The 72089-nt window shown below is 36.4% G+C and overlaps 1 protein-coding gene across 2 annotated transcripts; it reads left to right on the top strand.

The window, feature by feature from the left end:
• The first annotated feature begins 21075 nt into the window (after nt 1-21075).
• DMRTA1 (DMRT like family A1) lies at nt 21076-61796 on the top strand. Of its 2 annotated transcripts, XM_081569311.1 has the most exons (5): nt 21076-21342; nt 24142-24240; nt 30622-30651; nt 52732-55759; nt 58967-61796. In XM_081569311.1, the coding sequence occupies exons 4-5, from the start codon at nt 55117-55119 to the stop codon at nt 59812-59814; spliced, it is 1491 nt and encodes a 496-aa protein (XP_081425437.1). In that variant the 5' UTR covers nt 21076-21342; nt 24142-24240; nt 30622-30651; nt 52732-55116; the 3' UTR covers nt 59815-61796. The 2 variants fall into 2 exon arrangements, with proteins under 2 accessions (XP_081425437.1, XP_081425447.1); XM_081569321.1 differs by lacking the exon at nt 30622-30651.
• The last annotated feature ends 10293 nt before the right edge of the window (nt 61797-72089 follow it).

Genomic DNA, 72089 nt, shown 5'->3' with positions numbered 1-72089 from the left:
GAACTGTGTTGTAATATAAACTGACATTATAGCAGAGAGCAGGATAATTCATGTCAGAACAATTCCTCGTCTCCTTTATAGCAGGAAACAGAATGTACACTGCCATACTTCTGGGCAACCACTGGCTCCTCAACTAGAGAAGATGATGGCTGAATCAACTGTTGACCTGAACACTCTACCAAAATGGCTATAGCACAGTTTATCAATATAATATTAAAAGGATGAGTCTTTTCATTCAAAAGGGTATATACTCTGTGGACTTCCCTGGCAGTCCAGTGGTTGCGACTCCACACTTCTAGTGAAGGTTAGATCCCTGGTCAGGGAACTAGGATCCTGACCCATGGCACATGCCCCATGGCAAGGCAGAAAAAAGAAAAAAAAAAGCAGTCATACACTGTACAGACAAGTGGGCATGGATGTGTTCCAATAAAACTTCATCTACCTAAGAACCATGATTTGGCCCATGGACCTCAGAAAAACAAAACGCATACTCTGATGTTCCTTTTTTTCTTCACCTCTACTCCCAGCAGTCTATCTCATGGATCATAAGAGGACATTCAGTCTGGTTCTCCAGCATGTGTATGACTGAGAAGCCAAAGCCTAGCTATCACTGTGCTGGGTTAGCAGGACTATGACTTACCTATTAGGCACTCATCTGTGTTGAGAAGCCATTGCTTTCCTATAGTCTTTGAAAGAAAAGCATTTCTATAACCCTCTGGTTAGTTGGTAAAGGAAAGAGAAGACAAAAGAAGTCAGGATTGCCACATTTTGTTGTATAAGGACAAAAACAATTGTTGGGACATCCCTATGAATTTGTGGAATAAAAGTGTGGAGACTCAATGACCTCTCTGATAAAACTGCTTAAACTCCTGAAGTTGCTAAAGTGCCTCTTTCTTGTAAATTGAATTTTGACTTTGAATTATTTAGCTGAGGTGTACGTAATCTATGGGCTTCCCTGGTGGCTCAGATGGTAAAGAATCTGCCTGCAATGTGGGAGATTTAATCCCTGGGTTGGGAAGATCCCTTGGAGAAGGGAATGGCTACCCACTCTAGTATTCTTGCTTGGAGAACCCGATGGACAGAGGAGCCTGGCTGGCTGGGCTACAGGCCATGGGATCATGTTGGACACAACTGAGCAACTAATACTTTCTGCACTTTCAGCCTACTCTATATGGCTCAGTCTTGGGTAGTCACGGTACATTCTAAAGGCATCAGATTACCTTACATCTAGAACTATTTGCCAAGATGTGAAGGAAATTTTGCTTATAGAAAGTAACTATTTTGGGGGCCTCTGCAGCCAGACTCATTTCAGGCTTGTGTCTAAGACTGCAAAATGTCAAATGCTAGGCCAATCATGTATTGTGATAAGACCTGATGAACACTTTAATTCAAAAGAGTGAGTTGAAAAGAAAGAATCCAGGGGAAATCATCACTTCCTCAATCTGATTGCAGGTTGAGAGGGATCAAGGAAAATTTCAATAGCTTGGAAACTTGTCCCCAGGGAAACAATGAATAAAGACTGAGAGAAAATAAAGGAAGCCTTGATGATTAGCTCCCCCTGTGGAGAGAGTCTCTGCCACTTGGCTCCCTTTGATGAGATTACAGACTTCTGAAACTTGTTCCCACCAGGAAAGTAGACATGTTGAAAGAACATCCTTCTAAGTAGGCAGGGAACACATTCCTTACTCTTGGGAAAGTATACTATTTTGCTCTCTGGAATGACTTAATCATGTTTCCAACCCTGAGACCACAGTTTTGCTTCAAGAGGTTCTGAGCCAATCTAGTCTAAATTGAAGTTCAGATTCATTTCAGGAAGTTTCAGCATTTTCAGATAGGCAAAGCACTGTGTTTTTATCTTTATACAATATTCCTCAATAGGATGGAGAGACCTTAATGGTTCTCTTATATTCCTTGCCCTTAAGATTGTTCCAATTGCATTTCTCTGTGGTCCCTACATGCCCCACCATGTTGGTGGGGGAATGAGACTCCAAGCTAACTTTTAATTGATTTGGATATCACAACCTAAGAAATAATTTCTGCCCCTTCTTCTTATGCTCTCAATTCTTACTCTACCCATATATTTATACTTCAACATACTCTCATAATTTAAGACACTTAGAGTTGAACAGGGTTTTAGTGTAGAGTTAAACTTCCCAGCCCAAGTGGGAAGTCCCATTCCTAACTTATGACCCTTAAGTCTTCCTCAAAGCCATCAGTGTTAGGGAAACTACTTGCTTGACTTAAACCTATTTTGGTACAGCTTCTCTTTAATTCACATCCTCCACATATACCTTCCCCTCATGTCTCTGCTTTTCCCAATCTCATATATCTTTCAAAGCCCAGGTTAAATCCTACCATTTCCTTAATAATTTCTTAGACTAAAGATGACCATATAAACTTATAAACCCAGAAGAATCAGAATCTTCATTAAATCCAGAAGAGGATGTACAGATGTTCTAGTATTATCTCCTCATTTTACAGATGTGGGAATGAAGATAAGGGAGCTCTGATAAGAAACCAGGCCACATCTTGTATTTTGATATCTTCTCTAACTCAGTCATAAACAATATTTAATATATATAGTAAAACACTGCAAGTATGTTTGTATTTTTTCTCTTAATTACGATCTTTTTGAAGGCAGTGGTTATAATTTCTATGTATGATCTTGCCTGGTGTTTAATACATACTGTGCTTAGTAGCTCAGTTGTATCTGACTCTGCGACCTCATGGACTGCAGCCTGACAGGCTTCTCTGTCCATGGGGATTCTCCAGGCAAGAATACTGGAGTGAGTTGCCATGCTCTCCTCCAAGGGATCTTCCCAACACAGGGATTGAACCCAGGTCTCCCGTATTGCGGGCAGATTCTTTATCATTATTCTTTATCATCATTCCTTATCATCTTTCCCACCAGGGAAGCCCAAGAATACTGGAGTGGATAGCCTATCCCTTCTCCAGAGGATTTTCCTGACCCAGGAATTGAACCAGAGTCTCCTGTGTTGCAGGAGGATTGTTTACCAGCTGAGCTACCAGGGAAGCCCAGATACATACGAGGTTGTTTTAACTCAGTGCTGTCCAGAGAACTTTCTAAGATGGTATAAATGTTCTGTGATAGCTGCCCTGTCCATCACTAGCCACATGCAGCTTTTAAGCACTTGAAATGTGGTTAGTGTGCCTGATGTATTAAATTTTAAAATTATAGTATTGTAAGCACCTTGAATTTAAATTTCACCACATGTTGCTAATGATTATCATATTGAACACTGCAGCTGTTATTCATTTGCTGATTCACAGCAAGTGAGGAAAAATTATGGTATATTTGACTTGGTAATGTCTCAATATTGTTTGAATCAGAAAAGCCGAGGTTTAGAGATGACATGGAGCAAGTCTCATCACCTCAATTAATATTCCCAGAAAAATGAAAGCATTAGTTTAAAGTCACATGTTTAATTAGGAAGAGAGCTGGCACCAGGGTGTAGTCCTCCTGGCTATAGTTTTTCTTTATTATTGTTTTCTCGTTTGTCATTATATCTTGATGAAAGTGGGAGGAGGAATCCCTCTTCCTATTAGTGGAAGCAAGAGCCAATAGAAATTTTTAAAAATATGATGAGAATGAAGGAGGATTATAGATAAGGAAGAAGAGAAGAAAGGATGTCATACAAAAGTAGAGATATTTGTCAATATCAGAGAATTGAGATGAATAAAAGAAAAAAGTTAAAAGCTCATACTTTCATCCACAGGCTGGAGAAGAAAAAAAGAATTCTCTTTTAAACAGAAAACAATGTAACTGTAATAAATCAGGGGCCATTATATAGGTGTGCCCAGGATTACAAAATGAAGAGAGCTTAGTGGTTACTGAACCATGACAAAGTCCTCATACTAATGAATTACATTCCTCCAAGCCTTTGTTAAATCAATCAAAGAACTCTATGAATAAGATGGAATGTTAACGTCTGGTTCACCGAATAGAGATAACAGTTTCATCCAAAGCCTTAGTTACTCAAGCTTTTATCTCTCCCTGCTGTCCACTGATCCCACTTTATCCTTTCTTCTTGCTTTGCAGCTGTTCAATAAAGGAGAGATCTTACTGAAGAGCACAGGATTCAGTGGTGCGTAAATTACCTGGGAAGTAGAGAACGCTGGTGGAAGTGAGTTATTTTGAAGCTGAAAGTGTGCTCCAGATGTCCCTTCTCCATACAGAGTCCTGATAATCTCAGTAGATGCAACAACCTTATAAGAGAAATAATTTGTGTAGAGACTGTTGGTTATCATGAAATAATAGAAGCAACTAGTTTCCCCAAACTCAGTGGAGTTCAAAACAGGATGTGACAGTTGTCTCAGAATATTTTGTGTAACACTGAGGGAAGGAAAAACTAAGAGTAAACTCTGTAATATCATGATCTGTAACATGCATTTTGTTTCTTTGTAACTTTTCCCATTTCTGCAGGGAAGTAAAATGACACTGAACTTGGATCAGAGTGTGTGGAATATTCTTCTTACTAACTTAATGGTTGTTCAGTTAGGTCATAGGCATAGCAAGCTTTTTCTTCTCATCTTGAGTGCTGCTTTACCTGTTGATATGGCAGTAATCTCAAAGTCACAAGCTTAGGTTAGGGTTTGTTCATTTAGGATTGCAAGTGGGAGTCAATGATCAGTCCCTTCCAAATCTTATTCTCTCTCTCTTCCTGCCACCTGCTTTCTTCTTCTGGGTCCCCACTTTCTTATTAATACTACTACTCATTCTGACCAATTGCATTAGACGTCTGTGGGGCATTTCAACTGTCTCCTTTCTCTTATGCCCCACCTGTAAGTGATGACTCCATCAAGCAGCTTTCCTTTCCAGAGTGTCTCACTTTTGTCACCCTCCTTTCCATTTTGTTGCTTCTACCCTAAGCCAGAGTGGTCTTAGTTTTCTGTCTTTCCTATCACCAGTACAAGCTACACACTGTCCTTAAATGAATCTAAAGATTGGTACTAGTTGTATTATTTTATAGTTAAAAAACTTTCAATGGTGTGAGGTACTTCTAAGAAAGAAAAAGCAGAAAGAGACTGAAAGGAGGTGGAGGAGAAAGAAGAAAAGGAGAAAGGAGGAGGAAGTTGCCAGTGAAACAAAATGGAAACCTAAGAAATTTTATCATATTTAAGAATTGAACATATACTACTGATGGCAAGTCAAATCAATGGGAACTATATTTCATGCAAGAGTTGTGAGTAATTGTTTCAAAATATTTAAGTCAGAATCTTAGCTTCTAATATACACCAAATAATTTTCAGGTTATTTAAAATGTTAAATGTTAAAAAAAAAAAGACCTCTCTAACCAAAATGAAAGCCAAAGAAGAAAGAATAAAAGATTAAACATAACACAGGCATTAAAAATCCAGTTAAAAAAAACACCTCATCATCAAAAGTCAAAAGCAAATTGTTATCTGGGAAAAAATATATCCAAGATACATGACATACAAAATATTACTATATTTAAAATATCAAGATTTCTTACAAATCAGCAGGGGAAAGAATACTCTAATAGAAAAAAAATTGCAAAAATTATGGAGAGGAATTTCACAAAATAATATAAATGACATATCATGAAGAAAAGACATTAAACTGCCCCCCCCCATGTATTCTTCTATTTGTTTTAAGTTCACAAAAGCTTTCCTCATTTCAGGATTGGTCAGTCATCTTTTTTCCAGTTTATATTTTTAGTTGGCATTTACTATTTTAATTCGTTTAGTTTATTTGGATGTATGCTCTGAAACAATTCAGCTGTAATCTTTTCTCACCCTCCTGGATTGTAAATTCCTTGAGGGCAGGAACAATGTGCTGTTTATTTTTGTGGCTCCTGTAGCATATAGCAAGTTCATAACAGAATAGTTAACACAGGAGGGGCAAAGAGGGAGGATCAGAAATATTTTGAAAGAGGAGGCATCTTTTGAGATTAGAATCTACAAATATTTTCAAGGCACTATGTTTTTGTTTTTGTGTTTTTTCCTTTTGTGTGTCTCCTTTGGGTTAAACATGGCTTAAAGGCAAGGAAATTTGACAAGAGATAAGTGTACTGAAAAATGACAAATCAGTTACCAATATTACTAATCATTTATGTCACTCTGATCTTCAATTCCTCATCTGTAAAACAGATATACTGGTTACTACTTATATGGTCACTGTAAAGTGACAGGCATGTTGATTTCATTCCCTTCTTATCCTGCTTCTCTGGGATGGACACTTTTCATCCGTTAGCCTGTTTTTCTGTGGTGAAGTAAAACCATGCTAGTTTGTGTGAAAACATCTTGTAACATGAGATTTTTCTAGTAGCATTAAGTAGTATTAATTATTTTTTTGCTCTCTATTGAAGTATAAATTGCTTGCTATGCTTTTGTTAATGATAAATTGAATGGAAGTGATGTTTGGGTGAGAAGTTTCAGAATAGATATATAGAAAGGTAAGAAAATAAAGTTCAATGTGAAAAACAGGAAATTAGAACAAATTCTGATAAGTTGAAGTCGTACTGTAGGAATAGAACAGATTTAGGGGTCAGGCAAACATGAATTTGAGTCTTAGCTTTGCCATAAACTCTCTGTGCAGCTTTGGGCAGGTTACTTGCCCTCACTGAGGCTCAGTTTCTCTACCTATCAAGCTGGGATTAATAACATTCCCCTGGCAGGGGTGTTGTGAAGACCTATGAGCTTAGTAAACAAATCACATAGCACACAGTTGACATTTGGTAAATGCTTCTTTTTTGCTTCTTTTGATGCGTCATATATGCTGGGCGTCTATATGTTTAAAAGATCTAAATATGATTTATTAAGTACCCAACAAACTACCAGTGAGCGACTCAGGCTTCATGGAGAACAGATCATACATTTAAATATGCATTCAGACTTGATCCCTCTGTTTACAAAAGGATTTCTATATCCAAGTATGTCTCATGACACAAAGTCTAAGTCTCTATTCATTTTCAGCTAATCATCTTGGTTTGTCTCACAGGCCCACAGCCATCATCTTGCTCCTTGGAGGATGGGACATTGTGTACCAGTTCCTTTCTTTTAGGGGACTATCATTAGTTGTTATCACTGCTTGCTTTTAAAATTTTGTGAGCTGTAAAATGTAGTACTATATATTCCTGGGAAGTTTTTCCCCCCAGAGAGTATTTAAGTTGAACGTTTTTCTAATAGTTTGGGAGGGACGATACTGGTAATAAAACAAAGCACTTGTAAATTTAAAAATAAGCTATACTTTTATAGTAATTATGTAGAGATGGCATTAGTGATTAAATATAGTGTTATAGAATAATATACCTAGAGTGAAAAATGTTCGTCATTGTAGCCCACTGATTTTTTCTCATTCTTTTTGTCTTTTTTTTTTTTTACATTCTTTTTTCTTTTATAAATTTATTTATTTTAGTTGGGGGCTAATTACTTTACAATATTGTAATAGTTTTTGCCATACATTGACATGAATCAGCCATGGGTTTAATAAAGAATCCTTTTTTTTTAGAATGGATGAAGCATGGCCTACTATATTTGCATTAGTTTATTTCATGTAATAGGATATAGCAAAGTACTTACATCACTACTTTGATTTTAAAATTATTAGTTAAGGCATAGGATTCTAACCTCTCTCATTTTCTGTTTAGATGTGACCTTGAATGACAGAAGGAAACACCTCTTTTCTTCAGTGTAAAAACACTGCAAATACTATTTCCTCTTCCATTCCTGGGCTATGGAGATGTGGATTTGCTGTTTCCTTTACTTGTATGTCCTGAGTCATAACTATCTTGCTAGAATCAATAATTTATCAATTAGCCCATCTGTCTTAACATTTGACTTGAGTCTTCTATGTCCACTTTTGTACTTTATAAGAATTATCTCACTTTACTACTTACTTTAAGGTTTGGTGATATAGATTTGATTGTTTTGTTTCAGAGCTGAGGAAAAGGGAGCCCAGAGAGATTTTGGACACTCTCCCACATTCTTATCTAGTGAGTGAGTTAAAATTATAAACTCTTTCTGAATAGCTGTAAATATAAGCTCTTTCCAAGTTAGTTCAGTTCAGTTCAGTTCAGTCGCTCAGTTGTGTCTGACTCTTTGCGACCCCATGAACCTCAGCACACCAGGCCCCCCTATCCATCACCAACTCCCATAGTTTACCCAAACTCATGTTCATCGAGTCGGTGATGCCATCCAACCATCTCATCTTCTGTTGTCCCCTTCTCCTTCTGCCTTCAATCTTTCCCAGCATCAGGGTCTTTTCAAATGAGTCAGCTTTTTGTATCAGGTGGCCATGGTACTGGGGCTTCAGCTTCAGCATCAGTCCTTCCAATGAACACCCAGGACTGATTTCCTCTAGGATGGACTGGTTGGATCTCCTTGCAGTCCAAGGGACTCACAAAAGTCTTCTCCAACACCACAGTTTAAAAACATCAATTCTTCAGCACTCAGCTTTCTTTATAGTCCAACTCTCACATCCATACATGACTACTGGAAAAACCACAGCCTTGACTAGATGGACCTTTGTTGGCAAAGTAATGTCTCTGCTTTTTAATATGCTGTCTAGGTTGGTCATAACTTTCCTTCCAAAGAGTAAGCGTCTTTTAATTTCATGACTGCAGTCACCATCTGCGGTGATTTTGGAACCCCCCAAAATAAAGCCTGCCACTGTTTCCACTGTTTCCCCATCTATTTGCCATGAAGTGATGTGACCAGACGCCATGATAGGCTCCTGAAATTTAATACTGATTTATAAGTTCTTAAATGATGACCTTTTTATGGTTAAAAGATTTTGTAAGGATAATGATTATTTCCTCTTTACATTCCAGAATAGAGGAGCAGACTTTTGAAGGGAGGGATGAAGAGCTTGGCCTTCCACATGCTCTTTCATGAGTGTGCCATACATCCAGGTGTTTTTGTTGTTGTTCAGTTGCTAAGTCATGTCCGACTCTTTGTGACCCCATGGACTAACGCACGCCAGGCTTTCCTGTCCATCACTATCTCCTGGAGCTTGCTCAAACTCATGTCCATTGAGTTGGTGATGCCATCCAACCATCTCAACCAGGTAGAGTGGACACGTGTAGAATCTAATCTTCAGAGAAAGAGTTGAGGACCAGAGATAGAAGCTTGGGAGCATCAGTGACATGTACACTATAGACAAAAGGCACTTGCAATCTTGTTTTTGCCTGTTTTCCCCATTCAAAGAATGATTTGTGAGCTTGGGAAACTAGGGGCAGACTGACTTAACATATGGGAGGTTCTGCCCTAAATAGGACAGAGGGAGCCAGGAGTCTAAGAGGCTATAGCATTAGAAGATATGGATAGGAGTCAATGTAAGTACTTGATATTTGTCTAAGCCAGAATTTCTCCAGCTGGTGTATATTAGAATCACCTGGGGACCTAATAAAGAATCAGAGACCCAGTATAGTAGGCCTGGACCTCTGTGTTTTTACTGAGTTCTCAAGAAGACTTTCAGCTTCCCTGGTGGCTCAACAGTAAAGAATCCACCTGCAATGCAAGAACCACAGGAGACATGGGTTCAATCCCTGCATCAGGAAGATCCCCTGGAGGAGGGCAGGGCAACCTACTCTGGTACTCTTGCCTGGAGAATCCCATGGACAGGGGAGCCTGGTGGGCTACAGTCCATGGGGTCACAAAGAGTTGGACATGACTGAAGCAACTTAGCATGCACACATGTAAGAACACTCTGACAGGCTCCAAAGTTTGAGAAGCACCAGCCTAAATCATATTTTGAAATAAATATCTCTTCACCGAGTAATAACTCTAAATAAAGAAATTATAAGGTCCTAAATTAATAAATCCTAAATCGATAATTTGGAAGGATCTGCTGCTGATTTGAAATTTGAAGTTAAAAAATGTTTATGTTTTATGCAATTATCTGAGACTGACAATTACATTGACATGGTGAAGTCTTTCCAAGATGATTGCACCTTGTCCCTTCTACACAAGGCAAAGATGAGTACACTTTGGGCATCTGAAAGATTTTCCTTTTCAAATGTTGCTTTCTCTGTGGGAAACAGTGTGAGGAAAGGAAATAAGTCCTAACCTACCCTGGAGGTAATGCTTACACATATTTTGGAATCTGGGGACAGCTGCCAATTTCACCTGGAGGCAGGAAGTACACACCTGTTAGCTACATGGTTTTAAAAATACCCTGTACTTGGCCAGATTACAAGGAACGTTGTTATGGCATCAAAAAAGGAAGCTGACTTACATGCAAGTAGTCCTTATTAAAGGGGATTTTAGGAAGCAGGACACTTGAGAAAAGCAGGCAGTTGAGAAAAGAATATCTCCTGCTTACCTTTTTCAAAGCCAACAATTACCCCCAAATTGAGTTGGGATTAGATAAGGCAATCAGTTGTAATAGAGTTGATATCTGGGAAGGGGGCAATTTGAGTCATTCAGAGATAAACCTCTTATTATGGTTCCCTTTCGTTGATCATCTTTATCCTTCTACCCCACCCCTACCTTTATGCATAGTGGTTGCTGGTGGGGAAAGGAAGGAATGACTTGGGAAGAGCTCCTTAACCAGGCTTTTGTATGCATTGTCCCAGGCTCAGGACTTTCTCATCAGCAGGCTTTCCAGCCCTGTCATTAGTCCTCGTGTCTAAGAGCCTCATTCTCATGAACTGACCCATGCTACGAGCAGGTCACCTCAGATGGAAGCTTGCTGCTTTATTCAAAGGCCTCTGAAATTCCCAGATGTTAGGGCAAGATGGAAATATGAGGACACACTTTGAGGGCTCCTCAGTTCCTTTCTGGACCACTGGAAGGAATGGGGTTCATCTGCTGGCCAAACGTATGTTTCACATGGGGATGGTGGATTCTTACCTTTCATAGTTGCAATCGTTGAGAAGAGTCTCTTTGTGAAAGCAACAGTTAATTCTCTCTGAATGTTACTAAAGTTTAGGGAAAAAAAGTATTCCCCCCTCTTCTTTATATTTCCCCTTCACTTATACTTAAAGACAGGTAATTGGAGCAGGGCTTCGAAGTGTAATTTTGCCCAAAGGCTAAGCTTGCCACCTAATGACACAGGGTTGTTCTTTTTTATTGAGGCAGTCTTTCACTCATTATCCCTAAATTAGTTCCCTTTTCTCCTTTGCTTTATTATTCATCCACCTCCTCCTTTTTCATTTGGATTTTTCCAAGTGAACCATGACAAAATGTGTCTTTATGAGGTTGTGCGTCTGTGCAACAGTGCATCTGTGTGAGTGTGCATGAGTCCTCCCTTGCTCACTGCCCTGCGTTTACATTAAGTGTTTATTTAAGCCAAGGCAGTGGAAAACTGACAAAAATCTTTGGCACTGATTGCCTCATACTGATTTCACATCAATCCTGGGAGGAAAATCTAGCTGAAAGTAGAAGAAGCTGATATTCAGTTGCAGGGTTCCCTTTGTCACAGTCCGATGCAAGCAGTTCAAACTCTGAAAAAAAGTTGAAACTGGGTTTTGAATGAAGACTGTGAGAGTGTTTGTGTAAAGGTATATAATTAAGACTTTAACATCCTGTTCTGTCAAAAGAAAATATTTACATACCTTTCATGTAATGTTATATTCAGTTGGACGTGCAACATATGGTAAAGACAAGAAAACACTGATGTGGTTTTCTTTCTTCAGATCTGGGCTGGAATCACTACTTTACTCCTGGTAACCTACTGTCAGTATTACTTAGCCTGTCTGATTCTGTTTCTTCATCTAAAACAGGGATAATAATATCAACCTCACAGATTTGTGGTGAAGATTAAAGGAGATGATATTCAAAGTGATTAATACAATGACTGTTGCCTTGTAGATAACACATTACATTAAAAATTTGATATCCTTTTTGACTCCCTTATAATAAACTGAAACACAGCTTGGAATAGTTTTGGCTTAATAGCCTAAGAATCTGAGCTTGGATTTTTTTCTCTCTCTAGGATCATTTATTTCTTGAACTTAAAAGGGACCTAGAATTTCTGAAGCACACCCAGCATTTTTATTATATACCAGACACTTTGCTTGGCAGTGCAATCTTATCAAACACTTGGACAAACTCTGCAAGGGCTTACTATTATTCCCATTTTGCAGATGGGAAAATAGAGGCTCAAAAAAGTTAAATAACTTGCCAAAGGTTCTAGAGTTAAATGTTGGAGCAGGTATGCAAAAAAGGGTTTAAGTCCCAAAGGGTCTAAATACTACTGAGAATTAGTTCTATTTGATTCATCTAAATTTGCTTTAAGAAAGTTATTTTTTCAAATATAACATAACAATTTTTTGATTCAGAAGGTTAGTGGACTTTTAGCCTGTACTACTGCTGCTGCTGCTGCTAAGTCGCTTCAGTCGTGTCTGACTTTGTGCAGCCCCATAGACAGCAGCCCACTAGACTCCTCTCTCCATGGGATTCTCCAGGCAAGGACACTGGAGTGGGTTGCCATGTCCTTCTCCAATGCAGGAAAGTGAAAAGTGAAAGTGAAGCTGCTCAGTCGTGTCCAACTCTTTGCAACCCCATGGACTGCAGCCTACCAGGCTCCTCTGTCCATGGGATTTTCCAGGCAAGAGTACTGGAGTGGGTTGCCATTGCCTTCTCCATTAGCCTGTACAGAGGAGAGAATATTTGCAACTTTGACAGCTTGATTCTTAAGTTAAGCATGTATTTAACAGTATATGTATTTGATATATTTGCTCTTGATATTGCTAGTCAGGCTCAGTTATTTCTGCCTCTTTACCAAAATGATTTCCTTCAGACACACATCTCATAGATTACAGATCTTCCATCTTCTTTTCTTTGTCCTCCCTTGACATTCCAAAGGTAAGCATCCCACTTTGCTCCCACCATATTCCAGCTCAAATGTCCTTTCTCTTCATTAGGCTATGGGTACTTAGGTGTTCTTCAGTCTCTAGAGCACTGATAACCCTAGGCTGTTGGTTATGTTCTGTTATTCCTTCCACACTTAGTTTTTTTCTTATCCTATAAAGACATTTCTTCCTCTTCTCCTTTTTCTCCTTCCACAAAGCCAGTTAGCCAAGTGAGTGTCCAGCAATGTGGTGCAGGGGGAGATATAAAGCTTCTAGTTCTAGGTTGGTGAACTTGGTGAGTGTTTACACTCCATGCCTCAGCTTCCTCAGCAGTAAAAATAAATCTTCCATTTGTAACTGACTGATTCTTTGGAAAAGACCCTAATGGTGGGAAGAATTGGGGGCAGGAGGAGAAGGGGACGACAGAGGATGAGATGGTTGGGTGGCATCACCGACTCGATGGACATGGGTTTGGGTAAACTCCGGGAGTTGGTGATGGACAGGGAGGCCTGGCATGCTGCAATTCATGGGGTCGCAAAGAGTAGGACACGACTGAGCGATTGAACTGAACTGAACTGAACTGATTCTTTCTTGACCATGGCTCCAGAGGCTGCAGATGCAATTTTTATGCCAAGGCTTCTATCAGAGGTACAGTGTCTTACTCAAGTTAGTAGCAGTAATACTGTGAACATATAGCACTCTGTATTCATGAGAATAGATTGGAGACAACATTTTACTTGTTCTTTCCAACAGAGTGACTTGGGCCTGGTTGCCTAGCTCATCAGTAACAGGGCCAAGACCTGAATATGGTACTCTCAATTCTGAATTTTGCATTCTTTCCTCTGCACCTCAGCAGGGTAAGGTAAACTGGCTGGGGCACAATGAAAGAAGGATCAAAAGGTTTTTTGTATGATGTCTGTATGTAAACCGTGCTGGGGGAGTGAATGGATAATAGAAAATTAAAGGGTAGAAATGCTGGTATGAATTTTTCAAAAAGAAAATATTTCTTCTGAATTAATTATTATTTCAGGCCTTGCAGCTTTTCCCAAACATCTGTAGGACATTTGAGAAAGGGGAGTGTAACAGAAACTGTAACTTCAACTTTAAAATTCTAAACCTGACACTAAAGAATGCAAAACAAGTTATTCTAGTGACTTAATTGATTTTCTTTTTTTCTGGATATTTTCTCTAAAATTATATTTCTAATTTTAAATTTTCTCTGTGGTTAGACTAAAAATTAGCTTATACAGTCCCTTGAATTACAAGCCTAGGGATTTGTAACATATTTTAAGTGTCAAAAGCAACAACTCCTCTGGTTGACCTTGTCCTGCCTTGGTAAAAAGGATCAAATTTAAACCTGTCTATTGTATACTCAGTGGCCTCTTTTGACCATAAAAGAGTTCATTCTCCATTTAAAGGCCCATGACATATTCCAGATTCTTTGTGAAAGAATCAAACATATCTCTTTTTGTTCAGGAGGTGATTGTTAGCAGGGGGAGTGACAGGGGAACAGGGAAGTGGTGGTGGTTTCATCATACATGGCAGAAGTCTAATGTGATGCATTGGTTAACCCCATCCCTCTTGAGATTTAAACCAATATTTATTTTTGAAAGGAAATTCAACCCATATGTATCTGCCTCAGTAGGTTTGTTGGCTTTTATTGACAGGAAACAGGAAGTAACTTTTTTGCCAACATTACAAAGGGCTTAAAGATCAAGTGAATTTTAATCTTGGCAAACTGTAGCTTCTATCTTGAAAGGTGGAACATAGGTTCCAGGAACACAGGTTTCTTTTGTAATAATAAAAGAAAGCTAAACATTATCTTTAACTGTCTTCCAAGATAAGAGCAGACAAGACTGAATAAGTTCTAAGAATTACTGATTGTTTCATTTTGTCCTAAAGATAATATAATTTGTTCTTAAATGCATATTCTCACATGGATAGGTGATGGTACCATTTATTCAAGCAATTGCAGCTGTAGATGCGGAAGTCTTAGCATAAAAAGAAAAAAATTACTGTAATAACATCTTTGATTATTTGTGGCCTTCAAAAAGAAACTATGGATGCAGGATGTTTGTTCCAAGGAAGCTCCTATTTTGATCTATACTTTCTATATAAAATAGATACATTTTTTTAGAATAGGAGACATTTTCACATCATCCTGAGGAAAAAAATCTATCTTTACTATCTTATGTTATTTTCTTAGTTAATTAGTTCAGGGAAAAAAAAAATGTTTCACAGAATATATTCCCTACTTTTTCTCATCTGTTGTAAAGACTTGACACTGTGAGTGGTTCTGATTTTCTGTTAAGCTAATTTAACCTAATCTCATGGAAGGGCTTCCTATGTGGCACAGTGGTGAAGAATCTGCCTGCCAATTCAGAAGACACAGGAGATGTGGGTTCTATTCTTGGGTCAGGAAGATTCCTTGGAGGAGGAAACGGCAACTGACTCCAGTGTTCTTGCCTGGAGAATCCATAGAGAGAGGAGCCTGTTGGGCTACAGTTCATGGGGTCACAAAAAGTTGGACATGACTGAGCACTCACGTGTGAACGCACTCATGGAAAAGTGCTCCTGTAGACTGACTGCCCTTGGCCTAAATAAGGGTTCCCAGGAGTGGCGGGGATGGAAACCAAGTTCTATAGCCCCAGGGCCAGATTGATAACCTAACGCAGAGAGACAGGCACAAAATTTGGTAACCCCTCGGCACTTAGTTGAACCAGGAGGCCTGGACAAGATGAAATCAGGAGGCAAGATGCTTAGTATCACAAAAATTCAAGCACAGAATAAACTTTATTTCTCCTTAGAATTTATCTAGGATCTGAAAGTCCATTTTCCCCATGAGGTCCTGAATTGGTAAGAAGTCCCCAGGATCACTCCTTCCTCTAAGCAAAAGTCACATTTAAATAAGATTTTCTTTGGCCCCAGACGTTCCTCTAAGCAGTGTCTCTCACAGTGTGGTTCCCCAGACCAGGAGCATCAGCATAACCTCGTTATGCTTGTTGTTATAAATGAAAATTCTCAGGCCTTGCCCAAATATTACTTAATCATAACCTCTGGGATTGGAACTCAACAAACCATGTTTTAACAAGTCATCTAGGTGACACCAGAGCTTGCTAAAGTTTAACAAATCCTGCTCTAAAGTGGAGAATGCCTTTAAGCTTTTGGTGTAAAACAGTAATGTAATCATCTTACAGCAGTTTGAATTTATGAAATTCCATGAGTTTCAGTGCCAGTCGATATGAACAACTGGCCATCAGCCACATGTTTTAAGTGAATGTATAGATTCTTTTTCTCTGGGAGCCTCAACTCTGACTCCCTGGTCAGGTCAGTCAACTCAGCCTCTAAACAATGGTTACCATCTATGTGTAATTAGGCTATTTGAACTCTGCCTATCCCACCACTTCCTAAAAGAGTCAAGCTAGATTCAGGTGGCTCAGTTTGGAACAAGCGCCCGTCAGCCTCTTTCTAGGATATTCTGAAGCAATGGGTTATATACTTGTGCTGCATCTCCTGCTGTATCTTCTTGGATCTGTGCTGGAAGTTCTGACTGTCCTTAGGCCAGATGAGAAAGGACCCATATTTCTGAAAGCTCAAAACTCTTGGAAAAAAACTCAACCCTTTTTCCACTTCCAGATTGTATATATAGTACATAGCTTGAAGTGAATAAAAAACTGGCGACTTTAATTTCCCTTTCAGTGATAGGGAAAGCCTATCAAGTAGCTTTCAACCTTGTTTTGCACATGTTTTGTGAGTCTTATATTTATGCAAAAACCACTCATCTAAAGAGACACAAAACTATTCTTGCTCCTACTCTCATAACAGAAAGTCAGTCCTGACTTTGACCCCGATCGATTTTTCAGAGGTTACTCCAGGCAAAGGAATTACTTATGGCTAGTTTGACCTCATTTCCAAATCCTTGTAGGAGTTAGGGCTATGTCACCTGTGACTTCAGGGATCCCTTTGTCACTTCTGTTGTTGTGCTTAGTTACTCAGTCCTGTCCCACTCTTTGTGGTCAACTGGACTATAGCCTGCCAGGCTCCTCTGTCCATGGGATTTTCCAGGAAGAATACTGGAGTGGGTTGCCATTTCTTTCTCCAAGGGATCTTCCCAACCCAGGGATTGAAGTCGAGTCTCCTGTGTCTCCTGCATTGTAGGCAGATTCTTTACCCACTGAGCCTAAGTTTATCTCCTATGCTCTGAGTTCCACCTCGTCTTCTAGTCTGACTCATAATCGGAGAGGCATCTCCTTTCAAAAACATAATCTGAGCAGCAGGCACCCAATGATGCTGGTGTGAGGTAGGTAGAAGCATTTGTAAACTTCCTTCTGGGAAAGAAACCAAGCCCCTCTAGTGGCAGTTTGGAAATCTAGTCAGTGGGCATATTTAGTTGGAAATGGATACACTCAGAGAGAGGTAAATCTTAAAAATCACCCAAATACTTAATGAACCATTTTCTTATTTTTAAAACCATTTTCTACTATAACATATGCTCAAAGAATTGAATGCTAAATGTGTGTCAGGAATATATATATTACCTAAGATATTTAATTTAATCCTTGCATCAGCCTAGTGAGATAGGAATTATGAAGATCACTAGTTTATATGATGATAAACCAAGGCTTATAGAGTTTAGATGAAGTGCTGTCAAAGAGCAAGTGACTCAGGAAATGCATTGCATCCTTAGATGATTTTTTATAAATTCTGTGCTATTAACCACTATGCCATTTGTTCTCAATCTATATAACACTCAATCCCCACCCCATCCTCTTTTATAACAAATATTTGAAAGGCTCCTTTTATTATTATGAAATAAAATATATAGATAATATAATCAGCCTACATACAAAACTCAAAAATTCATAAAATTACATGCTGCTCAGCAATTTAAAAAAAGAGCAAACTATGGATACATAAAACAATGCAGCTGAATCTCAAAAGCACCATGTTGAGTAAATTTGGGCAGAAAAGAATACATTATTTCTGATTCTATTTGTATGATATTTGAAAGCAGCAAAACTAATCTATGAAATTAGATGTCAGAACACTGGTTACTTTTGGGAGTGGAAAAGGAAGAGGATTGACAATAAAGAGACGTGAGGTAAGTAGAGTGATTGGAATCTTCTATAATTTGATGCAGTATTGAATGGATGGATTATAAAGTTGTTAAACTCGTAGTTGTTGCTCAGTTGCCAAGTTGTGTCTGACTCTTTGCCACCCCATGGACTGTATCCTGTCAGGCTCCTCTGTCTTCCACTATCTCCTGAAGTTTGCTCAGATTCATGCCCATTGAGTCATGGACTCATGCTAGGGATTATTTATATTTGAAAATGTAATGACATCATCAGATGCTTGCATCTAATATTAATACATAAATTTGGATTTTAAATTTTGAATTGAATATTGTAAAAAGTGTTTTTTACATCACATTTTGAAGATATTATACGTACATACATATATAGACAGAGATTCAACTAGAATGAAACAACTTTAAATGCAGACACATAGAGCATCATATTGGATTCACCAATCTCATGAGTAGTGCTGTTTTTGTTGGAATGATGGACTATCCTTGGACGAATTCCCAAAATTTTTCCCCAAACTTTCCTCTGCACAGTCATGTTAATTTTGGAAAATTCAGTAAATAAATTATGCAAAAATTCTTTTTGTGTTTACATATAAAACAGAGTTGAGTTTAGAATTCAGATGATTAAAAGTTGGGTTTTATCTATAAGAATGTCCAAATATTAAAAAATATTATAACTGACCCTTTTCCACCAAACATATGTAGGACTGTGCACAAACATTGAAACCCCAAAACCAAATCTTAATCTCTTCAAGAGTACTGACACTAGCAGAATTGAGAGCTATGCTCCATACAGGACTGCAAATTTTGAGATCCTTCTTAAGTGCTACCCCTTCTTCAAAGCTTATCAACATTCCTTCTGTCTTCAAGATGAATCAGAAAGATGTTTGTAGCTGTCCTCAAGAGAATCCCAAGGACGTTTCTATCTTAGAAATTATCTTTTTATTTTTGATAATTGTTAGCATACTTGTCTGTGTCTTTCTGGAAATGATAAGGTCCTTGATGTTGGAAATGTTTTTATTTCTAACACCCAGTTAAGTTTAGGCACATGTTCCTCACTTAGAACATTTGGTAAGAGCATACATGACTGGATTAATGAAATAGCAATTGCAAATATCAAATATACTGAGTACACATGATCCAAGCAATAGACTGAATTTATATTTCTTTGCTTTGGTTATTTATTACATACAAACTATTATGTTGTATAGTTGGGATTTACTAACATTAGAACAAAGGCAAATTGAGTAATTCTTTCAATAAGATCTTTTTAGAAAACATGCCAGTGGCATTTAAAGGTAAATAACAGGTGTATTTTACATAAAGACCTCTTTGTTCTCATTTCCTTTTACTGAAATTAAGATGTGATGATAAGTGCTGTATCAGTTTTTAACCTCCAACTGTCTCACTATTATGTAACAAGAGGGAAAAAAAGAAATTAAGAAAAAGGGCAGATTACATAAGGAAATCTTTATTTATTTGAAAAGACAAAATGTGATTCAGATATTGCTCTTACCAATGGGAAAGAGACCTAAGAAGTCCATTATACCCAGAAAGGCAGCTCTGTTACCTTTGCACCTGAAGCTTTGTCTGAGTTCTTACCTGTAGTTATCTGCAAAAATCTCAATAGGCCTACATTCATAGCTGCTAGGTTTATAGATTTGGGATCTTCCTTGTTGTGAAGTGAGCTCCAAAATTGCGATTAGATAGACGTCCCATTTCCAATCCCTCCCAGCTGTTAACACTGGATGGCTTTTCAGATCTCTCAGTTCTGTGGAAATAAAGAGGTACAGTATAAGAATCCACCAAATCTCAGGCTAGCTACCATAGTTTTGCTCTGCAAATATGAGTTGAACTTGTGTTTATTTTTCTCATAAACCAAAAAGGGCTAATAGCATTAAGATTTCCAGAAAGACTCAAGCTTGGATATATGTTTTGCTACAAACAAAATAAAACACTAGTAAAAAGGCCACAGTTACACTTCTAGAAAGTCCCTTTTGAAGATTTTTTCCCCCTTATATATGAAAGCACAGAATTGAGACCAGGTTGGGGGCAGTAAACAATAAAGGCCAGAATTTTACAATTTGTTATATCCTTTTTTGGGGGTGGTAGGAAATTTTCCCTGAATATAATCCTGATGAAGCCTTCTCTGAGTCATTTTGAGGACAAGTTTAGTGGCCCCTTTGGGACTTGTATTTGAACTCAGAGCTAGGATATTCTAATTTTGTCATTGTATTTGGGGCATTACTGAGAAAGAACCTGCTTTCTCAGTAGGTTTTTACTGAGAAAAATGTTTGTAGCTGTCCTCAAGAGAATCTCAAGGACGTTTCTATCTTAGAAATTATCTTTTTATTTTTGGTAATTGTTAGTATACTTGTCCGTGTCTCTCCAGAAATGATAAGGTCCTTGATGTTGGAAATGTTTTTATTTCTAACACCCAGTTAAGTTTAGGCACATGTTCCTCACTTAGAACATTTGGTAAGAGCATACATGACTGGATTAATGAAATAGCAAGTGCAAACATCAAATATACTAAGTACACATGATCCAAACAATAGACTGAATTTATATTTCTTTGCTTTGGTTATTTATTACACACATACTATTATGTTGTATATACTTCAGTATGTATTGAAAGGGCTTCCCAGGTGGCACAAGTGGTAAAGAACCTGCTTGCCAATGCAAGAGACATAAGAGAGGTGGGTTTGATCCCTGGGTTGGGAAGATTCCCTGGACGAGGGCATGGCAATCCACTCCAATATTCTTGCCTAGAGAACCCCATGTTCAGAGGAGCCCGGCAGGTTACAGTCCATAGGGTTCAGAAGAGTCCGGCACGACTGAAGTGACTTATCAGGCTCCCATGCATGTATTGAAAAAGTCTCTTCTTTAGAGTTCAAGATAGCTCTTTGTTCAGGCATTTCATTCCTCTGTGCAGTTGTTTCCAACCATAAAACATCTGCAAATATTTTTACAAGGAAAATTGAACAGTGTCTGTATAGTATGTTGTTTCTGAATATATATATTCAATCAGAAATAATATATATACTTTATATGTATTATTTACCTGGCCCCTCTCAAAAAGGGGAGGAAGTAAGCACACCTGCCAGGGGAAGCTGGATCTTCTGGAATCTCACGGGATCTTGTGGAAATCTCACGGGATTTCACAGAATCCTGTGGGATCTCAGGATCTCGCGGGAACTCGGGGGTTTCACAGGGAGACCTTGGAGTTATGGAATGAGAAATACCTGGGTGCTGTGGGTGACAAGAGGCTTCGCTTTCCACTCTTGTCCCTGAAGAGTTTAGCTTTTGTCACCTCTCTAGCAAACTGCAGCGTCTCGCACCATCCCCCTCGCCTCAGGGGCCCTGCCAAGTGCGGGCGACTCTGGCCCAAAAGTCGCCAGAGTCACTCTTCAAACAGAGTAGCGAAGTGAACTGAACTTTTGGAGCCGCAAATCCGGTTAGCGCCGCAGACTTTTGGTGAGGAACTGCTGGGGCCCAAGCTGATGTCTGCTGGGTCCAACGTGACCGAAACTCAAACTGTTGTCTGTGGGGCCAGCTGTTTTTCCCTTCGGCCGTGAGGGAGCTAGAATTCATCCCACGAGACCACGGCTGTCGCTCTCTGAAGAGCAGCCTCAGGGCATTGCTTTCTCTGATCCGCCCAAGGCGGGCAGCCTGCGATGGCGGGGCTGTTCTCTTCACCCAGTCCCTGTGAGGAAATGTTCTCTTCTTTTAAATACGCCCGAGAGCGGGGGCTAGGTGGGACCGGGTGGGTAGAGTGTTGAGTTTTCCAGGGACGCTAACAGGGAACAGGTGGAGCCTGCAGTGTGCGCATTGTGGCTTGGCTGTGGTATCCTCCTCAGGTACTTAATTATGAGTAATAAAATTTGTGGGGGTAGCACGACCTTATGAAATTAGGTAAGACCGAGAGTTGTAAATATAAAACTATAGGATGGAAATAAGAAAAGCGAAGATATTAACAAGTAAGATTATAGGACTTCTCTTAGCCACTTCCAGTGCAGGGGTCCCGGTTTGTTGGGCACCTTAGAGTTCACGTGCCCGGGGCTGAAAAAAGGATCTTGCCTATTAGCAAGAGAAGTCAAGATCCTGCGTGGCACAGCCAGACCCAGCGCAGCCAAATAAATAAGTTAAAGAAAAAGAGATTATAAAAGCTGTTTCAGAACACTTCCCAGTCACAAGACAAACTAAGCTAATACATATTTAGCGATCTCTCCACCCGCATTGCACTACTCGTTGTCAGGCTTAAGGGAAATAACGGGCAATTCACATGAGCTACAAATAAACAAACTCAGCATCAGAAAGCCCAGTGTGCAAGTTGGTACTGTGACAAACCAAGATGGTGCTTGTAGTCTACGTAAAGTGCAGGGACTAGGGATTTAACACCAAGAAATGTGATCCTGGCTAACAAGAGTTGGAGAGTTGCAATTAAAACCCTAATGTAAAGCTGGAAACATAAAGGGCTTCAAACTTTTTAAAAGATCGCTAAAAAGACTCCTCAGTGGAATAGAGAAATAAGAGTATAGAGTTTAGAAGGAAGAGAAAAATCTATAAATAATAGAAATCCCAAGCATTATTCACAGATAAAACTCAGGTTCAAACTACTTGCATTATAGTTTCAGGCTGAGAAATTAGCATTCTTTCCTGTACTAGTGAAACTCCTGAGATTCATAGCAAAATTAAGTACAAAATGGGAATTTTCCCTTCCAAAGTCGCAAGACTTATAGAAAAGGTAATTTGGACTAAGATGAGTAGATAACAACAACAAAATATTATACAAGCCACACATGAAAACAATTTACCGTAAAGGAGTTTCAATAGAAACACAAAACAGGAAGATTAACCTCAAAGAACGTAAGGAAATGTAATAATTGGAAAAGATTTGGAAATAAAATTCAAGGGAGAAGATAGGATGGAAACTATAGTGAGGTACTAGGATCTATATATATAAAGAACTCTCAGATTTGATAATCACATGGAATTCTAGAAATAGTTTTTGAAATTTAAGATATACCCTCAAAAATAATTATATAGCAGATGAGACAAGACTAGGATAAGAGAACTGAAAATAAGTTTGAGGAACTTACCAGAATGCACAGAAAGAGTTAAAAAAGGGTAGGTTGAGACACAAAGGACACAATAATAGATTGAGGAGAATTAATAGCGGAAAGGAAATTTCTGAAAAAGTGGCTATGAATTTTCCAATGTCAAAGTCATTAGGTGGAAGAAGTGCACTGTGTCAAGCAGAAATTTGTAGATAATATGTATATTATATATCTAATATGTATAAATTATATATGTATATAATCCATCACACAGAATGATAAGCATCTTAAACAGTGGAGACTCAGGTTACCGACAAAAAAACAATTATATTCAGTTTGGAACACTAGTAAGCAGCAAAAGAAGCTGAAAGAAAATTGAATAATATAGTCAAAGTTTAAAATTCTGTGCACAGTGGAACTTTTATAGGAATGAAGCAAAAAGAGAGACATTTTCAGATAAAGTTTGAGAGATTTGCCACTAACAGTCTCTTACTGAAATAATAAAACATCTGATTCAGAAAAAATAGAGAAAAAGGAGCAAGTTATCAGATACATGGAAAAATCCATAGATAGTAATGAGTAATTTTGTGTTTAAAAAGACATTGAAAGTGTCTAAAAATAAATACTAGAAAAAATGTAATACCTTATTTGGTGGAAAGTTTTGTTTCTTATTTGGGAGGAAGGCAGAAAATATTGATTACAGTTAGATATTATTAAATGAAGTATGCAGATTAAAAGTTAAATATTGTGAAGAAAGGACTAAAACCCTTTTTAAATAAGAGTAAAAAAATGATTATGGAAAATGTAATCATAGCAACTGAAGGTGGAAAGGAGACAAAAATAAAGCAAAGAAAAAGTTTGGTAAAGTAAGAACAAAAAATGATAGTACAAACAAATACAACATAATGGTAATTACAGTAAAAAATAAATAGATTAAATTCACTCATTATAAGACATTTTCACATAGAAATCCTTTCTGAATTATCAGGGTATATACTGGACAAGAGTCCTACTTGTACTTAGGCAAACTCATGTTTATAGAGTGAATTTATATTCCTCATTGAGAAACCATCCCAGTCACTCCAGGCTAAGAGTTTCATCTTTTAAAAAGTCCAGTGAAAATGGAGTGATAATTAATTTTAGTTGATGATTACTCTTTTTAAACTGTGAGTTTGGTTTTTGTAAACCAAAATTTATATATCTTTTTTTTTAATAGGGCCACAAGTAATTGATCTCTTTATTTGTTTAAGAAGAGATAATTCAAGTAGATAGATACAACCTATATTTGCAGTAAAGATTTGGGGGCACAGATGAGGTAAGTAGTGCTTGTTATATAAGGCTGATAAACTACCTCTAATAAAAGCTTTTAAGAATATTCAGTAGAATGAATTTATATGTGCTGTTCCTATCATACACATTTATTTTTCTTTTCTAAGATACTTGAATTTAGAATTTTCAGTAATATCTCAAATATTTTTTACTCGGGAAATTCCAAGCAGTTTGGGCTCATTTTTCTATTAAATATTTTTTCCCTCATTGAGTATCTAGGTCTGAGCTATGTTCTCTTATTAACAAAATTTGTCGTGAGCTTACTTCTTTTTTTTCCCCAAATATTACAAACTTACACCAAGCTCATATCATGCTGAATTGTTTAAAATGTTATGCCAATACAACTTTCTTCTTCATCATTTGAAAAATTTTCTTTTCTCTCTCTGGTATGTGATGTGCTATCCTTAGATGTAGATCCTAAAAAGCCCTGGAGAACTAGGGCTTTATCCATAGTCCTTTTCAGCTTTCCACTACAAATATTCTCTCTTACTGTGAACTGAGATTATATGAACTTCAAAAGGGATTTTCCTGGAAGTTTATTTTAACTTTGAGAAACACAGTCTTATTTAGAATATTGTGCAAAATTTGCTCCTTTAATTCAAAGATTGCAGTTTGATTAACGAAATATATATTACAATATTACATAATTTTCTCTTGCTACCATGAATATTTTTTGTGGTTATGTAAGTGTGACTTTATATTTTCTTAATGAGATAGAGGAAGAAACTAGTGTTTACTGAACATTGGTTATTTTACCAGACTGTAGCAGGCATATTACATAAACAGTTTAACAGTTTTAATTCCATGAGTTAGTTTTAATTTTCCCCATATTCTAGAAGAGAAAAACAAGTATTTGCTGAAGTCACAATGTTTTTGTCTTCCACATCCTAGTCTAAAAGGTATGACATTGATTTCATTTATTGAGTATTCTAATAAAATTATTTTTTTCTTGCCGTAAGTTTCTTTATAGGTGCTTTACTTTAAAGGCAAAGAGTTTATTTTTGTAAGGCATTGGTAGTTTAGAATACTTTCATAATTCTATATCCTGTGCTACTTTCTATAAACATTTAGTTTTATACATGACAGTTTTTATTTGAGACAGTTTGCCCTGTAATATCTTCTTGTAAAACCTTAGATATAGTTATTTAAAATAGTATTTTCAACAGTTACTATAGTGTATTATTTTAGAGAATGTAAATGTAGACTCCTAAATATAGACTCCATTTGTTGGTGTGTGTGTGTGTATAAAATTCAGGCAAAATTCTCATACAAAAGATTGCAAGAATTCAAAGTACAATTTGATAAGTTCTGGCGTATGAACAAACCTGTGAAATCATAATCATAATCAAGATAGGAAACATATACATCCTCCCAACCTCAGTTTTCTCCTATATCTTTGTAATAACTTTTTTAATCCCGTCTCTTCTTTCATCTCCAGGAAACAATTGACCTGCTTTCTGTCATCACAGATTAGTTTGCATTTTCTAGAGTTTGATGAAATGGATTATATAGCATGTACTTACTTTGGGTGTGAGGGGGTGGATAGTTTCTAGATTCTGTCACAAAGCATAATATTTTGAGATTAATTCAAACTGTAATATATATCAATAGTGTATTCCTTTTTTACTGCTGAGTAATATTCCATTATATAAATATACCACCGTTTGTTTACTTACTCACCTGTAGTTAATTGGCATTTGGTTTATTTTCAGTTTGGGGCCATTACTAATGGAATTTCTGTAGCTGTTCATGTACAAGACTTTGTGTGGATATATGTTTTCTCTTGATCAAATACCTAGGAGGGGAATGGCTGGATCATATGTTATGAGTATCTTAAACTTTTTAAGAAACAAAGTGGTTTGCAAAGTAGTTGTGTCATTTTAGATTCTCACCAGAAGTATATAAAAATTCTAGTCTCCCCACATCATTCTTAAACTGGTATCGTGAGTCTTTTTAATTTTACCCATCCTTTTAGACATCTAGTGATATCTAATTGAGGTTTTAATTAGGATTCCCCTCATGACATGTTGAGCATCTATTCATGTATTTATTACCATCTACACATCTTATTTGGGACTTCCCTGGTGGCTCAGATGGTAAAGAATATGCCTGTAATATAGGAGACTCAGATTTGATCCCTGATCAGGAAGATCCCCTGGAGAAGGGAATGGCAAAGCACTCCAGTATTCTTGCCTGGAGAATTCCAAGGACAGAGGAGCTGGTGTGCTACAATCCATGGGGTCACAAAGAGTTGGACATGACTGAGCAAGTAACTTTTCATACATCTTATTTAATGAATTGTCTGTTCAAATTGTTGCCCATTTTTATTTGATTATTTGACTTAAGGTTTTTGATATTCTTTGTTTGTTCTGGATACAAGTCCTTTGATATATGTTTTGTGTATTTTCTCCAAGTCAGTGGTTGAGTCTTTTCAGTCTTTCAAAGAAGTCTTTTGAAGTATAGGCCTTTTTAATTTTGATTAAGTATAATTTGTCTTGAAATCATGTAGCTAGTACCATAATTTTGTTCTTTTTATTAAAAGTCATCTTGGCTCCTCTAGTTCTTTTGCATTTTCATATGAACTTCTGAGTTAATTTGATGATTTCAAAAGAAGGCATACTTGGATTGTGTTGAGTATACAGATCACTTTGGGGAGAATTGACGTTTTAATAATGTTGAGTGTTGTAAGGGATGAATCTGGCTTATGAACCTTTATTTTTCAGACACTATTTTTTAATTTCTCGCAACAAAAGTTTCATAGTTTTCAAGTGTACACATCTTTCATATTTTTGTCAGATTTCCCCTTAATTAGTTAATATTTTTGATTCTTTTAAAATTATTTTATTAAATTTCAATTTCTGGTTATTTATTGAAAGTTTATAGAAATACAATTGATTTTTGCATATTGATTCTCTATTCTACAATCTTGTTATACTTCCTTGTTAATTCTAGTAGCCTTCTTATAGACTCCATTGCATTTTCTCAACAGTTGATCTTGCTGTCTGTGAATAAAAACAGTTTGGCTTCATCCTTTCAGATCTGGAGGCCCTTTTCTTTCTCCCCTCCCCAAACTCATTTTCTGCTTGATTATAATAGCTAAAATTCTTAGTACATTGCTGATTAATAGTATCTTGTTCTTTATCTCAGGGAGCAAATATTCAATGTTTCACCATTATGTTTTTACCTATAGGTGTTCTTTATCATTTTGAGAAATTTTCTTCTACTCCTAATTTCTTGAATAGTTTTGATTAGAAATAAATGTTAACATTTGCCAAATATTTTTTTCTGCCTCTGTTGAGAAAATCTTTTTTTTTTTTTACTTTCTTAATATATGATTTTGAAATGTTAAACAACCACTGAATTTCTAGGATAAATCCCTTAATGTATTATTACCCTCTTTATGTATTTTTGCCAAACTTTTACTTAGAATTTTTGCATCTATATTCATAAGGGCTATTAGTCTATAATTTCTTTTTCTATTGTGATGTTTTTGTCTAGTGTGGATATTAGGACAGTGCCGATTTCATAGGATGCATATAAAAATTTTTTTCTTCTTTTTTCTGGAAGTGCTTGTATAGGATTATCTTTTTCTTAAATATTTGGTAGAATTAACTGTTTTTCCATCTGTTCCTGTTCAGGTGTTCTCTTATTATCATTTTAATATCTGTAGAATCTGGAGTGATGTCACATCTTCCTGATATTGTTAACTTGAATCTTCTCTTTTTTTCCTTTACTTTGCTTGTGGGTTTATTGGTCATCTCAAAAATCAGCTTTTAATTTCGGTAATTTTCTGTGTTGTTTTTGCTTCCTATTTGATTGATTCCCTCTTTGATCTTTATTATTTCCTTTCTCCTGCTCATTTAAGTTTAATCTTCTCTTCCTCTTGTAGATTCTTAAGAGAGTATCTGAAGTCATTTATTTCTTATTTTCTAATATTGACATTTAGTACTATAAATTTTCCTCCTAAGTTCTATGTTGAGGACATGACAAATTATATGTTATGTTTATATTTGGGTTAAAATTGCGCTGTTTAAGTGTTCTTTGATCAATGAGTTACTTAGAAGTATGTTAATTTTTCTCAAATATTTGGAGATTTTCCAGGTTTGTTTCTATTACTGATTTCTAATTTAATTCCACAGTAGGCAGAGATCATAGGTTGTATGACATGAATACTTTTAAATTTTAAGACTTATTTTATGGTGCAGAATATGGTCTAATTGATAAATCCCTATGCGTTTCACTTGCAATGATTGTGAATTCTGCTATTACTAGATAGTGTTCATGTTGGTTGATAGCATCATTTAAGTCCACTATATTATCACTGATTTTCTGTATACTCCTAGTGATTTTGAAGAAAGGGGCACAAACATTTCTAATTCTGTTTGTGGACTTGTTTGTTTCTCCTTGCTGTTTTATTAGTTTTGGTTCAGGTACACATGCATGCTAAGTTGCTTCAGTCGTTTTGGAATTTTGCAACTCCATGGACACCAGCCTGACAGGCTTCTCTGTCCGTGGGATTTCCCAGGCAAGAATACTGGAGTGGGTTGCCATTTCCTTCTCTAGGGGATCTTTCCAGTCCAGGGATTGAACCCATATCTCCTGCATTGGCAGGCGGATTCTTTACCACTGAACTACCAGGGAAGCAAGCCCACATATCCCTGTGGAATGTAATAAATAAATATTACATAAGTAAGCAACTGTGTTTGTGACTAGCCTGAATTGTTAGGAAATGTTTCCCTATACTGTGTTGAATTTTCCACTTTGCAAATGTTGCCCAAAGTGGTACAGAATATATGATCTATTATTTTTTTTTATCTTACTGAAGAAACTCGGTTGGTCCCAAGCAAGTCTTTATCATCTTACTCTCAAATATAATTTGCTCAATTCAACAATTATTTACTGAGCCTTTATGATGTTCCAGATAGTAGGAATGAAGGACATGGTTCAAAAGATGAAAGATTTGGTCCCTATCCTCAAGAAGCTCACAGTTATTAATATTCATGAAAGGAAATTGTGAGACACTTTGATGTACTTTGTATGGTATCATTATATAAGTGACAATTTCTTTTTTTTTTTTTTGCCTCTATCCCTTTGCCTTCTCTTGTTTTTACAGATAAGGGAATAGAGACATTTCTTACATTCCAACTTTGATTCCATTCCTTAACTTTTATAAATTTTGTTTATATTGTCAACAAAAATAACCATTAACTATTTCTGGAACTGACAATATTCATTAAAAGAGAGCCTTAATCCATGTCCTCACATTACTACTGAGGGAAAGTAATTTCTGATCCAGTTTCCACAGGTGGAAGAACTGGCATGAATACTTTCAAATGATCTATCCACTCATTTGATCTTTTTTCCCCCTTAGAAATATGAGTACTTGCTCTGGTTAAATCGTCAAGACCTTGGTATCTTTTGGGTGATGTATCCTAGTGGATAGTAGAATTAGTCCATTCAAAGGTAGTATGGGGTGGGAACAGGTTCATCCCTTATCTCTGGCTTTGTTAGATCTAGTTGTCATCAGGTGAAGAGGCACTTGTGCTTCAATCAAGTGCATTGTAGATCTTCTAGATATGTGTCCTCTGTACTGGAAGTAACTATATACTCCTGAATCTCTTCCAGAAACTGAAAAAGTATGTCAGATCATACTTGTTTTGTAGCCTGTTGTCTTCCATTTAAGAAGTGAGAGTGCATTCACCAAAGTAGATGCATTCACCAACTTATTAATAGCTCTAGAAAGGGGCTTTGTGTTCTGGGAATAATTTCCCACCATTAATAAAATAAATAATTTTAATTTGATTTTTCATTACTTTTATCTTTATTAGTAAACTTTCATTGAGCATCTACTGTGTGCTAAATGGTGAGAATACAGTGGTGAATGAGATAGGTTTTCTAAAAAGGATTAAAAAAAGGAAAAAAAGTGAAGAAACTGTAAAATATTGAAAATAAAAGGGGATATGTGATAGAGAGTGGCTGGGGAGCTCTTTAAGTTACATAGTTAGAGAAGTCCTCTTTGAGAAGTGACATTAGTGCTTAAGATGCCAGTTAATGTGAGGAAACAACTAAATATGGGAATACACGTAAGGGAAGATCTGGAGGAAAAGTGTCACTGGTGGAGGAAACAGACACTATCAAAACCCATGAACTTAATACAGTAGAAGGATAGAAAAAAACTGAGGATGACTAGGGAGCATTTAGCTGAGGCAAAATAATTGGTAGTGTCACCACTGATGCTCTTTTTTGTCTTCTTTATTTCATCCGTACTCATTTCCTGTCAATACTTCCAACTACTCTTTCTTTTGAGCCTTACTTTCTTCATATAGTATTCTAGAATGTCTTATACAACTTTTTTTTTTCTTTTTAGTGGAATGTAACCACTTCACATGAATTCAGAGTGAGTAATATTTTTCTTTCCTAAAAGATTCTAACTAGCATAGAGTAGTGTGTATTTTTTCAATCTTTTTTGGAAGTCTTTACATGCTACTGCTGCTGCTGCTGCTAAGTCTTTACATATGTTGATCTGTATCCCTGAATCCAAAATTACCTCTGATATTTGAACATAAAATATTCTGTTTTGAACTTTTTCACAAGGGAGCTTTAACATTAGCATTAAAAAAACTATAGACTATTTTATGAAACTTATGCTCTTCTTTGTATTTTCTGTTTATAAACTGAATGTTTTTGTTGTTTTTCTTCTTTATGTCTGTAGGTTTTTCCAGATTTTAGTTTAGTTCTGACAATAGTTATTACTCTCAGCAGTCATTCTACTATACAGTTATAGTAAGCAATCCTTAACATATTCATAGCATTTATAGAATAAATGGTTCTTTATCTGATAATTTCTCAGGAGAAAAGTAATCCTTGGATGTGGAAGTGGGATTCCTCAGCTAAATGCATGTTTGACATAGTCAGGTACCTAAATAGGCAGTTGTTCCACTACTGAAAATTGTCTGGGTGGAATGCCTAGGCACTGGTGATGGTCTTAAAAGAAAATAAGAGACGTCTGTCAGGGTCCTTCAAGCAGTTCAGCTTTGTAATCAGACCATATGAATTCCTTAGTGAAAGATAAGAAAAAATCCTGCTACCCATTAGGACAATCACTCAATGGTGATAAAGCAAATGTTTAAATAAGGTACACATATTATGTCTGTCAGTTTGTCATTTAGTGAAGTGGTGGCGTGCACTGAAGAGGGGGTTAAGGAACAGATGAGAGAGAGGAAGGAAGAAGAAGAGGAAGAATCCTGCTAGACCTGAGTCTATGAGCCATAGAAGCAATGGCTTAAAATAACAATGTGGCAGCCTAAGACACTGTTGCAGGTCTGAAAGAGAAGCTGCAATTTTCTAATTTTGAAAGACTAGGTTCTGAGAAGGCAATGGCACCCCACTCCAGTACTCTTGCCTGGAAAATCCCATGGATGGAGGAGCCTGGTAGGCTGCAGTCCATGGGGTCGCGAAGAGTCGGACACGACTGAGTGACTTCACTTTCACTTTTCACTTTCATGCATTGGAGAAGGAAATGGCAACCCACTCCGTTGTTCTTGCCTGGAGAATCCCAGGGACGGCAGAGCCTGGTGGGCTGCCATCTATGGGGTCGCACAGAGTTGGACACGACTGAAGTGACTTAGCAGCAGCAGCAGCAGGTTTATGGACTCTATGGGAGAGGACGAGGGCGGGATGATATGGGAGAATAGCATTGAAACATGTAAATTATCTTATGTGAAATGAATCGCCAGTCCAGGTTCGATGCATGATACAGGGTGCTCAGGGCTGGTGCACCGGGATGACCCGGAGGGATGGGATGGGGAGGGAGGTGGGAGGGGAGTTCTGGAAGGGGAAAATATGTACACCCATGGTGGATTCATGTCAATGTATGGCAAAACAAATACAATATTGTAAAGTTAAAAAATAGAAAATAAACTAATTAAAAATGCAAAAAAAAGTTAAAAAATAGATAAACTAATTTGAAATTAAAAAAATAAAAATAAAAAATAATTAAAAAAAAATAAAAGACTAGGTTAGTGGCTAGTGAACCATGATTGATAGAGACACCATAATTTGCACTCCCTATCTCTCACATGCATAATTTTTGTGAGCACTAGGAGCATTTGGTCAGGATATATAAGTTTTTGTGGTGCATATCAAGAGAATAATTTTCCTAAGGAGCTATTTTTGTTTGTTTGTTTGGCTGTGATGTAATGGAAAGTATGTGTTTTGTGTTTGGTACTGGGCAAATCATTAGGTCTCTCTGAAGCCTGATTGCTTCATCTGTAAAATGATTACAGTAATGCTTTGAAGAGTTGTTATAGGAACTAGAAATCATGTATGTAAAATGCATGACAGATATAGCTGTCATTAGTTTTGGTGGAGGTTTCTCTTGGTAGTTGTTGAGGATGTTATTGATGACCTATCTTGTGATTACTGTGGGACTCCAAAGCGAGAATTCTTCATGAAAATTTAATAGGAATATCTGAAAGCCTGAAAATTGATTCAACTCAATGTCTTTGGACTAAGAGATTGTAACTACAGTGCCACTGGAGTGTCTACAGTGTCTACGGGATATTTGCATTTAGGGATATCTAAGCAACTTGGTGGACAGCCTCCACTGTTCATTTTATCAGAAGGATGCCCTGTGAGGACTTAACATACAGACTCATGTGTGTGTACACACGAATGTTTTATAAATTGAATGTGCATGAGGAGGGAGCTACACCTGGCTTTGAGCAGGTATTTGCTCCATGCCAACTACCTTATTCTTTATGGGAGAATATAAATCTTAAATAAAATAACAGGCAAACTTTTAGGTATATTGTTAATAGTCAAAATCAAGGCTTCAAAATCTGCTTACAGGGTAACCCCAGAGAATCCATAGATGGAGATGGACTTGAGAGGGTCCTTGGAACCCATGAACTCTATATGTGAAATTTTTTTATGTGCATTTTCCTGGGTTGAATTTTCATAGTTTCTATTTTCAGAAAGTTCTCTGATCATAAGAAAGTTAAGAATTTCTGTTCTATAGTATCAAATAAGATAAGATAAAACTGACTGATCTTAAAAGCTTTTGAATATCTGCTATTTAGGGGGACAGGTGGTCTTTTTCAGTTGGATCTATTCATTCTTTGAATTACCACCACCAGAAAATGAATAGCAGTAAAATGGTTGTAAAATATCAACTTAAATAGTCCCCACTGTTTCCATTTAACGTTTTTTTTCAGGCTCTCTTCCTGTTTGGTTCCTCTTTTGCTTCTAAAATTTCTATATTGAATTGTGATAGTTTTTAGGTACTGAGATAAACTAATAAAGATGAGTCATATCAGAGAAAATAGAATAAAAAGATAGCTAGCTGGCTGAAAAGGACTCTAGAGAGTATTATGGGAATTTATAAAGAGATCTGTAAAATTAGGCATAAGGTAGTTTGAGAACTGATGAAATAAAGGCTGATTCACAGAAGTTCCTGCATGGCAAATTGTGTGCCAGTTCATTACTTTGAGGAATCAAAAGCAATAATTCCTACATTATGATTTTGGGGAAAATATCTCTTTAAGAATTCAGTTGCTGAGTGTTGAAACTTGAAAATTGAAAAAAAAATTTACATTAAGATAGTATTAGAGAACATATATTATGTTTAAACCTGTTATACATATATATTGTCTTGTTTAATTTTCACGAACACTCAATGATAAAAATACTCTTTCATTTCAATTTTAATGATGAGGAAATTGATGATTAGATAGATTAGGCAACTTGACAGAAGTCTGACCACAAATCATAAAGCCAGGAATCAAAGTCAATTGACTCATTGTGCTACTGACAAAGAAGAGACTGTAAAATCTCAAATACATAAATTGCTAAAGGATACAGTGTAGCTTTGTTGATGATTAATATGGATAATGCCATTACTAAACATTATACTAGTTAATGAATAAAGTATTACTGTTGCACTAATAATAGTGATTTAAGAAGTAAGACATCCAAAACAGGAATCATTCATGACTCAGTGCCTTTCTGCCTGTGTTTACAGTCATTCTCACCTCCCACAGTGGATACTATATTATTTTTAATTCCCTTCATGGATTTCAACATAGTATTGTTTAATTTTAAGCAGCTCTAACATTATTTTGTAAGATGCATTTGAAGACTTGTACTGGTAAGCTTCAGTAAATTTGGCACGTCATTGTAACCTTTCATTTTGTACTGGGAGACATGTACTTTGAAGTCTGTGGGAGAGACTGGCATCAAAAAGCCAGTGTCATATACATAATGAAATAAAAAAGTAATAAAGTATCATATTGCTTCATTAGAGAAAAAAAGGAGAAACTATTCTATTTCATGATTGGTATGTTTCAAGGGAAATGGACATGTTTCTGATGTATTTTTTTGTGAAACCTAACTGCTGATTCAGAAGAATGTTTCGAAGTATAGTTAAACATGAGGAAAATAATACGTCTACATCACTTCATGGCAAATAGATGGGGAAAAAGTGGAAACAGTGTCAGACTTTATTTTCCTGGGCTCCAAAATCACTGCAGATGGTGACTGCAGCCACAGAATTAAAAAAGACACTTGCTCTTGGAAGAAAAGTTATGACAAACCTAGACAGTGCATTAAAAAGCAGAGAGATCACTTTGCTGGCAAAGGTCCATATAGTCAAAGTTATGGTTTTTCCAGTAGTCATGTGTGTATGTGAGAGCTGAACCATAAAGAAAGCTGAGCACCAAAACTGATGCTTTTGAATTGTGGTGCAGAAGACTCTTAAGAGTCCTTTGGACTGCAAGGAGATCAAACCAGTCACTCTTAAAGGAAATCAACCCTGAATATTCATTAGAAGGACTGGTTCTGAAGCTGAAGCTCCAATACTTTGGCCACCTGATGTGAAAAGTTGACTCATTGGAAAAGACCTTGATGCTGGGAAAGCTTGAGGACAAGAGAAGGGGGCAATAGAAGATGGGATGGTTGGATGGCATCCCTGACTCAATGGACATTAGTGTGAGCAAACTCAGGGAGATAGTGAAGGACAGGGAATGCTTTCCTGGCATGCTGCAGTTTATGCAGTTGCAAAGAGTTGAACACAACCCCACTCACAGGGAGCAAGCTCCACAATAAAGAGGAACCACAAACTTCCAGCCTACGAAAGGCCACCTCAAACACAGCAATCTAAACAAGATGACAAGGCAGAGAAATATTCAGCAAGTGAAGGAACATGATAAATGCCCACCAAACCAAACAAAAGAGGAGGAGATGGGGAGTCTACCCGAAAAAGAATCCAGAATAGTGATAGTAAAGATGATCCAAAATCGTGAAAACAAAATGGAGTTACAGATAAATAGACTAGAGACAAGGATTGAGAAGATGCAAGAAATGTTTAACAAGGACCTAGAAGAAATAAAAGAATCAATCAATAATGAATAATGCATTAACTGAGATCAAAAGCCCTCTGGAGGGAACCAATAGTAGAATAACTGAGGCAGAAGATAGAATAAGTGAGGTGGAAGATAGAATGGTGGAAATAAATGAAGCAGAGAGGAAAAAAGAATTAAAAGAAATGAGGACAATCCGAGAGGCCTCTGGGATGATGTTAAACGCCCCAACATTCGAATCATAGGAGTCCCAGAAGAAGAAGACAAAAAGAAAGGGCATGAGAAAATACTTGAGGAGACAATAGTTGAAAACTTCCCTAAAATGGGGAAGGAAATAGCCACCCAAGTCCAGGAAACCCAGAGAGTCCCAAACAGGATGAACCCAAGGTGAAACACCCCAAGACACATATTAATCAAATTAATGAAGATCAAACACAAAGAGCAAATATTAAAAGCAGCAAAGGAAAAGCAACAAATAACACAAAAGGGGATCCTCATAGGGATAACAGCTGATCTTTCAAAAGAAACTCTTCAGGCCAGAAGGGAATGTCAGGACATACTTAAAGTGATCAAAGAGAAAAACCTGCAACCCAGGTTACTGTACCCAGCAAGGATCTCATTCAAATATGAAGAAGAAATCAAAAGCTTCACAGACAAGCAAAAGCTTAGAGAATTCAGCACCACCAAACCAGCTCTTCAACAAATGCTAAAGGATCTTCCCTAGAAAGGAAACACAGAAAAGGTTTATTTTTATTTTTTAACTTTACAATATTGTATTTGTTTTGCCATACATTGACATGAATCCACCATGGGTGTTCATGTTTTCCCCTTCCAGAACCCTCCTCCCACCTCCCTCCCCATCCCATCCCTCCGAGTCATCCTGGTGCGCCAGCCCCGAGCACCCTGTATCATGCATTGAACCTGGACTGGTGATTCGTTTCACATATGATAATTTACATGCTTCAATGCCATTCTCCCATATCATCCCGCCCTCGCCCTCAATAGCCAGGACATGGAAGCAGCCTAGATGCCCATCAGCAGATGAATGGATAAGGAAGCTGTGGTACCTATACACAATGGAATATTACTCAGCCATTAAAAAGAATACATTTGAATCAGTTCTAATGAGGTGGATGAAACTAGAGCCTATTACACAGAGTGAAGTAAGCCAGAAAGAAAAATACCAATACAGTATATTAATACATATATATGGCATTTAGTTAATTGGTAAAGAAAACCCTGTATGCGAGACATCAAAAGAGACACAGATAAATAGAACAGAAAAGGTTTATAAACTTGAACTCAAAACAGCAAAGTAAATGGCAATGGGATCATACTTATCAAAATTACCTTAAATGTAAATGGGTCAAATGCCCCAACCAAAAGACAAAGACTGGCTGAATGGATAAAAAAACAAGACCCCTATATATGCTGTCTATAAGAGACCACCGCAAACCAAGGGACACATACAGACCGAAAGGGAAGGGTTGGAAAAAGATATTTCATGCAAATGTAGACCAAAAAGAAGCAGGAGTAGGAATACTCATATCAGATAAAATAGACTTTGAAATAAAGTCCATGAAAAGAGACAAAGAAGGACACTACATAATGATCAAAAGATCAATCCAAGAAGAAGATATAACAATTATATATGCACCCAACATAGGAGCACCACAATATGTATGGCAAATGCTATCAAGTCTGAAAGGGGAAATTAACAGTAACACAATAATAGTGAGAGACTAATACCCCACTCACACCTAGGGATAGGTCAACCAAACAGAAAATTAGCAAGGAAACACAAACTTTAAATGATACAATGGACTATTTAGACTTATTGATATTTATAGGATATTTCACCTCAAAACAATGAATTTCACCTGCTCTCAAGTGCAGACAGAACCTTCTCCAGGATAGATCACATCCTGGGCCATAAATCTAGCCTTGGTAAATTCAAAAAAATTGAAATCATTTCAAGCATCTTTTCTAATCATAATGCAGTAAGATTAGATGTCAACTACAGGAAAAATCTATTAAAAATAAAAACATATGGAGGCTAAACAACATGCTTCTGAATAACCAACAAATCACAGAAGAAATCAAAATATGCATAGAAACAAATGAAAATGAAAACATGACAACCCAAAACCTATGGGATTCAGTAAAAGCAGTGCTAAGAGGAAGGTTCATAACAATACAAACTTACCTCAAGAAGAGAAAAATCAAATAAATAATCTAATTTTACACCTAAAGCAACTAGAAAAGGAAGAAATGAAGAACCCCAGGGTTAGTAGAAGGAAAGAACTCATAAAAATTAGGGCAGAAATAAATGAAAAAGAAACAAAGGAGACTATAGCAAAAATCAACAAAACTAAAAGCTGGTTCTTCGAGAAGATAAATAAAATAGACAAACCATTAGCCAGACTCATCAAGAAAAAAAGGGAGAAGAATCAAATTGACAAAATTAGAAATGAAAATGGAGAAATCAAACAGACAACAGAGAAATACAAAGGATTATGAGAGACTACTATCAGCAACTACATGATGATAAAATGGACAACTTGGAAGAAATGGAAGAATTCTAAGAAAAATATAATCTTCCAAAACTGAACCAGGAAGAAATGGAAAATCTTAACAGACCCATCACAAGCCCAGAAATCAAAACTGTAATCAAAAATATTCCAACAAACAAAAGCCCAGGACCAGATGACTTCACAGCTGAATTCTACCAAAAATTTAGAGAAGAGTAACATCTATCCTACTCAAACTCTTCCAGAAAATTGCAGAGGAAGGTAAACTGCCAAATTAATTGTATGAGCCCACCATCACCCTAATACCAAAACCAGACAAAGATGCCAAAAAAAGAGAAAACTACAGGCCAATATCACTGATGAACATAGATGCAAAAATCCTCAACAAAATTCTAGCAAACAGAATCCAACAACATATTAAAAAGATCATACATCGTGACTAAGTGGGCTTTATCCCAGGGATGCAAGGATCCTTTAATATCCACAAATCAATAAATGTGATATACCACATTAACAAATTGAAAGATAAAAACTGTATGATTATCTCAATAGATGCAGAGAAAGCCTTTGACAAATGCAACATCCATTTATGATAAACAACCCTCCAGAAAGCAGGCATAGAAGGAACATACCTCAACATAATAAAACCCAGAGCAAATTTTATCCTCAATGGCAAAAAATTGAAAGCATTTCCCCTAAAGTCAGGAACAACACAAGGGTGCCCACTCTCACCACTCCTATTCAACACAGTTTTGGAAGTTTTAGCCACAGCAATTAGAGAAGAAAAAGGAATAAAAGGAATCCAGATTGGAAAAGAAGAAGTAAAACTCTCACTGTTTGCAGATGACATGATCCTCTACATAGGAAACCCTAAAGACTCCACCAGAAAATGACTATAGCTAATCAATGAATATAGTAAAGTTGCAGGATATAAAATTAACACACAGAAATCCCTTGCATTCCTCTACACTAACAATGAGAAAACAGAAAGAGAAATTAAGGAAACAATTCCATTCACCATTGCAACAAAAAGAATAAAATAATTAGGAATAAATCTACCTAAAGAAACAAAAGGCTTATATATAGAAAAGTATAAAACACTGGTGAAAGAAATCAAAGAGGACACAAATAGATGGAGAAATTTACCATGTTCATGGATTGGAAGAGTCAATATAGTGACAATGAGTATACTACCCAAAGCAATCTATAGATTCAATGCAATCCCTATCATGCTACCAACGATATTTTTCAGAGAACTAGAACAAATAATTTCACAATTTGTATGGAAATACAAAAAAACCTCAAATAGCCAAAGCAATCTTGAGAAAGAAGAATGGAACTGGAGGAATCAACCTGCCTGACTTCAGGCTATGCTACAAAGCTACGGTCATCAAGACGGTATGGTACTGGCACAAAGACAGAAATATAGCTCAATGGAACAAAATAGAAAGCCCAGGGTAAATCCACGCACCTATGGACACCTTATCTTTGACAAAGGAGGCAAGAATATACAATGGAGAAAAGAAAATCTCTTTAACAAGTGGTTCTGGGAAAGTTGGTCAACCACATATAAAAGAATGAAACTAGAACACTTTCTAACACCATACACAAAAATAAACTCAAAATGGATTAAAGATCTAAATGAAAGGCCAGAAACTATAAAACTCCTAGAGGAAAATATAGGCAAACACCCTTTGACATAAATCATACCAGGATCCTCTATGACCCAACTCCCAGAGTTATGGAAACAGAAGCTAAAATAGACAAATTTGATCTAATTGAACTTAAAAGCTTTTGCACAATCCACAAACTATGAGCAAGGTGAAAAGGCAGCCTTCAGAATGGGAGAAAATAGCAAACGAAGCAACTGACAAAGAATTAATCTCAAAATATACAAGCAGCTCATGCAGCTCAATACCAGAAAAATTAATGACCCAGTCAAAATATGGGCCAAAGAACTGAACAGACATCTCTCCAAAGAAGACATACAGATGGCTAACAAACACATGAAAAGATTCTCAGCATCACTCATTATCAGAGAAATGCAAATCAAAACCACAATGAGGTACCATCTCACACCGGTCAGAATGGCTACTATTAAAAAGTCTACAAGAAATCTGGATTTATATATCAACTTTCTACATTTGTTCTGTTATTTCAAAATAGCAGGCATGATAACTATCTTACAGGAATGTTATGGGGATTAAATGAGATGCTATAACTAAACTACCTAGCATGGTTATTGGCGCAAAATAAAAATTGAATAAAGTAATGGAAATTTATGTAAAAATTAAGGCAGCCATTTAAGCAGAGTGAAGAGTTAAAGAGCATGTAAAGAAATAAAACAAACAGTTTGAGAAAGACAATATCAAACATTTTGCCTTTAAAAACAGTGCTTGAAATACTCATTGCCAAACTAATCGGATAAAAAGCTTGCTTTAATCTAGAGTATAAAAAGAGCAATTTGAGAACTAGTCTCAGGGAGGGCAAAGGTTCTGCCTATATCTGTGAACCTTAGTCCAAATTTTGGCACATTGATGTTATACAAACCCTTGAATAAACTCTTAGGGGTTAGAAAGGAAAAACAGCTGCATTACAAAAAATAACTATTTTGTTTGTTAATTGTGGGAAAATTTTATAAATTATTTTGACAAATAATAATGGGATCAATTCTAAGACTATACCTCTTGCCCATAGAGCAATGTTACAAGCTTTCCCACTTAACACACTTAGATGTGACTTACAAAACATCTTCAGGCTGTTGTATCTATTCTTGAGAGTATACCAGTCAGCTCTCCCCTTATGAGATAACTTTCTGCAAGGAATGGTTCCCCCAAAGTGTTTATACTGATGTCAGACTCTGCCCAGGCCTCTCCCAATCAATGACTATTATCAGACCATTTCTGATTGAAGGATTCCTATAACCAGAGGCTTTTCTATGGGGATCTCTACTGGCCCAACAGAAACATTCTCAGACTTACACTACAGTCTAAGGCTTTTCCTATGATCTTCCTTCCCCTTCTCTGTTTGCAGGTGTCATACATCATGATCACTTTTGTAGTGAAATGAAGTGTTCTACATAGTCCCCTAAAATGATCTCATTTGCCCATGAGACTTGTCATACCTTGGTCCCTTTTTGGCCTTTTCTATTTCTCTAATATATGTTTACTGATTATCTATCTATTCCATGATCAAGGCACTGAGACCAGCAGAGGGAAACAAAACTACTTTGTTTCCCATTCTTATGGGAAGGGGGATTGGATAATTATAATCAAACAAGTGAACTATAACAGCCTTGTATGTGAAAAAGGAAGAGTGGAGTAATGAGCAAATAAGATGAGAAGAAATAGGAGAAAACCAAGAAGTAGGAGAAAAAATAGAAACTTATGGTTTTATGGAAGTCAAGAGAAGGGATTTTAAGTACATGTAACTGTGCTGAATATTGCCGAGAGGTGGAGGAGGAAATGACAACCCACTCCAGTATTCTTGCCTGGAGAATCCCGTGGACAGAGAAGCCTGGCCGACTACAGTCCATGGGGTTGCAGAGAGTTAGACATGACTGAGCAGTGGAAACATATTTGTATTGTCCCCACTTAGTTGTTAGTGGTCTTCCCCGGTGGCGCTGGTGGTAAAGAACCTGTCTGCCAATGCAGGACACATAGAGATGTGGGTTCAATCCCTGGGTAGAGAAGATCCCCTGGAGGAGGGCATGGCAACCCATTCCAATATTCTTGCCTGAAGAATCCCATGGACAGAGAGCCTGGAGGGCTATAGCCCATAGGGTTGCAAAGAGTAGGACACGACTAAAGTAACTTAGCACGCACTCATGCACTTAGTTGTTAAACATTTCTCAATTCAGTAAAAATTTTGAAGATGCTATAAGAAGAAAATGAATTCAGGAATATGAATTATCATTATTGAATCAAAATGGCTTGGAGGTATTACTTTTTTTGGCCTTATTTCCTCATCCTGTTACAAAACACTGTTTTTGTTAAAACATGAATATAGTTACTAAGAATTGTAATCTATTAATAGAGAAAACTAATCAAAGTCCTTTGAACTCTTAAGATTCTATACTTCTGCATTCATTTCCTCCCATAGTAGACTCTAGAAACTTCAGAGACTTGGTTTTAGTTTTGTAGATTTGCTTTATGAATCAGGAGGTTTTACACTGATATCAGCATAGAACCATAGAATTTTAAACTTGTAAGAGGCTAGTAATCCTTTATGGTGATCAGTCTAAAAGGGGGCTTGAAATGCTATGTAAAATTGTGTTTACATGTGTATATGTTTAGATTCTTACAGATTTTACCTGATTCTTAAAGAAACTGCAGAGAAAAAAAGCATCTAAAACTACATTTTATAGAGGAAAAAAATCAGTGCCTTGGGAACCAAGACCTTTCCCTAAATCACACAAAACTTTGTGGGAGCAATTTGTATTATGATGTTCATTTCATTCTGAAGTCCATAAACTCAAACCAGACATATTAAGACTTTTTTTTTTAATGCTTTAAAGTCATTTGTCAGGCTCAGTGTGTCTGCTGCATGACTCTACTGTACTATTTAGGTGCTTTGGCAGAATTTTAATTTTTTTAATGATTTTCTCATTTTGAACTTTGCGTTCAAAAAGTAAAGGGAGATATCTTTGCCTTACTGGAAAAAAAATAAAGGCTATTAAAATGAAGTTTATCAAATTAGATGTTGAGAGGAAAGGCATTTTGCATTGCACTAACACCAAGCTAACATTATCAGCACAACCTGAGAAGTGGACTGTGTCCATTCTTTCTCTCTTTTTCTATTTCAGAAGTGAATAGACATCTTGATAGGGCCCAGCTGCTATTTCCATTGACTTAATGAGTTTCTTAGTGCACCCCATTGTGACTCAGTATTAAAGAAACATATGGCACATTTAACTCTTAACTATGGATTTATTTGACTTTTTATTGTGTATCTCCACCTGTGATTCTGTAGGTTCTTTAAGAAATCATATGTGTATACGTATTATATATATATGATTATATAAACATTCCAGTTGTGCTATTCAGATGAGTATATGAATGAAATAGCTTTTTCTTCCTAAATGTTGTCAATAACTGTATGTGCTAGAAGAAAAAACCTAAAAACAACATAAAACCCCTTATTTTAAAGCAATTGTGAACATTTAAGACTTTTTGTAAAAGCAACAAAAATATAGAAAGAAGTACGACAAAAAGATTTAAATCAGTAACTTGATCAACTAGGCAGGATATCATGAAATAATTGCACTAATGTCCTATTTAAACATAGGCATTCTTTTAAAGATATTGGGTCAATAAAAAATGTCTTAAGAACAGAGCTGCAATCGGTGAGGGATTCAGGAAAATGGGAGGATAACATGAATAAATAGATAGGTTTCTTTATTTTTATTCTTGCAATGATTTTCTTGAATTTAATTTGACGTTGATCTTCATGTAAATCTTAATACACCATTATAGATGACTAATTAAAGTAGAGCTCAACATGAGAATTAAGTCATTCCCTCAGGCCACCTGAAAGAGCCCAATGTTAACTGCATTATGGCAGTGGGTTTTGATGTGCAGCTATTATTTTCCAAGCTTTGACTTTGAAGACATTGATCAAAAACTGCCACCTCCTACCATGTACAATAGCCCTGTCATTAGGCCTGACAACACCTCGTAACAACCACCTTATGCTCACAAAGAAATGAATTTCAAAACTAAAAGATGTGAAAGGCTAGGAACCAAGGAGGAACTGATTTACTGAATTTACCTCTTATTGAGAATCCTTATTGTGAATGGAAACCATTGTCTTACTCACACAGCTTTTTAATTGGGATACTTCTAATGAAAGCTCCAGAAGACAGACTCTGGCACGCAAAGATAGGAAAAAAAAAAAAAGCCAACATGTATAACACCTTTCAAAGTTAATTTCATCATATTTTATAACAATAATGAACAAAAAACTATTTTCTAGATCTTGTGGCAATTCCTCATGAAGAAAAGGATATTTGAGGAAATGACTTACATTTCTTATTTGTCAATCAGTGGAATATAGTAGAAACTAATTCGTTAAAACGTATCTTTTTAAAAAAGTTAACTATTTTTCTTTCCAAAAGGGCATATATCAACCTCTCTTTGTCAATTTTTATTTTATGAAACATTTAATTTTTTTTTTTCTAATATGAATGGTAAGGTCTCACAGTAGTTACCTTAAGGGGAAAAGACCTCCTTTGAATTGAATATCAGGTCTTGACAGGAGTAAAATTTAGTATCTAATCTGACTTTAGTGGTGCTTGCCAATGAAAGGAAAACATGTTTCAAATTTCTAATGGTATAAATAAATAGCAAGATTTTTTTCTTTATTTCTGTCTTATTGTTATTTACATGGTAAGATGTGAGAAAGAAAGTGGAGAATGATAAAAATTCCATCATCAAACTTTGCTAAAAGAAGATTTGTAAACTAAGGAATTTTGAATTTCTCTCTCTTTTTAATTTCATATCATCTTTTTTAACTGGAACTGTTATTAACTGAAAGAATAGATATAGTTTCAAGATTGCTCATGTCTTAGCCAATAAGCACCTCTTCTGAGTAACTATATCATGAAAAACTGTACTTAATAGATTGCCTTGTGAGTCTCTGTTACAGTGGGAATTTGCCTAACTTCTAGGGAGAAGCATGAATGTAAAGAAGTCTGAATATTAGAGTATTTTGAGGACATATACTTTTTAAAACTATAAATTTTTTTCATTTGTAAAACCAGGATAATATAATTTACCTCAATAAGTTGATTATGAGAATTAAATGATATAATATGTATAAAGCCTATGTATTGTACATGACACAAAATAACCAGCTCTTAAAGGGTAGCTATGATGACAGAGATGTTCTTCGTATACTGAAGATCCTTTAAGGTAATAGCATTTTATGAAGAATTTTATTGATTAACGACTTGGTTTAATTTATTTACCTAGGATGCAATTTTTAATTCAACTTCTTATTAAAATGCTTTACCATTTAATATATGCTATTCATTCTGTTATGATCTTTAGCAGCCATGTAAAGGGCTTTCATACGCTTTCTGAGTGAAACAGACAGTCTTAAACTGACTGTTTAAAAGACTGAATTCTGATGAAATGTTTCCATATATATTAATTTATAAAGGTGGATTCTATTCAGTGTAAAACAAGTCACAAAGCTGATCTCAATGCCTGAGCAGGAATTTCCTTTAAATATCTTGTGAGTTAAAAAGCAAAACAAGAGTTTTATAAGTTCTGAGCCCTATTTACACAGTAGACTTAGATTGATTAGAATAAACTAAATAAAGAACATAGTTTTAAACACCTGCTTACGCAATTAACCACAATGGCACCAAGGTTTCTACTTACAGTCTTTAAGTCAATAGCACTCCTTTGTAAAGAATTGCTTAAATCAGCTAGTTCACAAAAGGCCATGTAATTTATTTTAAGAACCATCAGGGTATGTTACAATGATTGGAACTTTTGCCATGTTTTGCTTCAATTCCCCTCAGTCATACTCAACAAGAGATCTGCAAAATGGTGATTATCTTTCTATGAACTGAAACCTTGTAGAATTATTTTCCTAATGGAACACTGGGTTATCATTGTGATTACAGGAGAAAGTGGCATCAATTACCTAGTTTGAAAAAATACTCCCTTTAAAAGAAAAAAAAATATATATGGGATAATGATAAGATAAGCTTCATATTAGAATTCAAATTCATTCTTCAGGAGAAAAGTTAGCATAAGTCAAAAGTTTAAAAAATATCCACAGTCTTTAATTCTGTACTTTTATTTATAGGAATTTATTCTAAAAAGATAATTTATAATATAAAAAACATTTTAAAGTTCACATTTCATACCTTTCTTACTTAAAACAGGGGGGAAGTGAAAAATTACAAATATCCTTTATTAGAAGAATTAAGTAATTATTGTATGACTAAATAATGGAAATTATGACTGCTGGAGTTCACAAAAGCTATGGAAATTGTATCACAATATTAAATTAAAAGTGCTATATATACAGTAAATATCATAACCTTTTTTAATCTTAAAAAAGATTATAAGCAAATGCTTATGACTGATGTTAATTCATCACATTCATAAGCAATTACATGTTCTTAGGTCTAAACATTTTAAAAAATGCTGGAATACAGTTACAGTGGGCATGAAAGTATAACTATAGAGTTTCATAAGACTTTTTCTTTAAGAAAAAAGTCATAAAGTACTTTATTTAATATTAAACAAAAGTACAGAAACACAGTAAACTGTAAATGATACTTGAAATCACACTCCAGTTTATATAATCACCATGGAGCTAAAACCAGAAAAGATTACTAATTAGTGCACTGGAAATAGTTCTCAAAAATTTCAGAATATGAAGGAAAAGTAATGTGATATTAGTTCTTGTTCAGCCAACTGACAAATAAGTCTTGTGGCATCCAGTCTTTATTTATTTTCCAAGATGTATTGAGTGTTTACTATGCTGGGGGAATTTAGAAATGGATATAGAAAAAAAATAGATACTTTTCTGTTCCCTGCCTTTATTAGTTTCTTGACTTCTTGATTCCACATAAACATCCTTAACTGGTATGAAAAGGGTCATAAAGCAATAAGAGAAAATATGTTCTACTCACTTTTATAGTCCTTGTCCATTTGATAGTGAGGGAACAATGTGTATGATCTTCAACTGGATTCTTGCTATCTTAGAGCAAGGGATCAGAGATGACATCCTCCAAAGAAGTCCTATTTCCTGAGATGTACAATGCTGTGGTGGGTTACAGCTCTAGGGTAATGAATTATCTCTATCCAGCTTTAGGGTATGCTCTCAGAAGGGAGCATTTACTGGTAGATATTGGTTTTGAGGGGAGTGACAATTTTTGGCCAATTATGTATATCACCAAATATGTTCATCTTTTCTCCAATACTCCAGGCAAGACTGAGTCTGAGAAGAGGCCTATTTCTTCCCAGACTTGGGATGTCTACCCATTTGATGGGCCATAGTCCAAGGGCTGAAATTTGTCACTCTAACAAACCATAGCCTCTCACTCATGATAACACTCAATTGACTTTTGAGAAACCCCAGAGAAAGAGAAGTGCAGTTCAAACTTCCCCTCAAAACTAACAAAAAATGACATTAGCATACCAATATGGACTTCCCTGGTGGCTTAGATGATAAAGCATCTGCCTTCAATGCAGGAGACCCGGGTTCAATCCTTGGGGTGGGAAGATCTCCTGGAGAAGGAAATGGTAACCCACTCCAGTGTTCTTGCCTGGAAAAGCCCATGGACGGAGGAACCTGGTAGGATACAGTCCATGGGGTCGCAAAGAGTCAGGCACGACTGAGCGACTTCACTTTCAGTTTCTTTCATGGCTCTCAGAGGGCTTCCCAGGTGGCGCTAATGGTAAAGAACCTGCCTGCCAATGCTGGAGACACAAAAGACATGGGTTCAATCCCTGAGTCAGGAAGATCCCCTGGAGCAGAAAATGGCACCACACACTCCAGTATTCTTGCCTGGAAAATTCCATGAACAGAGCAACCTGGCAAGCTATAGTCCATGGGGTTGCAAAGAGCTGGACGTGACTGAGTACATAGCACACATGGCTCCGGGAAGCCTTAGAGTAGTTGGGCTGTATAAGGTGTGTTCACATGTATCCTAAAGCAGGGAGTGAATTGGATATGTTTATGCACAAAAGAATAAGCAGTTTAAAAGCCTTTCCTTCCAAATCCGTAGTCTTCTTGCCAGAACCTTCTAGCCAAACTAAGCATATCTTCTTTAACTTTCCTTTACTGCCAGTTAGCACAAGATCTCTGGTTCCTCTGCCTTTTCTAAAACCAGCTTGAACACCTGAAAGTTCACGGTTCATGTATTGCTGAAGCCTGGCTTGGAGAATTTTGAGCATTACTTTACTAGCATGTGAGATGAGTGCAATTGTGCGGTAGTTTGAGCATTCTTTGGCATTGCCTTTCTTTGGGATTGGAATGAAAACTGACCTTTTCCAGTCCTGTGGCCACTGCTGAGTTTTCCAAATTTGCTGGCATATCGAGTGCAGCACTTTCACAGCATCACCTTTGAGGATTTGAAATAGCTCAACTGGAATTCCATCACCTCCACTAGCTTTGTTCGTAGTGATGCTTTCTAAGGCCCACTTGACTTCACATTCCAGGATGTCTGGCTCTAGGTGAGTGATCACACCATCGTGATTATCTGGGTCGTGAAGATCTTTTTTGTACAGTTCTTCTGTGTATCCTTGCCACCTCTTCTTAATATCTTCTGCTTCTGTTAGGTCCCTACCATTTCTGTCCTTTATCGAGCCTATCTTTGCATGAAATGTTCCTTTGGTATCTCTAATTTTCTTGAAGAGATCTCTAGTCTTTCCCTATCTGTTGTTTTCCTCTATTTGTTTGCACTGATCGCTGAGGAAGGCTTTCTTATCTCTCCTTGCTATTCTTTGGAACTCTGCATTCAGATGAGAATATCTTTCCTTTTCTCCTTTGCTTTTCGCTTCTCTTCTCTTCCCAGCTATCTGTAAGGCCTCCTCAGACAGCCATTTTGCTTTTTTGCATTTCTTTTCCATGGGGATTTTCTTGATCCCTGTCTCCTGTACAATGTCACGAACCTCTGTCCATAGTTCATCAGGCACTCTGTCTATCAGGTCTAGTCCCTTAAATCTATTTGTCACTTCCACTGTATACTCATAAGGGATTTGATCTAGGTCATACCTGAATGGTCTAGTGGTTTTCCCTACTTTCTTCAATTTAAGTCTGAATTTGGCAATAAGCAGTTCATGATCTGAGCCACAGTCTGCTCCTGGTCTTGTTTTTGCTGACTGTATAGAGCTTCTCCATCTTTGGCTGCAAAGAATATAATCAATCTGATTTCGGTGTTGACCATCTGGTGATGTCCACGTGTAGAGTCTTCTCTTGTGTTGTTGGAATAGGGTGTTTGCTATTACCAGTGTGTTCTCGTGGCAAAACTCTATTAGCCTTTGCCCTGCTTCATTCTGTACTCCAAGGCCAAACTTGCCTGTTACGCCAGGTGTTTCTTGACTTCCTACTTTTGCATTCCAGTCCCCTGTAATGAAAAGGACATCTTTTTAGGGTGTTAGTTCTAGAAGGTCTTGTAGGTCTTCATAGAACCGCTGGATCATCGAAAAAGCAAGAGAGTTCCAGAAAAACATCTATTTCTGCTTTATTGACTATGCCAAAGCCTTTGACTGTGTGGATCACAATAAACTGTGGAAAATTCTGAAAGAGATGGGAATACCAGAGCATCTGACCTGTCTCTTGAGAAACCTGTATGCAGGTCAGGAAGCAACAGTTAGAACTGGACATGGAACAACAGACTGGTTCCAAATAGGAAAAGGAGTACGTCAAGGCTGTATATTGTCACCCTGCTTATTTTACTTATATGCAGAGTACATCATGAGAAATGCTGGGCTGGAAGAAACACTAGCTGGAATCAAGATTGCCGGGAGAAATATCAATAACCTCAGATATGCGGATGACACCACCCTTATGGCAGAAAGTGAAGAAGAGCTAAAGAGCCTGTTGATGAAGGTGAAGGAGGAGAGTGAAAAAGTTGGCTTAAAGCTCAACGTTCAGAAAACTAAGATCATGGCATCTGGTCCCATCACTCCATGGGAAATAGATGGGGAAACAGTGGAAACAGTGTCAGACTTTACTTTTTTGGGCTCCAGAATCACTGCTGATGGTGACTGCAGCCATGAAATTAAAAGACGCTTACTACTTGGAAGGATGGTTATGGCCAACCTAGATAGCATGTTTAAAAGCAGAGACATTACTTTGCCAAAGTCCGTCTAGTCAAGGCTATAGTTTTTCCAGTGGTCATGTATGGATGTGAGAGTTGGACGGTGAAGAAAGCTGAGCGCCGAAGAATTGATGCTTTTGAACTGTGGTGTTGGAGAAGACTCTTGAGAGTCCCTTGGACTGCAAGGAGATCCAATCAATCCATCCTAAAAGAGATCAATCCTGGGTGTTCATTGGAAGGTCTGATGTTGAAGCTGAAGCTCCAATACTTTGGCCACCTCATGCGAAGGGTTGACTCATTGGAAAAGACCCTAATGCTGGGTAGGATTGGGGGCGGGAGGAGAAGGGGACGACAGAGGATGAGATGGTTGGAGGGCATCACCGACTCGATGAACATGGGTTTGGGTAGACTCCGGGAGTTGGTGATGGACAGAGAGGCCTGGCGTGCTGCAATTCATGGGGTCGCAGAGAGTCGGACACGACTGAGCGACTGAACTGAACTGAACTGAGCACAAGATACTTTATAAAGACAAGAGATGCTTTGACTGAGGCCTTAGTGGGGGTAGTAATGAGGTTCCTCAGAGATTAAGAACATTAATGAAAAATAACTTCAGACTAGAATTGACAGATGAAGTGACTCATAGACTTGGAAATATCTTTGAATATGACAATGTTTTCAGTGGCCAATGGGAAAAGTGAAGCTGACCAGGTTAGTGTCTTGCCTAAGATCTTGTAACTTAGTTACTACCAGAGCCAGGTCTGTTTTTACAGTTGCTGATTCACACTTCCACTCCTCTGTGCTGAGTGGTTGGTATAGTGAACCAACAAAAAATGGCCGTTGACTATAAGAGTTTAGAGTGAACGAGGAATTGGAATAAAAATCACTAATAATTAAAAAAGGAGATGCATAGATGTTTTTGAGCTTGGGAGAAATTATATTTATTAGCTTCCCTTCCTTCTGATATGCCACTATGTTTCCTAATTATTAGTCATTTTTCTTTTACTTTATTTAGAATAAATTTGTAAGTGACATATCTGTGATACTTGTATACAGTTTAGTTAAAAATCAGGTTTTTTTTTCTCATCACCTTTTCACTTGGTTAAACTGTTGCCACTGCTAAATTGCAGCTGTTAACATTTTTTTAATGATTTATAAGAATAGTTACAGTATTAAGTTGCTCTTAGTTGCAGTAAAAAGCAGGGGAGGGGAACCTATACATAATTTAAGAGAGAGTACAAAGTACTATTATGAGAGGAGAAGAGATTCAGGCTTTTCAGTCTATTTGAGAAGAAATACAGCTTTTAAAATCATTGCTCTAGCTTTGGGTGATAAGATTAGGATTGTCTTTGCTCATAATGCTATTTTATTTGATTCTTCTTCCAGAAGTAACAAGGAGTTTTATTTTTTATAACAGCTTTATAAGAATATAATTGATATATAATAAGCTGCACATATTTATTATGCACAAATGGTGAGTTTTCATGTATGTTTATACAAGTAAAGTCATTACCACAATTGAAATAATTAACATATTTATCATCTCCAAAAGTTTTCTTTTGATCCTTTGTAATCCCTAATGCCCATCTTTCACTGCCCCTCCACAATCCATTTCCAGGAACTGCTGATGTGCTTAATGTGACTATAAATATCAAGGGTTTTATATAAATCACATCATATAGTATATACTCATTTTTGTCTTTCTCTCAGAATAATTATTTTTAGATTCATTCATGTTATAGCATGTATCAGTGTACTTTAGTTTGTTCTGCTATATGATTATACCAACTATTGATAAACATTAGGGTTTTTCCAGTTTGCGTCTATACGAATAAAGCTAATATGAATTTTTTTTAATGAATATTTGCTTAATTTCTCTTGATACCTAGGAGTGGAATATAATGACTAGATCATATGATACGAGCATGTTTAACTTTTTAAGAAATTGTCAACTGGTCTGCAAAGTGATTATACTATTTTACATTTCCATAAGCAGTGTTTGAAAGTTCTAGTTATCCACATTCTCATCAATACTTGATATGGTCAATCTTTCAAATTTCAGCCATTCTAATGGATGTGTAGTGATACTTCATGGTAAGTTTAATATGCATTTTCTTAGTGACTAATGGTGTCCAGCATCTTTTGTTGTGCTTATTTGCCATCCGTATATCTTCCCCGGTGACATGTTTGTTTGTTCAAATCACTTAAAATATTTTTTTCTTATTGAGTTTTGAAATTTCTTTATACATTCTGTATACATGTCCTTTAACAGATATATGTATTACAACTATTTTCTCTCAGTTTCTTAATAGTGCCTCTTGAAGAAGAAATGTATTTAATTTTGATGAAGTAAAATTTATTGATTTGTTCTTTTTATGAATCATAATTTTGGTGTTATAGATAATAAATCTTTGCATAACCAGGATCACAAAGGTGTTCTCCTGTGTTATATGATTTTATGACTTATATTTAGGTCTGTGATCCATTTTGAGTATATATTTATAACTATGAGGTACGGATCAAAGATAAACATTTTTTTTTTGCATACAGATGTTCAATTTTTTTGGGCAGGATTTGTTGAGAAAAAACTGTCCTTTCTCCACTGAATTGTCTTTACACCTTTGTCTAAAATTAGTTGTCTATTTTTGGGTGAGTCTATTTCTAAAACTGTCTATTCTGCCACATTGGTTGATTTTTCTATTTTTTTACCACTAATGCACTGTTTTTATTATTATGACTTAATAATAATTCTTGAAGTAAGATATTGTTAGCCTTGCAATTTTATTTATCCTTTTTTCTTCAAGGATGTTTTGGCGATTCCAGGTCTTTCCTTGGCATTTCAAAATGAATTTTGGAGCAAGTTTGACAATTTCTACTAAAAAAGTCTGCTGGAATTTTGACTGAGATTGAATTGATCTATAGGTCAATTTAGGTAGAACTATGTTAAGAATGTTGAGTCTTCTGACCCTTGGAAATGGTCTCTCTCTCAATTTATTTCAATTTCCTTTATTTTTTTTTTATCAACAAGGTTTGTTTTTAGTCTTTCACACATTTTGTCATTTTCCATTTCAATAGACACACATTTTATTTAAATGTGTTTACTTTAAGAATTATTTTCACTTATTTGGATGAAAATCAGTATCACTTGCCATAATTGGAAGATAACTGAAAATCAAATAAAAACAGAAAAATAGTGTTAAATTCCAGGTAAACAGTGTTACTTGTTGAGGTGCTTTTAATTTTTTTAAAGCATAATTGATAAGGCTTAACAAATGATAGTCATATTTACACCAAGCTGGGCATTTTCCTTTATGTAATCAAGATCTTTAAAAAATAATAGAAAAAAGGAATTGTTTTCTCACTAGGTAATTCACTGTGCTTTAATGATCCATATAGCACTGAAAACTCATTACTCATATATTTGATGTGAGTTCCACAATAGGGGAATAAATAGTCTTTAGGCAGGAGTGGCTTGAGCAAAGATATAGAAGTCTGAGAAAACTGGGTATTATAGATTCCACAGAGGTTAGGAATTCCCAGAGTGGCAGTTGTAAACCTTGGTTATATATAACCTTCACCTTGAGAGTTTAAAAGACTCAGAGCAAAAAGAATCAGAATACTTGGTTTAGCGTATTTGTATAAGTTCCCTAGGTAGTTCTTCCAGTACTTACGAAGGGTGGGGAAGTTCTATGATAGAATATCAGGATGCCTATATGGGAGGATGGTAATGGTGGTGTTGGTGTGAAGTGGGTAGGTAAGAGAAAGCCCAGATTGATTAGCAATGTCTTCCCTGGATATCAATAGGTGGAATGGTAAAAATTTCATTATTACTTGCTATCTTAGTACTAGAATATGAATTGCCTGTCAAGGCAGTTGAATATTACCTTGAAAAACTGATAGAACCCTGACTCTCCTTTCCATTAAGGAACACACTCATGACTTTCCTGCTTAATTTTTTATTTTATTTTTTTACTTTCCTGCTTTAAATTGTCTTTTGGTTTAAAAGCAATATGATATATTCTTACAATTAAAGGCATTAAGTGCATATTTTAAGTATGCAATTAATAATAGCATGTTTAAAGAATGGTCTAGATGACCCTCCCCAACACTTTACAATAGAAATGTGAAGTATTTTTGAAAGTTTTAACACAATTGCTACCTACAAGTAGTTCTAGATAAGAAATTGATTAGGGTTTCTTTGGATGATAATATTTCAAAATATGATAAATAGAATCCAAATTTGCATCTCTAAATAAACAGATGCACGAGAAGATTCTGAACGTGAATCAGGTCCCTTAAATACTTGCCCACTGTTTTGACGCAGCCCTAAGGCCCTAAAATAAGGTATCTTTCAGGTGTGGGTAATATTTGCAGCCTGTTTGTGCTTTCTCATTAATATTGACTGTGCTACCATTCTGAACTGGAGAAGGAAATGACAACCCACTCCAGTATTCTTGCCTGGAAAATCCAATGGGCAGGGGAGCCTGGCAGACTATACAATCCAAGGGGTCGCAAAAAGTCGGACACGACTGAGCGACTGAGCACACACACCATCTTAAACAATTCATCTGGGAAAAGGAAAGAAACGGAGAACTCCCTGTTCAAATCTTCAAACTTTCGTAGGAGGAGCTAGGAACTGGAGAAAGAACTTCAAATATTGCTTAATTTACAAAGGACAGAGAGGCTTGGGGAGGGAGAGAAGATTATCTTACAAAAAAATATACATTGAGGAATTCATGGAGAAGCAAGTGGGAGAAAAGGGCTTTTGTGTGAGGGTGTGAAGGGGCAGTTTCTAGTGTCTCCCACCGCCCCTCCTCCCAGACGGTCAGGTCCCGCCGCGGCCCTCCCTCCCCAGCTTCAGCCCTTGGCCAGTAGATCCAGTGGGCGGGGTAGCCTCTGCAGTCTTGCCTTCTCTGGCTTCCGAAGGCGAAGGCGCGCGGAGAACAAGGCATTAACTTAGCGCCCTGGGACTCCAAGAGGCTCAGTGGACTTCTGCGCCTCTTAGAGTCTCCAGCTCTGGGAAGCGGTTGTCCCCAGTTCATCGCGGGAATTGTGTCAGACTTTGTCGGTGGGGGGTGGTAGGCAGACGGACCAAGGCGGGCCCTCCCGGCCCCCGCATCCCAGCAGGGTTAGCTGCGGACAGCGCACTCTTCAGTTGCGACTCCTTCCTCACCAGACACTTCTCGGAAATGGAGCAGTCACAGTGTGGCAGTAGAGACCGCAGGCGCAGCGGCCCACCCCACCTAGCCCCGGGACTGGTGGTAGCAGCCCCTCCGCCCCCGTCTCCGTTGTTACCGGTACCCCCGGGGATACCTGTTCCTCCAACTTTCCTGCGCCCGTCCAGCCTCTTTCTGAGGGCAGCCTCCACCGCGGGAAGCGGAGGTTGCCCTCCGCCTGCCGAACTGGAAAGGGGGGTGGGCGCTGTGGCCGGTGGCTACCCACGGACACCCAAGTGCGCCCGTTGTCGCAACCACGGAGTGGTGTCAGCCCTCAAGGGCCACAAGCGCTTCTGCCGCTGGCGGGACTGCGCGTGTGCCAAGTGCACCCTGATCGCCGAGCGCCAGCGCGTCATGGCCGCACAGGTGGCGCTGCGCAGACAGCAGGCCCAAGAGGAGAGCGAGGCTCGGGGGCTGCAAAGGCTTCTGTACCCTGGACCCGCAGGGCTAGGGGATCGGTCATCCGGAGGCAGCAGCAGAACGGAGACTTCCCAGAAGGCCGCGAGCGGCCCTGCGACGGTGACTGCTCTGGGACTGAGCACCTCGAGACAGGCTAGTGGTCTGGCGACCCCTGTTTTCGAAATTTTCCAGCCAGATTATATAGAGGAAAAACAAGGTGAGTAGATCTTACATTTGCTCTTTGCAAAAGAAAAATGGTTGTTTTGGAGGAGGAAAATAATCTTTGAAATAAGCAGCCATGGCATGGAGAAGGGCAAGAAAGAACTTAAAAGAAGCATTTAAGTTCTGGGAAACTGCTTAGAGACGTATCACATTCACTTCCGTAGGGCTTTCTGTCCCCTTAGGTGATAGGGTAAATGAAAAAATGAAGTGCCAGTGATCAGTTGAGGAACTCATTCTAGGAATGCAGTTTGTGCCCAGGTTTCTCGGAGAGAGGAGACGAACTTGGAGCAAAGATTGAGTGAAAAACTTAGTGAAAGAAAGAAACTGCATTTTGAACTTGCTCTGTATTCTTTTCAGCTGTGAAACCAGAGTTAATGTGATCTTGCATGGAAAACTCACTTGTGTTTGGGGGTACAGTCTTTACCTTTGGGACAACCAACTAAAAGTGGGGAAGAGACTGAAATCTACCAAAGCGTTTTTACCCTTTAAAATTTTTTCTTTTCTTCAGCTGCTTTTTAGCCTCCAACAGTATAGAAAACTCTAACATTTCAAGTTTTACCTCTTCTCATAGGAAAGAAATTTAGGTTTTCTAAATTTAGGTTTGTAAAACCATTGATATGAATTTCAAAGTCCAAGAATTTCTTATCTTTAGGGATCTTAACCTTAGAGATTTCTTATCCAAGAAGTTTTAATTTTTTTCTCTTATTTATTGACTGCAAATTGCCTTCACCCTCTATGTCAGGTAAAAAGATTTCTTTTTTTGACTAGGGTTATCTCAAATTAACTTTTCATGCTAACATAAATTTTACTGTATTTTAGCAAATTTCATAATTCTACAGTAGGTCATACTTGCATGAAAATGTCATTTTGGTGTTTTTGTATAAATCCAAGGTAGGTTGAATCATATGAAATTAAAATATAATGATATATTAAGTTATTAATTAGAAAACTTCCCTGAATTATGAAAATTGCAGCTCTTAACAGATTACAGCATTTACTTTTGAAAAAGACTCTTTCTCTACTTAAATAAGACGTATATGATTTTGTTTTCACCTATGTCACTTTTTGTCTATGTTCTAGTTTGTGTCAGTGGACAAAATGTAGTTTAAACATTTCTCATCAAAAATCAAGGAGGGCTGACGAATAAAGTTGTTAAGCAAAACTGCTATAAAAAGAAGTAAAAATTAAAATTCTGCCAACTAAATTGACAGTGAGATCTGACTGTCAGCCTTCTGCTAGGCATTGACTTACGTGATTTTTTTGAGGGGGTGATGTTTTAGAGGATCATTTATTTTATTGTTTGCCTCAGTTGACCTCTTTTTTTTGAAAAGACACTTATAAACTGATTGCCTTTTCTTGTACAATATCCATGAACTGTAGTAAACTAGTGTATTCATTAGGCAAACAGTGGTTCAGAGGTGAATAAGATTTTCCTACACAAACGAATATTATATTCAAAAGAAGGAAAACTATATGTGTCCTAAAACTACAGTATAATACATAGCATACAATGATAAAAACCAGCTATAGGAGTTGAGAGAAAAGAGATGACATAACCATATTGTAGTATTTTAAAGACAGCTTATTTTCTAGGCAGTCTGATGCCATCAGTATTTCATTACATTATATTGTGTTTTATGCATAAATTACTATAGAGATGAAAATTACTGTAGAGATGAAATTGTGATACCTTACATGTTCAAGGGGTCATATGTAGTGAATCATATTTATAAATAAAATGGAGTGGCAGACCAAGGCCAATCTATCTCCATATCATTAGATGACTTTTATTGTTTTATTTAAAGGTGAAAATTCTAGAGTCTTTGTGATTTTGCAGAAGCAACACTTTTTTTCTTTGTCATGTTTGACGTAATGACAGCATTTTCATTCTCAATGTGTACACATTTAAATTGTACACATTTAATTTTATAAAGCAAACTGTAGATATTTGCTTAGAATATAGGACTGCTCTTTGAGAAAACATAGGAGTGTTGCAAATCATTGCTATAGGTCATATGTGTTTTGTTACATTCATAAATCTTGTTCGAAGAGAAAGTTTGACAGTAAAACTGAGTACCTCATTGACAGTTTACCCTTTCTAATGGAAATAGAGAAACTCCATCTATAGATTAAGAGTAAATGTAAATCAAAATAAAAATTATTTATTATTGTTTCCCTGGCATTAGCCTTGTAAAAAGTATTTAAAGATAGTCTTGTTTTATTAATATTCATATGCTCAACATATTGAGATAGAATATCAGATTTTTCTGTGAAGCTGTTTTTAGAACATTTCTCTTAATATTGAAAGAGAATTGTTAGTTAAGGCAAATGACTAATATTTTTTTACAAGATACTTTGAAAATATATACAGATTCTAGTAATGAAAAGAGTGCTGTAAATTATTTTCTTTTAGAAACAATTTGATTATAAACTTATTTACTGATATTCCCTAGAGATTTAAAGAGAAAGTCCATATTTTACAGAGGATTATGAAAAATATCAACTCTCTATTGTGTCTCACATAAAATGAAATATACAAGCTCTGATATGATTTGAGATTGGTATAGCAGTTGTCATTATTGGTTTAGATTTGAAAGGAAATGAAAAATTCTGCTATTTTTTCACATTATTCAGGTACCTTAGTTGGAACCTGAAATGTGAGTAAAAAAACCAGTTTTTGAAATTTAGCATTAGTGATTAAATAGAATATTCATTTTAATAGTAAGATTGTTCTTTTTTTCTGATTTCTTATCTAAAACAATTGTTTTATTTAGTGCTTTTTGCATATTGTCACTGTGGGAAAAAAGCCTTATGTGGATAACAACAAAACTTGGGTAACATTTATGAAAATTTTGAATCGCTAAATGGGGCAAATAATGTAAAATATTGGTGTTAACAGTTTGAGGGTTACAATAGATTTCACCTTCTGATTCCTAAATAACTATAGCATTTGTATATTATAGAACTTTGTGATCCTGAAATGACATGATAAATTGCATTTTCCCACTATTGCAATACCTGCATTTTCAAATGATATTTTAAAATTTTTGTTCATTAACGTCTTTTACAGTGAATAATAAGTATTATTAATATACTATGACTAAACAAGTTGTTTTATCCAGCATTAATTATTATAAGTGTGCAGTACTTTGTTCTTGGAAGTTTTCCCTTTATTTCATTCCTTTTTTTTCCTCTTCCCCAGGACAAAAGGAGAGTAAATATGACTCATGCCAGAGTGGACAAGAAGAACTGGGGTCTAAATCCCATCAGTTTACCCTGAGATCATCTCCTAAGTCTAACGATGTCGCTGGAAAACAAAACATCAGGTCATCTATTTCAGAAAACCCAAACAAGGATGATAGCATTCAGTCTCTTCATCCTGGGGAGCAGTCAGGAGGGGAAGAGAGTCCCAGGTCCCTGTCATCCTCTGATTTGGAATCAGGAAATGAAAGTGAGTGGGCCAAAGACTTCACTGATTCTACAGCCAGCCATCCCACTGTGTCCTCTAGACCAAGAGACCCTCTTGTTATCCTTACCAAGATTTTCCCAAGTTATAGACGCAGCAGGCTAGAAGGCATTCTGCAGTTCTGCAAAGGGGATGTGGTCCAAGCTATTGAAGAGATCCTAAATGGAAAAGAACACAAACCAGACACCAGGGACCTAGCAAATTCAGGAGCATTGGAAAACACAGCTTTTCCGAGAGTTTCGAATTTTAGTTTAGCTGGAATTGGTTTTGGAACTCTAGGAAATAAATCAGCTTTCTCTCCCCTTCACACTACTTCTGCTTCTTACGGAGGTGATTCAAGTCTCTACAGCTTAAATCCTAGACTAGGTATCAGTCCATTTCGGCTGGCATATTCCTCTCCAGGGAGAGGGCTGTCTGGTTTCATGTCTCCCTACCTGACTCCTGGGTTGGTACCAGCATTGCCTTGTAGGCCAGCTTTGGATTATGCCTTTTCAGGAATGATTAGGGATTCTTCTTACCTTCCCATCAAAGACTCGGTAACTGGTGGCAGACTATATTCCAGGCCAAATCAGAGCAACCTGTAATGCATCTGCTTACCTCCCTTTCTGGAGTATTTCTAGAAGCATGCACTATAACCCACAGACCCACATCTATTAATGTGTTCACTATGTGTGGGAGTGGATTATCAGTCTTTAAAAATGCTATTTTTTTTTACAAGAAATATAATAGATTTGAGATCTAAAGATTCTTCTTTAGCATTTATTAAGTGAAAGAAACATTTAAACATCATGTGTGCCTTGAATAAAACCATTTCAGGAAATACTTTTACTTTAATGAATTTTCTCCCTAAGATATCAGTTGTAAATTCCTAATTTAAAACTATACTTGTTTTTATTTCATTGAAAAAATGGAGCATATAATTATACATCATGAAGCAGTCTAGCATTATATAAAATGAGCCAGAAGTAAGAATTGAAAAATTGAAGTAATTCTAAATATTATTCTAAACTTTTTTTCCTCCTTCTGCTTCTTGTACACAGGAGAGAATAAAGGTATTCACAGTATTTTAAAGTATTTTATTCACATATAAGTGATTAGTAGTTAGTAAAACTTTTGAGAAATTTGTCTTTATTTTTTTCTAAATGCCTTGCTTTTCATTCGTATCTGCAATTGGTGATAAGTACCATTAATAAAACATTTCTGTTTAAAGGAAACTGTGAGTTCAACAAAGGTCTATGAAGTAAATCTTAGGAAATGAGAATGCTCCATCTCATGGCCACTATCCTAATTGCAGCTTATTTCTGGTAGAGTGTAGAAATTAGATACAAATGGTTCCTAATAGTATGATGTAACCATTTTTTGGAAATGGTTATTTTGGATCATGCTATATTGAATTTTCATATTATAAAATGAACATCTACTGAGGATGAGGATTTAAATCTTTAGGCTTATGCTTATATCTGGGGAAATAACCTTTTCCATGTTTGTGGCAAGACTACGGCAGCCATTCTCAAAGGTAAAAGTGATTTTATTCAGAAAACTTAAATAGCTGCTCATATGAATATTAAATGACTCTAGATAGATAATGCTTAATGCATTGAGGAGATAAAAGATTTCCAAGGGGAAAAATTGTCATTAAATTTTAAAGGTTTTCTTGAGATTTTAAAATTACTTTTGTTCTCCATCTAGAGAATTTGAAAGTTATTTATTTTAGTCAGTGGGAAGTCCCTGAGAACAAAACAATTTATGAAATTTTCTTTATATGTCATCATTTATCTTTTAAAGGACTGGAGCTCTATTCTGTTGTTAGGAATAAATGGGAACCCAGCTGTGGTATAAAATAGTTGATGAATTAGAGATGGTTAAAAGAATTTGACAGCATTATTTACTAAAGATTTCTTAAATTATGTGTATGTGTGTATGTATGTGTGTGTTTATATATACTTGTGTATCTGTCTATCTGTTTGTATATTATACACTTAAGCTCTGTTGGTTCTATCATCATTTAGACTTTTCCATTGAGCCAGATAAGAATATATTTCTAAAGTATATTTTACCAGCAAGTATCATATTAAATAACTGCATAGAATCTGATGCTGATTTAGGATGTAAGTGTGTAATAGAGTATGCATTATTTTTAATGGTGTGAATGTGAGAAAGCAGATCTTATAAAGATTTGATACAGTTAATATTCATTATTTATTTAAAAAGTTTTAGATTCCAAGCCTAAATCCTAGTATAATGCTTGGCAAGTAGTTGATATTCAATTAATATATACTAAACGAAGGAATCATTTTGGATGGTAGATCTCTTTGAGACTGATAAAACCAAAGAACTCTGCAAAATGGTTTACAGACATAGTTTTGAATACAATTTCATGGAATTCTTGCATCTCCTAAATGCCATTCAGGTTAGAATACTTGGTGACTTTTAAGGTATTTCCACTACCTTAATTCATTTGTTGAATGTTATTTTAAAAGTGCGAGATCCTATAGAGGATACCAAATGTAAAATGTGCTCTCAAAGAAATTATGTTATACAATAGAGGTCTGATACAACAACATAACAGCACTGGAGTTGCTGGATTCTTTATGTGGTTTATATGATGATGTGCATGTATCCATTTGCCTTTTGAACTGGGGAGAACATCCATTTGGGACAGTTTTCAAATTTTTAAAACTGTTTCATAATTTTTAAACTTAAGTTAATTTACATAGAACTTTATACATTTCATGTCCTTTACAATAAGTTTAGAACTCAATCTTACAGAACATTTTGTCCAACCACTAACTTGAATGTGAGGAGACTGAGGTTTGGCCAGTAGGATTGTCCATCCCTATGTTAAAATACTATTTTCAGTTGTTAGCAGTGGAAGTTACTTTACCAGTTTCAATTAAACTATAAAGTCTGAGGAAGGATTCATGCCTGTTTGTCCATTCACAGCTTCCTAGAGTATCTGGTACATAAATAGGTGCTCAAGTTTTCCACTGACTGAATTAAATGAAAGATAAAAATACTAGTTTATTCAACAACTATTTACTAAGCACCTACTTTGTGCCAGGCATTGTGCTAGACCAGAGGATAAAGAGGTGAATAAGATACAAGACCTGCCCTCAAGCTGCTCACAGACTGTTACCTATGTATACAAAACCAACCCACCAACCAGTGGTGGCAGTATATGACAGTGTTGGTACATCAGTGAGTTCTGTGTAATCTTGAGGTTTATGCTCATCTATGCAGCTTGAGGTCTGAACTCCTAAACCACTAATTAGGGATAGGGAAGGAAGAAGAAGAAGAATACCTATTTCCATGTCATATGTTTAGGCAAGTCCATTCCATTTGTCTGAGAGGTAAACAACTCCAAGATGTATGGTGAAAAAAGTGGACAAAGAGGAAGCTTTTGTTTACTTGAGTGGAGTCTTGTGTGATCACCCTCGTTTCCTCATGGCTATGGATCAAAGTTATCGCCTAATCCTATTCCTGGGGTTGATCATTTTCCTCTGATTCAACGCATAGGCCTCGTGGTGTAAGCTGTCATCTAGCTATTCTGTGAAAATGGGTTAGAGTTGGGGGAACAACTGAAGAGCATGTGAGTAAAATCTGCTATTTTTCCCTTCAACTTCTGCTGAAACAAAAAGATGCTGGGGATTTTAAGACCTTCCCCTCTAGAGATTCCTATCTGTGAACTTGGAACTAAAAAAATTATTTACAAAGTGGGCTATCCATTCAACTTTTTTAAAATGCATGTTCCTTAGATATATATTTGTCTTTGAAATTAAAAAGCATTCAGAATACAAGAGAAGCTTATGTACCAGTGTAAATAGAATTATGCTGGCAAGCACAAAAGGAGATGAACCATCATCAGCTTCATAAAGTCAAAAATCTACTCAGGGCAGCCTGATTCTTAAGCATAGATGCTCATCCTTTAGGGAAAGGTTCTCGCTCAGATTCATTCTTCCCATCCCCACACATCTCCAAATGATCTCATTATTGATGCCTGCACTGCAAAGCTAATACCCTTAATTATTTGGCATCGTGTCCTGTAAAACTGAAGCTGTTTTGATGTAACACTTCAGAGCAACTGTGCCAAACATTAAAATACCCTTAGTTTGTTTTTACTTACTAAATATTACTCAAATGAGAAAAATTCATTGTCATTTCCCCTTTCTGAACTCCGTGCTAATGATGAGGGGTTCAGGGGAAAATAAGATGACAAGTATGAGAACTATGAAGATGTCTATTTCTCATTTTTGCCTAACTGGTAATTTAAAAAATGACATTTTAATTTTTTAAGACTGTGTCACAGTATACTCAAGTCAAAATGACCACTTGACGTAGTCTCATGAGAACATTAATAGTTTTAAAATAGGTACACAAATGTGGTCTTTTCAAAACATCTATGTCAAAATGTTTTTAAAGAATATCCAATGTTAAAATCCATCCTAGAAACAAGTTTAATAAAAAAAGGACTAGATGTTGCTAGCACGAAATATAAAGAGAGTTGAGCAAGTGTGTCAGAGAATGTTGACTAGAAAAATCTGAGTCAAGCAGCAAGTGTTTTAGAATCCTGTCCTTGACCTTTTATAAAACTTCTGTCAGATGAAGAAATAAAGATGTACAATTTATTGTTATCTTATTCATGGACCACGCTCATCTGTGAATGGCAACTAATTTTTCAGTTGACAGAATCAAATTTAAAATGATTGATTCTTAGACTGTATCTCCTATTGCAGTGAGTTGATATAACATTCAAGATCTTACGGTTAAAAAAATCAACTGTACACACATAGATAAGAAGAAAGAGAGACCTGAGTTTGCAACAACTTTTTGAGAAAAAAGTAATGTTATTTATTGGTAAATGTACTGTGAGATTACCATGTAACATGGCTGTTCTAAAAGTTCACTTGATACTTAGGTTACGTTAATAGAAATGCGTGTAAAAGGAGGGAGGTGATGGTGCCATGTACTCTGAAATATCAGTTCTTCAGATACTAGCTTAAGTAGTGTGTTCAGTTCTGAGTGCCATATACTAAGAGTGATTCTAAAACTTGGGATATAAGCAAAGAGGCATAAGACACTAAATGACTATGGTGGCAATGTAGGGTTCTATGAGAAATATTTTTAAAAGTAGGAGAAATGAAAATGTTTAAAGAACTAGCATATAACAAAAATGACTGTAAGGGAAATAGAAGGCAAAATTACATAGAGAATTTAGAGGAACATAAGAAGGATACTGTAACTGCATTTAATCCACTTCTAGTGAACCTGGAACCCCAAAGGCAGACATCACTAGAGAAATAAACAATGTTAGGTCCAGTTTGTTTGTTGCTGTTTGATTGTTCATTTCATAGGTGAGCCATTCTTTCATAATATATTATTGTACATTTTTTTTATTATTATTCTTTTGAGGGGTATATGGAGTAAATGAGCAGCAAATGAGTTTTATGTTTATGCTACATTTATCAGTCAGTATTCAACCAAGAAAAGAGTACCATTAGGGAGTTATTTTATATTATAAAATATAAAGTTATTTTATAAATTAGGGAGGTATTTTAAAAATTCAACTGAATACATACATAAGGAGCTGGGAAGATAAAGTTTGGTAGAGGGAAATAGGCAGATCAGAGAGTTACTAACTAATCTGCCAAGTGTTGGTATGGGTAGGCAAGTGGCCCTTTCAAGAGAAGTGGAAATTTTCAGGAAATCTGTGAGATCTAGCATGTCAAGTCACCCAGATGGTTCCAAGGAAAGGTGTTGTGAAGGAGGTATAAAGGAAGTTAATTTCTCTGCACAGCTTCTAATATTGTGGGTCTGCAAGCAGGTACCAGGTGATGGACCTGCAACCACAGTTGATCAGCAAGTCTAGCAGGCCAGTGCATCCCTTGTCAATATGGCATTCATACTCACTTATACTTATCATATTTACTTCCCAATAAAAGTAAAACATAATTCATTATTTCACCTAAAATTGATTCTTTGTACAATGAAAACTTGTATGTCTCTTCATAAGAGAGGATACAAAGTGACTTACTCATGTTTGAAGGATGCTCATTCCTCTTCTGACTGAGTCAGAACCCCTCTTGAATATCCTATCATCCTGAGGTACTGTTATAACCACTATTAGTAAATCTTATGTTACAATAAGGAAATGGGGGACACTTAGAAGCAAGGAAGAAATAAATGCTCATATCAGTGCCCTCATGTTTTCAACTAGTCATGGAATCAGTAGTATTTATAACTTTTCCCATTTCATATTCTCTCTACTGTTTGCTAGTGTGTAAGTCAGTTGTGTTTCCTTATTTGTTGGGATGACCTGAATCTTCATTCCTGTCTGTTATTATAGTCCTGTCTTTATTGGGTTGTTCTAGCTTTCCATTAACTTTTACCACAAAATATGGGAAGACTAAGTGATACTCTGGAGGATCTCGTGCATTCTGGAAATATTTTCCTCACCCTTTCTTCTTGTGTCAGTGTTATGAGGTGCCCAGAGTAGCCAGTGGTAGTCTTAAGTTCCAGTACAATGTTGTATTCTTTGGTGGAATCATTTCTCTTTTTGGAAGTACAACTTCTAAACCCCTAAAAAGTTAGAGGGAAAGGAAACGAAAATGTTGCTTTTGCATCATTATCATTGATGTGAGAGGAGCTGTTTCCATATCTGTCCTGTGGTTCCTAAACTCCTAAATTCTGAGTATAGGAAAAACATCACTACATATTTATAGCTTATTCAAAGCATTTCTTACATCCTGGATGACATTATTTCAGCCCCATAAAGTGCTGTCACCAGCTGGTGCCATAACTGAGTCTTCCAAAGGCCATTCCATAATTTTATTAGGCCAGCTGTTTCAGGATGAGGGGAACATAATGACACTAGAGAAGTGCATGAGACTGGGACCAATGTTGCACTTCATTTGCTATAAAATTGTTTTTTTTCTCTTTTTTTTTTTGGTCAGAAGCAATGTTGTATGGAATACTGTGAAGATGAATATGGCATTCTGTAAGCCCACAGATGATTTTAGCAGAAACACTAGGGTAGGAAAGGCAAAACCATGTCTTCTCCAGTGAGAACAAAGAGCTACTCCTTCAATGATGGGAGTGTTTCAGTGTAACAAACCTGCTACCAGGTGTCTGGCTGGTTCCCCAGGGAATGGCCATTTTAGGGGCTCAGTGTTGATCTTTGCTCTTGGCAGGTTGGGTACTCAGCAATGACTCTAGCCAAATTGGCCTTGATGAGTAGAAATCCATTTTGCTAAGCCCATACATAAGCTCCATATTTCTATATAATTGTTGCCTTCATGAGCCAATTGAGCAACATTGGGAATAAAAGAATGGTAAAGGAATGAGTTACCTTGTGCATATGTTTATTAAGGTCTCTTCCTCTAAGGTTGCTGTTTGGTGAACATTTGTGTGGGACAAAAATGTTCTCTTATCTATACCCATTTGGAGAGGTCTTTCTGCATACGTTTTCTGTAGATCATATTTCTTCATGTTTCTTCCAATCATGTTGCTTCCAAGTTGCTGGCCATCCAGCCAAGCTGTTAGTCACTGCTCATGACTCATTCTAGATATATACCTCTATTCACCTCTACTTCCAGGCAGTATGAAAGCTTGAAGTTCTTCCCATTGAAAAGATTTTTTTTACCACTTTCAGGGTCTTTCAGGGCCACACATGTAGTGCAGCTGTCCACTTCAACTACTGCCAGGATAGTGTGGGGAATTGTCTTTGAATAAAGACCAAATTGTGCTTTCTCATTCTGTTTTCATAGTCAACTTCACATTACAGAAAAAGAGAGGAGGCAGTACAGCAGGAGTACGTGAACTATGGATGTTTGAGCCACTTTTTGTGCAACTTATTTGTGACTTCAAAACTTGTGGAGAAAAGCCTAACTATTACTTCCACTTGATGGAATACTGCTACAGTGAGCTTTTGGGGCAGACAACATCCTATTCATTAGGTGTGTTTCAGGGCACATCATTTTTTAATGACCAGTAGTAAGTGTTTGTACTCAGGCAGGACCCAGTAATGAGGCAGAAGCTATTTCTCAGTTGAGAATAATCTGCCGAGAAAGTATAACTTTTCTCCAAAATCCCAAAGAGATATACTATGTTTTATCTGTAAGGTTCTGCTTTAGGTTCCTTTAGGATCCCCAACTGTCATAGACACTTCAAGCACTACTGGATATGCTGAGTCATGTGAACCAAGTGGCAAGACAGATTGAATAGAAGCTTGGTTCTGTTGTAGAACCTCCTTTTGATCTGGACCCCAAATTGACAGCCTATTGGGTAATTTGGTAAACAGATTGAAGTTAGATACCCAAATCTTTTTTTTTTTCCAACCAAAATTTAGAGATCCACTTCTCAGAGATAGCAGGTATCAGATGCAGAAACACATTCACCATTTGATAAGAGAAATTTTGACAGGCACCAGACCACTGATGCCTAGAAACTTCACATATATAATGTATCTCTGATTTTCTGTGGTGTTTATTCTTCCATTCTCTGGCATGCATATACCTTAACAAGATATTTAGTGTGTATACTACTTTTTTGCTCATCAGGTCAAATCAGCATGCTATTATTTATATTGATGGCTTGCTTGATGTCCTGTAGAGTAGAGAAGCAAACAAGTTCCTAGTGGACTAAAGTATAGAAAATGGCTGCAGGGTTGGTAGAGCCCTAAGGAGAGATACTAAAGTTTACTACTGTTTCTGGTGACTTGAACAAGTCCAGAGAAAAAGTATTTTTGACATCAATAGCTCAAACTGGAGAAAAGGGACAGTATTGATTTGCTCCAACAAAGCAAACACATCTGGAAATATAGCTGCAGTTGTAGTTATCACCTAATTTTATAATAGTATACTCTCATTCCTCAAGATCCATCTGCCTTATCTATAGGTCAAATAGATTAATTGAAAGGGGATGTGCTAGAATCTTTTTAACTTCTAATGGGGATACAAACTTTGGCAATCTCTCCAGGATGTGCCATTATGTTTGTTTCACTATTTCAATGGGAGTGTATGTTCTAAAGATCTCCATTTGACATTTCCTATTTAATCATCCTCAATACACAGGATGCCTAATTGTTGTAGGTCAGAGAACCAATTTGAGGATTCTTCCAGTTGCTAAGTATGTCTTGACCAATTGTGTTTTCTAGAGTTGAAGAAATAAACACTGGGTAATTGGATACATATTGGACCCAGTGTAAGACTGATTTGAACCAAAATGTCAATAATGATTAGACTTCATTCTTCTTCTTTAAACCTTATCTAGCCTGGTGGATCATAGTTGCAGTTTAGCTTCCAAGGGAATAGCCATTATCCAATAAACACTGAAAAAATTATTTGTCTTTTCCCAGAGTACAGTCACCTGGTGAATTGGCTCAAGTCCTCTTGGATTAAGCTAGGAGAAAGATTTACAGTTTAAGTTATTAGAAGTACAGTAGAGTCACTACTCAAGGTGATCATCCTAAGTTTCCATAACAGGCTCAAGACTAGAAATTTGTTGAAGAGCCATGAGTGTCCATTATGGTGATTCAAGAAAGAGTTTCATCAGAGTTAGTGCTTTCCCACTTATACAAATAAAGTATGACTTTACCAGATTTCCCACCTATTTCAGTCCTAAAAACATGATTGAGTAGTCAATGCCAAAATCTCTGCAGGCCAAATCTATGTGTTGCTTCAGCTCAATGTTGTTTTTTTAAAAAGTAATATTCATACTCATCCATGGGTGCCTGAAAAAAAATGTGCATTGTATGTAGTTTAGTGGAGTGTTCTATATATGTCAATTAGGTACTGTTGGTTGGTTGTGTTATCTAGTTCTTCTTTATTCTTCCTCTATTATTCTTCTGATAGTTACATGAATTGCTGAGAGTGGGGTGTTAAGATTGCCAACCATAATTGTGTTCTTTCTTCTCACTGTTTTAGTGAAACATGCACACACCACACATATAATTTTACCTCCATGTAGAAAATATTACTATTAGTAAATTAAATAATCAGGAATAATATAATTTGGTGACTGATGAAATGCTGAGTTTTTGTCATTTTCAAGTTTTCAAAACCAAAACAAATACTTTGGTTCATATATTATATATTAAAATTTTATTCTTTGATTTGAAAATTTGTTTTCTAGCATACTCTTAATACTTTCAAAAATATAAGGATAAATTAAGTCTTATAATTTTTAGTCCTTGTAGTATTTATAGATAAATGTAGAAACCTATGATTATTTCCATGGGTGGAACACACTGGGAGTCTTATTACAGTAAGATTACTTTGACTTAAAAATGGTATGTCTTAACATCTTGTCAAAAAGCAGCTATAAATTCACAGTTTAAACAATTTTACCCTTCTTGTTGAATATACATAGCAGTGGTAGATTTAAAATACATTTATTTAGAAATTAAAAAGACATAGCCTTACTCAAAAACAAGGTAAGTATCTCAAGAGATAAGAAATAGAGCAGGATCTGACAATAAATAGAGGGCTAATGATACCTTTATCTTGGTCTTCAAGAACCAAAATTGTTAAAGACAAAAATGGAAATTTGAATGCTTTGGACTAATGTCCCAGCATTACCTTCTGTTCATGAGTAGTGGAAGAAAAAAAAAAAAAGATGAATGAGACTTAGGAAATGTGGCTTATATTCTCTGCCAAGTGAAAGAGGCTGAGAAAGGCTGCCATGCTTTCCTAGAGTTGTACCTTGGTTGGGCTGATAGTAAAGAGAAAATAACCACGTAACTAGGATCTGGATCATCCTCTGTTATGGCCTTTGATGTAACTCCAATACTGATGTGAAACAGCATCCTTGAGGTGCCAGTGTAATGCATGACTCTTGTCTGGAGACCCTAGAATGCAGTGTAGGCAACCACAAAACTGCTAGACAGGGAAAAATGAGAATAAAAAAGGAAGAAAAATGAACTACCCCTAAATATAAGCATACAAATTAAAATCCTAATGCACATGAGGAAATATACTTCCAAGACAGCCATTTCAAGAAACAATAGAGATATGAGCATATATCTATGAAATTCAAGTAATAGGAAGATTTATAGATAACTATGTTTAGATAAATATTTGTAGATGACTTTATAGATTTAAAGTCCCCAAAGATCTAAAAGTAGATTAAAAAGAAATTAATTCATGAAACAAATTCAGATTGATATGTATTTCTATGGAACAGTTGGATATGGTAAAAACCGATAAAAATATTTGGAATAAAAAGTATTGAGAAGATAATTCATTGAAAAATTATACTAAAAATTCATCTGGAACCTAGTGCTGAGAGAAAGAGATGAAAAAACTAAATGGTTATTTAAAATGTTAATAGGAAATAGATTGAGAGGCTTTAACATATGTCCTGTGGGAGTTCTAGGAGTAGAGAATTATGCAATAATAACTAAAATATTTTCAGTTGTGCAGTAGTTGGAAAAAAGGGAAAATAAATTAAAATATGTCAATAAACTATTAACGACTATATGTCTACTTTTTTAAAAAATTAAAAGAATTGTGGGAAGTTAGATCTAAGAAACAACTATGTAGAAATTATTGGTGGAGGAATGGGTATTTGTAGGTAGCTAGGACCTACTGTTAAGATTCTTGCCTATTTTAGGAGAAAAATGATGTTGCATAATTTTAGGGCTTACTAGAAAAAATATTTTCTTATGTATGCATATTGAAAAACCTCAGAATTATCACCAAAGAATAATAAAAAGCTTCCAAACCATGAGATGAGATACACTTTGAGTCATTTTTCTTCAGATGTTCCACTCCTTGCATACCTTACTCTGCTTCTTCCCTCTGAGCTCCTGCTGATCACTGAGTAAGCCCAGTTGGAAGCCAGAGGAAAAGGAGCCTAGTTGTTGTGTCCATACATGTCACCCTCATACACAACAGCTTAGGTCACAGAATAGAATGGAGAAATAGATCTGATCTGGAGGTATAAAGGGACATATCTGGTATAGCGTCATTGCAAAAATAAATTCCAGATAGAATAAAGACCCGTTGTGAAGAACAAAACTTTGAAATTATTAGAGCATAAGATGAAACTATGTTTATATCTAAGGGGCATGAAAATATTTCTTTACCAACATCCCCAAAACATATATCCCAAAAGACATATAAATAAAACTGTTGTAAAATTAAAAATTTTTAATAATAATACACAAAATCATCAAAGATAATTTACATGAATGTCACATAGAGGATAAGTATCCAGAATATACAAATGTTATGAATCAATAAAGTTGGCCAAGTAATAATAGAAGACCTGAACTATTACATAGTACTTAAAGTGAACTAGTTTAATACTTATGTTTCAATGCAGATAAATCTCAGGACAAAATACAGAGTTAAAGAACTCATGAAATAATTATACATACCACTTGTGAAAATTCCATTTATGAAAATTAAAAATACAGAATATACTACAAATTGTTTGTGGGTAGATATGTAATAAAAGTACAATATATGGATTGGCTACAGTAAAAATCATGTTAGTTACTTCTAAGTAGGAATGGAGGGAAATGGGAGTGATGCATGTAACATAGGGGCTTGAACATAATTTCCAATGTTTTGTTTCTTAAAAATATCTTTAACATGACAAAATGTGAGTTTTACTTATTTCAAGGAGTATGAATATATTTCATTATCATATTTTATTTTCTGGGCTTTGAAACATTTTTAAAATAACAAGAAAACACTTCATTCGTCCAGCACAAAAATATACTCTCAGATATGTGAGAGTGATTAAGATCATTATTGACTGGTTTGGTCTCCTTGCTGTCCAAGGGACTTTCAAGAGTCTTCTCCAGCACCACAATTCGTAAACATCACTTCTTCAGTGTTCAGCCTTCTTTATGACC

This window comes from Giraffa tippelskirchi, chromosome 1 (genome assembly GCF_054371585.1).
Source record: "Giraffa tippelskirchi isolate mGirTip1 chromosome 1, T2T-mGirTip1v1.2.pri, whole genome shotgun sequence".
NCBI lineage: Eukaryota > Metazoa > Chordata > Mammalia > Artiodactyla > Giraffidae > Giraffa > Giraffa tippelskirchi.
The sequence above is the reverse complement of the archived record's forward strand: the minus strand, read 5'-3'. Positions and strand labels throughout refer to the sequence as shown.

Excerpts from the sequence above, each read along its gene's own strand:
- DMRTA1 (XM_081569321.1), top strand. The coding sequence starts at position 55,117 with ATGGAGCAGTCACAGTGTGGCAGTAGAGACCGCAGGCGCAGCGGCCCA. Across the intron at positions 55,760-58,966 it reads TTATATAGAGGAAAAACAAG|GACAAAAGGAGAGTAAATAT; the intron begins GTGAGTAGATCT and ends CCTCTTCCCCAG.